At 35.3% G+C, this 72,089-nt stretch overlaps 1 protein-coding gene and 1 pseudogene across 1 annotated transcript; both read left to right on the forward strand.

The window, feature by feature from the left end:
• The first annotated feature begins 19,784 nt into the window (after nucleotides 1-19,784).
• MLYCD (malonyl-CoA decarboxylase) lies at nucleotides 19,785-55,954 on the forward strand. The gene is made up of 5 exons (XM_074209754.1): nucleotides 19,785-20,355; nucleotides 36,634-36,746; nucleotides 44,484-44,640; nucleotides 47,143-47,292; nucleotides 54,507-55,954. Exons 1-5 carry the CDS (start codon nucleotides 19,807-19,809, stop codon nucleotides 55,038-55,040), a joined length of 1,503 nt encoding a protein of 500 aa, XP_074065855.1. The 5' UTR covers nucleotides 19,785-19,806; the 3' UTR covers nucleotides 55,041-55,954.
• A 5,934-nt stretch (nucleotides 55,955-61,888) lies between these two features.
• On the forward strand, nucleotides 61,889-68,771 carry LOC141504628 (nucleosome assembly protein 1-like 1 pseudogene; annotated as a pseudogene).
• Nucleotides 68,772-72,089: the final 3,318 nt, after the last annotated feature.

The raw sequence follows: 72,089 nt of genomic DNA on the forward strand, positions 1-72,089 counted from the left end.
AGAATAATTCGTCTACCTTAAAGTCACAATAAGAGAAAGAGCCTGAACAATATTATGCAGGAAATTATCATGACAAATTGCTCCACTATCCTAGAATGGTGAGATAAAAGAAAGAATTCATTAATCATTCCTAGAAAGATATTCCCAAAACCAAAACTCCAAGGAAAACTGTGGCTAAATTTAAGAATTCTTGGCTAAAGGAGAAAATACTTCAAGCAGTCAAAAAGAAGAAATTTAAGAAGATTCCTGGAGGAAAAGGCAAGATGGAGAAGTAAAGGCAGGGACTCCCCCGCCCAAGCTCTCCCTCAAACCACTCCAAATACTTTTAAATAATGATGCTAACCAAATTTTAAAGTGGTTGAACCCACCAAAAAATTGACTAAAACAATTTTCCAAATTAAACTTGGAAGATCCATTGAAAGGATCTGTTATTCTGGAGTTAGAAAGGACTCGCAATGCTGCCCTGGCCACACAAGAGCAAACCTGCCCCAGTCTGCCAGGAACAGATTTCAGAGCAGCAGTGGTGGTTTCCAAACCTCTCAACCCAGGAATTGTCAAGGACAACTTGGAAGAGTCAGCAGAAAATCTCTGCCACACCACCTGAGAATGGAGCACAGTGCAACACAGGCCTCAGCAAACCAGGAAATCAACTCGCTGTTAATTCCAGAGTTCTCAGTCCCTGAATGGTAGTACTGGAACTCTCCTCACAGTTCCAGGGAAGAAAGGAGTGCTTGTGGATACTCACAGACCAGAGCACATGCCAGGAAAGTAGTCATAATCTCTTATAAGATATTGGAGGAATTGAACATTTGCAGGTCCCTGGAGGTATCTCTGAAAACAGCATCAAAAACCCTCAAAAGCTTGAGACAGAATCCCACCTTAACAAAGAGTTAAAATCAAATCCATAAGCTGTGGGAAAGGGTAAACCAGAGAAGAAAAACAATCTGACCATAGACAATTATTTTGATCATATGGAAGGTCAAAATAACACACTGAGAAGAAGATAACAAAGTCAAAGCTTCTACATCCAAAGTCTCCAATAAAAATGTCTCAGATCAATGAAGAGCTCAAAAAAGATTTTGAGAAAAATTTGGGAGAAAAAATAAAAGCAATGCATGGAAAGTCATGAAAACTGAGTCAGCCACCTGGTAAAGGAGATATTCAAAAAACAAAAGAAAATAACATCTTAAAAATCAGACTGGGTTAAACAGAAGAAGTGGTCCCAAAGGTCAATGAGAAGAATGGCTTAAAATGCAGAACTGACCAAGTGGAAAAGGATACATACAAAAGTTCTTTGAAGAAAATAATTTCTTAAATTATAGAATAGAACAAAGGGAAGTTGGTGACTTTGTGAGAAATTAAGAAACAATAAAATATAACCAAAAGAATGAAAAACTAGAATAAAATGTGAAATATCTCACTGAAAAAACCCCAACTGGGAAAACAGATCCAGAAGAGATAAGTTTTTAAATTATTGGACTACTTGAAAAATACCACACACACACACACACACACACACACACACACACACACACACACACACACACAAACAGGAGCCTAGATGTCATTTTTCAAGATATTAAGAAAACCTGCCCTGATATTCTTGAAACAGAGGGTAATATAGAAATTGAAACAATCCATCAATCACCTCCTTAAAGAGAACCCAAATTGAAAACTGTTAGGAATAATATACCCAAATTTCAGACATCCCAATCAAGGAGAAAATACTGTAAGCAGTCAGAAAGAAACAATCCAAATATTGTGCAGGCACAGTCAGGATAATACAGGAATTAGCAGCCTCTATATTAAGGAATTGTAAGGCTTGAAATATGATATTCTGTAAAACAAAGGAGCTTGGATTACAACCAAGAATCAACTATACAGCAAAATCGAACATACTCTTTCAGGATAAAACATGGACATTCAATGAAATAGGGGACTGTTGTGTATGGGAGCACTGTACCCTATCATCATGTGGTATCCTTGAACACCAGAGTTTTATTTTACTAAGTGCCATGGGAGTGGGAGTGGAATAAGGGACTGGGAAGGTATTTAAGCACTGGTATATTGGTAAATAAACAGAGACCTTGGAGCACTTGGAGATCTAGTATTCCTCATCTCCCACCCCTCCAACTGGGGAATACTGAGTTCATCCAGAAGTGGGACTCAACATAAGAGTCCAGGAAAGGGACTCAACCAGAGAATTTCAAACTTTCCGGAGCTGAACAGAAAATGTGATGTTCAAATAAAAGACTCAAGCAAATCCTAAAATAGGTAGTCAGGAAAGTCAAATCATAAGGAACTTAATGATGTTGAATGTTTATTATATTCTGGCATGGGAAGACCATATTGATAAGCATATGAACTTTCTCTTTTATTAGGCCAATTAAAAGGAGCACATATAGACAAGGGACAAAGGGGAACTGAATCTGAAGATAATAAGAAGATGGAGTTCATGGGCAAGAGACAAATATACTTTGAGAAAGGGAAAGGAGAGACAGAATGGTGTAAGCTATTTCACATAAAAGAGGTAAGAAAAAGTTTTTGCATGGAGTAGAAGAGGGGAAAGATGTGGGGGAATGAATGAGCCTTACTCATCAGAATTGGCTCAGAGAGAGAGAGAGAGTAATAGAATTGGCTCAGAGAGAGAGAATAACGATACAGAAATCTATCTCACCCTAGAGGAAAGTAGGAAGGGAAAGAAATGGGAGAAAGGGGGTGGGGTAGATGATAGAGTAAAGGAAGATTGTGGGAGGGGATAGCCAGAAGCAAAACACTTTTGGAAAAAGGGACAGGGTGAAAGGGGAGGGAGGGAGGGAGAGAGGGAAAGAGAGAGAGAGAGAGAGAGAGAGAGATAAAGGTCTCTGATAAAGACCTCATTTTCTCAGACAGACTGAGTCAAATTTATAAAAAAAATAAGAGACCTTAATTGATAAATGATCAAGAGATATGAACAGTTCTCAGATGAGATTAGCACTGCAATTTATTTAAATCATTTTTTAAATGTCCTAGCTAACTATAGATAGGATAAATGCAGATTGGAACAATTCTTGGGAACTATTATAGCTATTGGATTAACTGGGGACTAAAAGAGAAAACAACAAATATTGGAGGAGATGTAGGGAAATTGAGACATTGATACACTATTGGAGGAACTGTGAAATAATTCAACAACTCTATAGAGCAATTTGGAACCAAAACCAAAAATTTATAAAACCATGCCTACCCTTTGGCCTAGAGGTGCCACTGCTAGGTCTATGTTGCAGAAGAGATGAAATACAGGAAGAAAACAATCTAAATATATAGGAATATTTAAAGAATTTCTTTTTGATGGTGGGGAGCTAGATATTGAGGGGATGACCTTCTGTTTTGGGAAATGATGCTCTAAGTAAAAAAAATAAATTTACATGAGTAGATGCAGTGGGGAATGTACTGTATATAAAAAAGTAACAGCATTATTACATGGAGATCAGCTGTGAATGACCCCCCCTTTTCTCAGCAATGCTGTGACCCAAGAGAATTCTGAAGGACTTGTGATAGTATCCATTCCAAGGAAAGAGCTATTGATGTCTGAATACAGATTGAAGCATGCTTTTTTCATTCATTTTTCTTGAGATTTATCTTTTTTTTTTTAACAGGAGGGTATGTTTACTTTTGCTACATGACTATTGTGATAATGTTTTTCATGACTACACATTTTTAATCTATATTAATTAACTTCCTCAATGAGGGTCAGTGGGAGTGGGAGGAAGGGAGAGAATTTGGAACTCAAGGATTTGGAAGTGAATGCTGAAATTTGATTTTGTATGCAATCAGGAGTAAATCTAAAATAAAATATTAAAAAAAGAAGAAACAGTTTAAATACAAGTGAGCCATAGTCAGGATTATGCAGGACTTAACAGCTTCAACATTAAAAGATCAGAGGTCTGGGAATATGATATTCTGGAGGACAAAGGAATTTGGATTACAATCAAAAATCAACTACCTTGCAAAATCCAGCATATAATTTCAGGGAGAAAAAGATGGATTTTCTATGAAATAGAGAATTTTCAAACTTCCCTGATAAAAAGGATCAGAACTGAAGAGAAAATTTGATTTTTGTATAGAAGACTCAAGTGATGAACAAAAAGGTAAATAGAAAGGGAGAAAAACATTAATCAATAATTACATTCCTATATGTAAATTTAATACTTGCAACTTCTGAGAATTTTATATTTCTCTTTATACAGTTCAAAGGAATATACTAAGGAAAAGGGTATGGGTAGAAATTGAATGTAAAATGATCAAATTTTTAACTCTTGAAGACTATACTTCTTTTGGGACAGTTGGAGAAGGAGACCTCAAAAAGGGAGTGTGGGTAGAAACTGCCTGGGATGTGAGAATGAGTATGACCCTGGAGAAAGGTACTTCTATCAGGACAGCTGAAAGAAGTATACTTGCTAGAGAAAGTCAGTACAAGACAGCTATAAAACAATTAGGACATGAGAAAAGATTATGCTAGGAGAAGAAGATGAGGCATAAGAGGATAAATAACACTACATGAAGAGGCACAAAGGGCATAATATGATAGAGGAAAAGTAAGGGAGATATATCATTGAGTAAATCTTACTCTCAAAATATTTGGTTCAAAGAGGGAATAATATACATTTCTAACTGGATTTAGAAATTTATTCTACCCTATAGGAAAATGTGGGGGGAGGGTGGGAAGAAAGAAAATAAAATAAGAAAAGAAAAAAAGAAAAGAAAAGAAAGGGGAGGAGGAAAAGTAAATGAATAGGAATTAAAGGGGAATGGGAAAAGAAAAAAAGAAGTGGGTTGACAAAATAGAATGCAGATTGAGGGAGGCAACAGGAAAATACCAAACACAGGTGAGGAAGAATAAGAGAAAAAAAAAAGAGAAAAGTGAACAGGGTGAAGAGAAGATTAAGAGAAATACAGAGTTAGTCATTATAATTGTGAATATGAATGAAATAAACTGTTCCATGTATTGGAAGCAGATAGCAGAGTGGATTAAACCAGAATCCTGCAATATGCTGTTTACAAGAAATATATTTGAAGCAGAAAGATACAGATAGGAGTAAAGGTAAAATGCTGGAGCAGAAAATAATATGCCTCAGCTGAAGTTATAAACAAAACTAAACAAAACAGGGATAGTAATCCTTATATCAGACAAAGAAAAAATAAAAATAGATCAAATTAAAAGGGATAGGAAAGAAATTAAATCTTCCTAAAATGTACCATAAATAATTAAGTAGTATCAGAATTAAACATAAATGCAGCAAATTCTTAAAGGAGAAGCTAAAGAATTTATAGAAAGATATAGACAGAAAAACTATTTTAGTAGGGGTCCTTAATCTTCCTCTCTCAGAATTAAATAAATCTATTCATAAAGCAAACAAGAAGAACATTAAAGAGAAAAAATAGAATTTTAGAAAATTTAGATGTTATAGGCCAATGGAGAAAATTGAATGGGGATAGAAAGGAATATACCTTCTTCTTTGTTGTACATAGCACCTATACAAAAATTGACTATGTCTTAGGGAATCATAAAACCTCATAATCAAATGCAAAAAGGCAGAAATAGTAAATATATTCCTTAAAGGTAATAATATAATCAAAATTCTATGTAACAAAGAGTCATAGAAAGATAAGCTAAAAATTAATTGGAAACAAAATAACAATATTAAAGAATGACTGAATCAAAGAAGAAATCATGGAAATAATCAACAATTCCATAAAGACAATGGCAATGATGAGACATTATATCAAAACTTGTGGGGTGTAGCCAAAACAATTATTAGGAAAAATTTTATATTTCTAAATGCTTATATGAATAAATTAGAGAAAGAGAAGATTAACTAATTGCAATCAAAAATAGGAAACTAACAAATTAAAAGTCCCCAAGTAAATAACAAATTAGAAATTCTGAAAATCAAAAATTATTAAATAACAAACAAATTAGTAAATAACAAATAAGAAATTCTGAAAATCAAAGGATAAAATAACAAAATTGAAAGTAAGAAAACTATTGAACTATTGAAGAGATGATTTTATGGAAAAAACAATAAAAATAGATAAACTTTTGGTTAATCTGATTTAAAAATGAATGAAAACCATACTCCCAGGTTCAAAAATGAAGGGGGAAATCACCATCAATTAGAAAGAAATTAAAGAAACAATTCAGAATTATTTTGCCCAATCGAATGTCAATAAATTTGACAATCTAAGAGGAATAGTTGAATATATGCAAAAATATAAATTGTCCAGCTTAACAGAGGGGAAATTAAATATTTATATAGCCCATTTCAGAAAAATAAATTAAACAAACCATCAATGAACTCCCAAAGAAAAATATCTCCAGGGCCAGATGGATTTTCATGAGAATTCTTCCAAATATTTAAATAATAATTAACTCTAAATTCTACAAAAATTATTTGAAAAAATAAGTGAAAGAGCTCTGTAAAATTCATTTTATAACACCAACATGATACAGATACCCAAATTAGGAAAAGTCAAAACAGATAAAGAAATTTATGGTTCAATCTTCTTGACTATTGATACAAAAATTTTAAATAAAATTTTAGCAAGGAGTATATTATAGCAAGTTATCAATATGATAATACATTTCAATCAGGTATACCAGTATGATACAATATAGGAAAACTTTCAGTATAATTGACCATATCAATAAGAAAATTGAAGAAATCATGTGATTATTTCAATAGATTCTGAAAAAATTTTTGATAAAATACTATTAAAAACACTAGAGAACATAGAAATATATAACATGCTCCTTAAAACAATAAGTAGTATTTATCTAAAACCATCAAAAAATCTTATATGTAAAAAGGAAAAAGTAGAGGCTTTCCCAACAAGATCAGGGATGCTCATTATCTCTACTGTTATTCAATATTTTATTAGAAATGCTAGCTTTAGCAATAAAAGAAGAAAAAGAAATTGAAGAAATTAACATAGGCAATAAACAAAATAAAATTATCACTTTTTTGCAGATGATATATTTGTATACTTAGGAAACTGTAGAAAATCAACTAAGAAACTACCTATAACAATTAGCTTTAGCAAAGTTGCAGGGTATAAAATACACCCACATAAATCATCAGCATTTCTCTATATTACCAACAAAGTACAGCATCAAGAGAAAGAGTCATTCCATTTAAAGTAATTGCAGACGACATAAAAATACTTGGGAGTCTACCTCCCAAGACTAACTCAGAAACTATATGAACACAATTACAAAATACTTTTGACAAAAAGAAAATCAGATCTAAATCAGAAAAAATGTCAGATGCTCATGAATAGATCAAGGTATTATAATGAAAATGACAATTCTACCCAAATTAAAATACTATTCAGTGTCGTAACAATCAAACTACCAAAAATTATTTTTAAGAGATAGAAAAAATTCATCTGGAAAAACAAAAGATCAAGAATATCAAGGGAATTAAAAAATACAAAGGAAACTGACCTAGCTGTACCAGATCCAAAATCATATTATAAAGCAGCAGTTATCAAAACTGTCTGGCACAGGCTAAGACATGGAGAAGCAGATCAGTGGAATAGATTAGATACGAAAGATACAGTAGTAAATGACTAAGGTAACTTAGCTGTTTGGTAAGTTCAAAGACTCTAACTTCTTGGATAAGAACTCACTATTTGTCAAACTTGAAAAACTGCAAAATGTATGGCAAAAACTAGACAGTAACCAACATCTCATATCATATACCAAAACAAGGTTAAAATTGGTACAAAATTAAGACCTAAAGAATGAAACCATAAGTCAATTAGGAGAACAAGCAACAGTCCTTTGACAGATCTATGGAAAGGGAAAGTGTTTATGATCAAAGAAGAACTTGAGAAGACTATAAATTTTTAAATGATTTCTTTCAACTACATTAAATGGAAAAGGTTTTTCACAAATAAAATCAATGTAATCAAGATTGGAAGGAATACAAAAAGATGGGAAACAATTTTCACAGCTGGTGTTTCTGATAAAGGATTCATTTTGAAAATATATAAAGATGTGAAAAAAATGTAAGAATAAAAATCATTCTCCAATTGATAAATGATCAAAGGACATGAGCAGACAATTTTCAAATGAAGAAATTAAAACTATATAATCATATGGAAAAATATTCTAAAGTACTACTGGTTAGAGAAATGCAAATTAAAATAACTCTGGGGTACTACCTCACACATATCAGACTGGATAAAATGATAGAAAAAAAGGAAAACTATCAATGTTGGAGAGGGAAAATTGAGACACTCGTATATTGTTGGTAGAGTTGTGAACTGATCCAAACATTCTGGAGAGTAATTTGGAACTATGACCAAATGGTAATAAAACTGTCCATACCCTTTGATTCAACAATACCATTACTAGATCTACATTCCCAAGAGATCATCGAAAAACGAAAAGGACCCATATGTACAAAATTATTTATAGCAGCTCTTTTTGTAGTGGCAAAGAATTGGAAAATGAAAGGACATCAACCAATTGGATAATGACTAAATAAGCTATGGTATATGAATGTGATGGAGTACTATTGTTCTATAAGAAATCATAAGCTGCCTGACTTCATAAAACCTGGAAAAACTTGCATGAGCTGGTGCTTAGTGAAGTGAGAACCAAGAGGCTGTTATACAAATTAACAGCAACATTGTGAAAAGCTCAAGTATGAAGGACCTTAGCTCTTGTCAGCAGTTCAGTGATCAAGGACAGTCCTAAGAGACATGTTATGGAAAATACATCTACATCCGAGGGGTGGGGGGGAGCTATAGATCTTGAAATGCAGAGCAAAGCATACTATATCCACTTTTTTTAAATTTCTTTTGTTTTTTTCCCTTTTTCTCATGTTTTCCCCTTTAGTTATGATTCTTCATTCACAGATTGACTAATATATTAAATGTGATTTTACAGGTACAATCTATGTCAGATAATTTGTTGTCATGTGTTTGGGGGTGGGAAGGGAGGCTGGTAGAAACTCAAAAGTTTCCCAAAGGATGAATATTGAAAACTATCTTTGCATGTAATTGGAAAATAAATAAGGAAAAATATATAAAACAAAAAAGGAGAAAAAAGGAGGAGTATCTTTACAGTGAATGAAGCCTGGAATATTTGGTGCTTAAAGAATCTACTTGCCTGGAGAGGAGAAGATTTGGAAACTTTGAGTCAGCTACCACATGAGAATGGGAGATCATAATATCAGGGAGATTTCCAGGCAAATAACAGATGGAAAACTCAATGAGAGAAGGTATGTATCAGTGGTGGCCTGCATATTCAGTGAAATGATGAGGTCCTTTGTGAAATCTACAATAATAATACTTATAACATTTTAGAAATTACAGGGATAGATAGAAAACACAACTTGAAATTTAATGGGGACAAATGTAAATTCCTATACTTGAATTTTTTAAATTCAAGTACAAGATTAAGGTGGCATGATTAGACATTAAGAAGTATGAAAAGATCAAAAGTGGAATATATGAGACAAAAAATAAAAAGTTGATGTGATCTAAAAAGAAATCAATATAGGTAAACTATTGGGAAGTATGTAGCTCGACTATTTCTGGATACACTACATCTGTGGAATTTTGCTCAATGCTAAGTACATGTGCATATACCTTTCGATATAAACAAAAGTAGCATATTTGTGAATCATGTCTAGCTATACTACCAAATATCATCAGTGTAGGGAAATTAATTTTCAGGTTCAATAAAGACCAAAGACTATTACTTTTAATTTAGAAAAAATATTTGTTATCACATCATGTAATTCTGCTATCTCTTATATTTTATTTTTCTTCCTTAAGGATATGATTTCTCTCTTATCACATTCAAGTTACATCAATATATACCATGGAAACAATGTAAAGACTAACAGACTGCCTTTGGGGGGATGGGGGAGGGAGGGAAAGAAGATTAGGGGAAATTTGTAAAACTCAAAATAAATAAAATCTTAAAAGAATTTAAAAAAATTTTTCAGGATAGTTGAACCCAGATATTTTACTCTCAATGGTTATTCATCCACTCCAAGTATTGTTTAGTATATGGTCTTAAATATATATATACCTTTTCTGATCTGTATTATTGGCTTTGATAAATGGATTTACTATCTGTTGTATGTGATAATTGTGGAACTGGTATTTAGATTTAGATATATAGTATATAGTTTTGGACATGTCTTTCCTTTGAAGAGATAGCAAGTGAGAGTTTCTCTATTTTCCTCTGTGTTTGTGTGTGTGTGTGTGTGTGTGTGTGTGTGTGTGTGTGTGTGTGTGTTTTGCTGTCTTTTCTCTGTTGTTTGTTTTTCTCTCTATAAGTTGCATCCCCATTTACCACCAGAGGGCACTCAACTTACAAACATCTGGACTGTATCCTAGTGTTAAGCAGGTGAAACCCATACTGCCTTCCTACAGAACTCTGGAGGAGATGAAATTGAATATCATTTAAAACACACACACACACAGAGTCCTCAGACATTTGTCCATTTAATTTGCACAACTTCAATCATTTTCCTGATTCTATTTATAAATTCATTTTCATTTTCAAATTGTCAACCACATACATTCACAGCTACAAAGAGTAGAGAATAAAATATAAAGGTATGATGCACATAAGTTTATGAAGCAGCTAGTATCCTACTAGATGCTGGTCTTCTTCAGTTTATTGTTGCAAAGTGCCTGCCTGGAATTGGGAGCATATTTTCAGTCTGATGTCAAAACAAATTTTCATTGCAGTCATGCTCCTAAAGTATAGTGAAAGTCCTATGGACTCTAAGGTGATATTAAAACCTCACCAACCTCAGAATCGTACAACAGCAGCAACTAAAGTTCTAGCAACCTCTCCCTTAGGTTTTATAGGGTAGCAAAGGTAGAAAGGATTACAGTACTGTAGTATATACAGAACAACACCTTCACACCACTATTTGAGATAGTGAAAAATAAAATTTAGGTTAAAAATATTTTATTTAATTTTAAGAATTATATTTGTTATACAGTACTTATAGTACTGTAGATTTCACAAATTATGAAAAGTTAATAAGTTCTGAAATTAATATTTTAATTGAGTTTTTAGCACAGGAGGTCATGAAATTTTAGGTAATTATTAGCAAGAAAAAATGTTTTATAAAAACCATTCAGTCATGTCCTACTCTTTGTTGATGCCATTTCGAGCTTTCTTGGCAAGATACTGGATAAGTTTGCCATTTCCTTCTCTAGTTCATTTTATAAATGAAGAAACTGAGGTAAACAAGGTTGAGTGACTTGCCCAGGATCACCAACTGGTAAGTGAGATTGAACTCAGGTCTTCCTGACTCGAGGTAAGAACTTTATCCATTGTACCACCTGGTTGCCCAGTAGCAATTTTATTTTGTATACTGCATTTGTGGGCTATTTCATGATTATTATGCTAGGAAAAGAGCGTACTATTAGAATTTGTCTTTTGTTAGGTTTTTGGAAGGCAATGGGGTTAAGTGACTTGCCCAAGGCCACACAGATAGATAATTATTAAGTTTCTGAGGCTAGATTTGAACTCAAGTACTCCTGACTCTAGGGCTGGTGCTCTATACGCTGCCCCACCTAGCCACCCCAAATTAGTCCTTTCTTAAAAAGAATTGTATGGGGGGACAGCTAGTTGGTGTAATAGAAAATCTGAACTTGGAGTCAAGAGTATCTGAGTTTGAATCTAACCTCATTCACTTGACACTTACTGGATGACCTTGGTTAAGTCATTTAACCCTGTAGCCTTACAAAAATAAAAACAAAAATGCAAACCAAAAAACAAGAATTGTATACAGAAAAGTATGTTTCTCCAACCTAACCAAAAGAATTTTTGTTGGTCCTAGAAACCTAACCCCCATTTCCCATAGCTTCAAAGTAGCAATAGCAGGACTGCTTACTTTAGTTCCACTTTCTGCAAATGTTATCCCTGTGAAAGTTTAGGGCTGAGCATGTGTGTATATGAGTGTGAGCATGCACTTGTACACACACACACACACACACACACACACACAGACATATCCCTAAATATTCTTTACTTTATGATAGGCTTTCCTCTCTGGTCACAGAGAGGAGACACATTCATAGGACTCTTATTCAGCATACTGTGGTTACATTGCTTATTAAACAAGACAAAAAGTGAAACACAATGATTAGAGGAATGGTTATACTACTTATCTCTAGATATCTCTCGAAATCTACTTGCCATCCCAATTCTTTCAGGTATGATGAGGTAGAATTCTTGAACCACAACTTTAGAGTTCAAACAAAGAATATTGGGAAGACAGTATAATAGACACCAGATTTTGTTTATAAGATATAGTAAGGAAATTGGGGGAAGCTCAATAATTAGCAGTCATTCCCTCAATTTCACCACAGAGTTGGGAGTAATGATGGCTGTTTGTCTTGAGGATTGGAATCAACATGGATCACCTCAGCATAGATCTCTAGAAGTAGTCTTAGCTCTTGTTATAGCAGCAGTGTTGACAGTTGATTGCCTTGTCACCTAATGGTTGGAATTCTCAATTTAATGGCAATAGCTTCTCATTATCTAAGCTATTCATGCCAACAAGTTTAAATACCAGAGTCAATTGTTATTCATCTGCAAGTGAATCATTAAAGAAAAAAGGGGGCAGATAATCTTGGATAACAACAGACAAATGTCCTCATGGCCCCTTAACATTTTTAAAACTATAAGAAAACATACTATGGGTATAAATTACATGCTACCATTGAGTCTCTTTGTTCTTCTATTTTGCCATTTCAAAGCTGTCATAGTTACTTCCTGCTTTTTCTAAGTCTAATCATAAATTATTGCTTTTGAAGGAAGTTACATAATTGTACTGACTGGGCCCACTACCAAATAATATTATGTAATTTTAAGTGGATCATCACTATGGTAAACTAATCCTGTCAGCTAATGGCATTGTTCTTTCTTACTGGATGAAAGGTGTTCCAAGTGTTAATGCCAGGTTGATACTTTAATACCTTAACATTTATGACTGTGTCCACTAAGCTGAAGGGAAGCCAAATCCCTTAAAAAAGTATCAAAAGCTATAGAAGTTAAAAGATCACTGGTAATTTAAAAAAAAAAGTTTTAATACGTTTTTATGTCAAATGCCTGGTTGTAAGAGTTTGAGTAGGTTGTCCAAAAATGGAGACACCAGTAATTCTTTGAAAATGATGCCAAGGCTCTTTTCCTGATCATGACTTTCAGGTATTCCAATAATTTTTAAATTATCTTTCCTAAGTCTGGTTTCTATATCAGTTGTTTTTTTTCAATGAGATATTTCACATTTTCTTCTAATTTTGCATTTTTGGTTTTGGTTTTGAAGTATTGATTCCTGATTTCTGGTAAATTCATCAATCTCCCTGAGTTCTATTCTTTGTCTGAAGGATTTGTTCTCAGAGAGTTTTCTTATCTTTTTTTCCATCTGGCCAATTTTGCTTTTTAAAGCATTCTTCCCCTCAATAACTTTTTTGAACTGTTTTATCCATTTGACCTAAGCTGGTTTTTAGCATGCTATTTTCTTCAGCATTTTTTTGGATCTCTTTGACTAAGCTGCTGACTTCATTTTCATGTTTTTCCTGCATCTCTCTCCTTTCTTTTCCCAATTTTTCTTCTAACTCCCTCATTTGATTTTCAAAGTCTTTTTTGAGCTCTATCATAGCCTGAGCCCAATTTCTTTAGATACAGGAACTTGTGCTTTCTCATCTTCAGACTGAGTGTTTTGATCGTTCTTGGGCTCATATGAAAAATATTTCTAAATGGCATTCCTCTTATTTCTCTGCTTGCCCTGATATTCTAGAAGCTGAGGGCAAAATAGGAATGGAGAGAATCCACCAATCCCCCCGAGAAAGAGATCCCAAAAAACCAACCCCTAGGAATATTATAGCCATATTCCAGAACTCCCAAGTCAAAGAGAATATTACAAGCAGCCAGAAAGACACAGTTCAAATGTGGAGCTGAAGTCAGGATCACACAGGACTTAGCAGCAACTACATTGGAAGCTCATATAGGGCTTGGAATATAATATACCAGAAGGCAAAGAACTTAGAATGCAACCAAGAATCAACTACCCAGCAAAATTGAATGTCCTCTTCCAGGGAAAAAGTTGGACTTTCAATGAACCAGGGGAATTTCAAATGTTCCTTTTGGAATGGCCAAAGCTGAAAAGAAGGTTTGATCTTCAGATACAGCACTCAGGTGAAGCATAGAGATTGGAGAAGGGGAAAATATGAGGGACTTAATGATGATGCAATGCATGTATTCCTGCATAGAAAAATGACACTGATAATACTCATATGAACCTTCTCAGTTAATAGAGCAGGTAGAGGGAGCTTTTATAGTTGAAGCACAGGAGAAAGCTGAATTTGAAGATAAAATATGGTGTAAAAATGGAGTCAATAGAAAAAAGGGAAATGTAATGGGAGAAAGAAAAAGGAGAGGGGGAATAGGCCAAGATATTTCATATAATAAGATTTTTCTTTATTACAATGAGCTATTGCAATGATATAGAAGAGGGGAAAGCAAGGGGGAATGAGGGAATCTTCGCTATCATCAGAGGTGGCTAGGAGAGGAAATAGCATATGTACTCAATGGGGTATAAGCATCTGGAATAAGAAGGAGAAAGGGGGGATGGAGGAAGGGGTGGGGATGTGAATGAAGGAAATGATGGACCATGGGGGTAGAGGGTCAGATATAGCACATTTTCTTTTTTACTTCTTGCAAGGGGCTGGGATTGGAAGGCCCATCCGAGACAGGGCTAGGTGGATGCTGAGCCTAAGGGGTGGTATGGGGGCTCAGGGCCTTTTGGCCCCAGAGCTGGGGATCTCTCTGTGCCACTCAGCTACCCTACAGCAGAGTCAGAGTGAAAGGAGAGAGAAAATATAGTACAGGGTAGTGGAGAAATACAAAAGGAGGGAGTTGCAATCAGCAATGGTAATGGTGGAAAAATATGGAAGTAACTTTTGCCATGAACTCATCATAAAGAATGTGATCCACCCACGACAGAGTTGTTGGTGTTAGAACAAAGACTCAAGCACATTTTTATTATCATCATCATTATTATTATTATTATTATTATTATTATTATTATTATTATTATTTGGGGGGTACAGGGCAAATGGAGCTGGGTGGCATGCATGGAGCCACATAGCAGTGTGATTGTTGGGTGCCTGAGGCCGGATTTGGCCCCGGGTGCTCCTGGATCAAGGGCCAATGCTCTGTCTGCCACCCAGCCACCCCTACTATTATTACCATTTTATTTTATTTTGTGTCTTTTTTTTCTTTTTTTTTTTTTTTTTGGTTTTTGCAGGACAGTGGGGTTCGGGTGGCTTGCATGTCACACAGCAGGGTGATTTTTGGGTGTACGGGACCAGATGTGGGCTCAGGTGCTCATGGCTCCAGGGCTGGTGCTCCATCCATTGTGCTATCTGGCCATACCTACAATTATTACTATTATTTTTTTATTTTAATTTTTTCTCTCCCCTTTACTTTATCGCTCAAGCAAGTCTATATTTATGTGGGGAGGGGTATTTCGTTTACTCTTAAACAAGAATATTTTATAAATGTAAAAAACCCATTATTTGTACAAAATGAGAATAAATATTAAATTAAAAAAATTTTTCAAAAAAGAAAGAAATGGAGACACCAAATAAAGATTTTGTTTTTTCCCCAAAAAAGTTTGTTAGAGAATATAATGAATTGTTAAAGCTTGAAAATTTGGCAGGGAGAAATGGAGGTGAGGTCATCTGTGAGATAAGGGTTTGGAGATGGCCTTAGAGGTTTGAGGAAAAGGCTTAAGTCAGCTATTGTGGAAATCATGATGGAGAATCAGAGAAGCATTAAAAGATTGTCTTCACAGTAAGGGCCTAGTAAACATTAGATAGCACCAATTGATACTAAACTCAATCAACAATTGTGTGACTTTCTTTAACAACAACCCCTCTCTCTTCCTTACACAACAACTCCCTATTGAAGGGCTACTTATGGGCAAAGCTATGCCTCAGAGGGGAAAAAAATAACATGGCATTCATTTTTATAATCTATTAAACCGCAAGACTCTTCCCCTCTAATAGCTTGTGGCTGGGCTCTCTTTCCCATGTTAATAATGTAAGGGCTCACATTTAGATAGAACTTTACAACTTATAGAAAAATTTATTTAGAGAGACCTCATAAGTCAAGGTATTTTTGCTTCCTTTTTATAAATGAGGAAATTGAGGGTTAGAAAGTAGCCCTAAATCAGATAGTTATCAAAGTGTCAGAGTCTGGATTTAAACCTAAGTTGTCTCACACTAAGTTCAACATTCTTTTGCATTAGCTCAGTGATATATTTTATATTTTGGTTCAATGGTAATGTGTGTGTGTGTGTGTGTGTGTGTGTGTGTGTGTGTGTGTGTGTCCCTAGAGTCAGGCCCTGAATTGAAGTTACTGGCTTCTAGTCCTAATTATGCTGTAAACTGATGGGGTGACTTTAGGATACTTCTCTCTATTCTAAAGGAGTTGGATTAGATGAATTTTAAGGTTCCCTTAAAATTTGATGTGACAATGGTCTATAATGCCACTGTGTTTGATAATTTTACAATTTCCTTGCCAATTTCTATGTGATCTATTTGGCAGAGCACTATGTCTGAAAGGAAAAAGAAGCATAATGGAAATAAGACATCCTTATATTTACTAACTGCTTCCATAATTATGATCACACTGCTGCTAGAAAGCAGTGTCCTAGAATGTTAGGATGCTTTGAAATGATTTTTCACTGGTTCAAGTAGGAAAGAAGATAGATATTGTCTGATATTTACTAAGCCCTTACTGTGTGTGGCAAGGCAATCTTTTCATGATTCTTCTACAATAGCTGGTCTAAATCTTTTCCTCAAATCCCTAATGTCACCTTCAAACCCTTAATAAGAAAAGATTTCAGTACTGAAACAACCTAAAGAGAAGGGTAGAGGTATTTTAGATGCACTTGGAACAGTGAATGTTCAGAATGATTTCAGTACAATAAATCCAACTAAATCTGAAGAGTTGAACTTAGTACCTGCAGAAGATTGATGACAAACACATTTGACCTGGATTAGAAGATGTAGTAATGAGAAGCACATCCTACAACTTTAGAAAAGAAAATATTTGTGAATTTTTATGTACTATTTGTTTACCTTCATGGACATGTCAAATTCTATAAGTTGTTTTACTCTGGTCATTGTTGTTTCAACACTGATACAGATTCTAAAGTAGCTCATAAAATGAAGAGGTGGGGGGGGATAAATAGATATATATGAGCACACAGACATCTTCCTTTCTTTTTCTAGAAAGCAAGTCAAGGTGTTAGAGAAGAATACTCAATTTAGAGTTAAAAGATCTGGTTTCATATCCAAACTCTGCTACTTGTAACTTTTCTGATCTTTACCAAATCTCTTCTCTAGATCACAAATTCCTCATCTAAAGTATGGGAGACTTTTTTTAAGTAAATGGTTCCTGAGATCATATCTAGCAGTAAAATTTAAAGATTCTACAATAGTTTATGATGAAAACTGACTGTAGGATTATATGGCGCTCATTTATGAGAATATGAGATTCTATCAATGCCCATCTAAAGGAACAACTGAAGTTAGATGCAATACTTTAGCTCACAGAATCTTGGCAGGCCTAGCTGGGTCCATAAGGGAAAGCAGCAGAGAGACACAGAAAGAAATACAGAGACAGGGGGCGGCTAGGTGGTATAGTGGATAAAGCACCAGCCTTGGAGTCAGGAGTACCTGGGTTCAAATCCGGTCTCAGACACTTAATAATTACCTAGCTGTGTGGCCTTGGGCAAGCCACTTAACCCCATTTGCCTTGCAAAAACCTAAAAAAAAATACAGAGACAGACAGACAAAGGACAAAGAAAGGCAGGGAAACAGGGAGATACATAGAGACAGAGAGAAAGGAGAGAGTTGGGGGCAGGGGAACAGAGAGAGAGAGACAAACAGACAGACAGACACTGAGGGTCAAAAGGAGAGGAATAGGACAACATAGACCTTTCAGGTAGGAAAATCTGTGGGATCTACAAATATGGAGAATAAGTACACTAACAAATTTTAAAATAAAGGTAATCTAGTAAAGTAAGGGGATAAGAAAACAAAACTCCATCAAGGATTTGACTGAGAACAAGTCCAAATCCTCTAGGCCTTTAGGTTAGGGTTAAACAGGCAAATGCTAGTTAGGGAAACAGCTTGAAGCCCAAAGGGGAGTTCCTGAAACAAAAATGAGCCAGCCAAAAGTTTCCACCATAGGCATACATAGAAGTTCACAATTCAAGTGCAATTTAAAAAAGTTAAACTAGATTAGAGATCTCTAAGTCCAGAAGGTAGGACTTGAAGAGATGAAGAAAAGCTGTAAGGGTGAAATACTTGCTGTAGGCTAAAAGAGTTCCAGGATTGGTTAAAGAGACTTTAAAAGAGATGAAAATGCTAACTAAATTTTTGCCGAGTTGAAAACATTGGCTTGGGATTAACATTTGTTGGTAATATTTAGGGGTCGATCCTGAGAAGAGGATAAATGGAGGGCCCAAGAAAGGCTAGGTATAGTTGCCCCAAATGCATCCAAGAGATGGGGAGTTGACTGAACACCATAATCATTCTGTACCTGATCATTGTTACCAGTAGGTATTGCACCTCTACTATAATACTGTAGTTTATTGTGACTTTCAAGGAATCATACAAGACAGGTCATTGAACCCATCTACCACCTGAGACACGCAAGCTTTTTAATGTCTCCAGAATTTCATCCAGCCTGAATAGGAAATCTGAGGTGATAGAAAACTCATTATTCATTTACTAGTGAGTGACTTTAAATATTGGATAGTTTCTCCTTATTTTACACTGAAATGGAATAAAGGAAAGAGCAATGACTTTGGAGACAGAGACGCAGTCTCATTTTTGTCTTTGTATCCTCAGCATCTAGCACAGCAGGGTGCATCGGAGGCTCTTAAAGATATTTGTTAGCGGGGACATGTCTCCTCTTCCAGCCTTCCCTAACACAAAGAAAAAGAAGATCTAACCAGATTCTAAAATTTTACCAGGAAACTTCCAGCTGGCTAACTGGATGGATTGTGTTGAGACCGAAGCCGGAAAGTCTTGGTTTCAAATCCCACCTCAAACGCGCACTAGTCATGGATGAGCCTGGGCAGGTCACTTAACTTCTCTCTGCTGTAAAAAAAAAAAAAAAAAAAAAAAAATGCCCTGAGACTGGCAAAGGTCTGAGCCGGGCACCTGTAGGTGCTTACTGAGTAAGGAACTGTTCCCTCCTGTCATTCCTCGGGGGCCGCGGTCCTTGGGAAAGAAGGGGACCCCGGGGGTCGGGGCAGAGACCAGAAGCCCAGACAAGTCGGAATGCAGCCTTCCCGGGCTGAGAGAAGGTCGGACCAGGCTGGAGGAGGCTGCCCCTGCCCCGTGCCCCCTGCTGTGCCCCCCCCCCCCCCCCCGCGGACAGAACAAAGTGCCACGCCTTCCAGTTTCCAATCAGGCTCACTTCCGCCCACAGCCTCGCAGCTCCCGCAAAGCCCGAAGTCCCGGCCCGGCCCTTTGCCAGTCTGGGCGCCCACAGCCATCCAGGGTCAAGTTTCCCCGAGTGCGACCTTTGGCCACACTGGGCGTACCGCCACGTGCCTGCCTTTCTGATTGGCCGCTGCTTTACCCGCCCCCGAGTTCAGCCAATAGGCGGGCCGGGCGCTGCTGGAGGATTCCCGGAAGCGCGGGGCAGTGGCGGCGGCGCGAGTCCCCAACAGCTGTCCCCGGGGGCCCGGCGCCATGAGAGGCCTGGGGCCCGGCCTGACAGCGCAAGGACTCCTGCGGCTCCGCTCCCGGCTTCCTCCCCGGCCCCGGCCCCGGCGGCTCGGGGCCCCCGGAGCGACGCTGGAGAGGGCCATGGACGAACTGCTGGGCCGCACCGTGCCGCCGGCCCCGGCCTACGAGCTCCGGGAGAAGACGCCGGCCCCCGCCGAGGGGCAGTGTGCGGACTTCATGCGGTTCTACGGCAGCCTGGAGGGCGCGAGCCAGCGGGCCGAGCTCCTGAGCCGCCTGGCGGGCAGCTTCGGCGTGGATCACGGGCTGGTGGCCGAGCACAGCGCGGGGGTGCTGCGCGTAGGGGCGGCGGTCGGGGCCGCGGCGCCCGCCCCGCGGGAGCCCGGCGCGCTCCTCCACGCGGAGGACCGGCTCCGCCACGCGCTGGTGCCGCGCTACCGCGGCCTCTTCCAGCACATCAGCAAGCTGGAAGGCGGAGTGCGCTTCCTGGTGCGGCTGCGCGCGGACCTGCTGGAGGCGCAGACCCTGAGGATGGCCGAGGGGCCGCACGTCCGGGTAAGGCAGGACGCCGAGCCCGCCCGCCGCCGCGGCTCAAGGTCAGGGCGAGCACCCGGGCCCTCCCGTAGTCCGCGCTCGGTCCCGGGAGCGCAGGAGGGCCCGCCCCCTGCGCGGGAAACAGTACCCACAGTCTTTAAGCACCTGTGTTCACGCACGAGCCGGGCTCCCCCGAGGCAGAGGCCTTTATGGGTTTCCTTCATGGCTAAGAGTGACACAAGCCTGTCATCGTGGGCCTCACAGGGCAGGGAAGGAAGCAGGCGGGAAACACTTGCCCTTTCACAGGTAGCCTCCTGGCATCCGCACCAGCTCTTGTGCTCTGTGTGCCCTGATGATATTTGGCCTTTGTTTTCGAAGAAAGTGTCTTTGAGGGAGGAGTTGGATTCGAGTGAGGAGGAGTGCTGTCACCAGCCTCACTTTCTGCCCAGGGGCCTTCTGAGTCCAGGGCACAGATTTGTATCAGGACCACTAGAGATGGCCCTGGATGTGAGGCAGGCAGATTGAGTGACTTGCCCAAGGTCGCACAGCAGGTTAGTGTCCACAAGCCCTCCCGACTTGAGAGCTGGGGCTCTACCCATTGCCATCTAGCTGCCCATGGATTATAATGTATAGTAATGTAAAGAACAGTGAAATGAATTTTTAATCAGCCACCAATAGTGGAATAGTTGATTCAAGTAAGCATTTGTTAAGTTCCTTCTCTATGACATGTTCTGTTACCTGTAACCCCATTTTTTTTTTACCAAAAACACTGGAATGGTTTGGTTTTTTTTCCTTCAACTCATTTCTCAGACAAGAAAACTAAGGCAAACAGGGTTAAGATTCATATCCTTTGACTGGATTTATACTCAGGTCTTCCTGACCCCAGGCCTGGATTTCAATCCATTGAGCCATCTATTTTTGAGACAATCATGATGCTCAACACTAGGAACACAAAGCCAAAAAAACCCAAAACGTTCTGCTTACAAGGAGTTTATCTTTTGGAAGGAAACAGCATATTCAACATACAAAAGTATATGAGTAGAAGCAGTAATTTACAGGAGATTCTAATAGCTGGGGTATGGGGGTTGAGGATCTCAGAGTAGAGGAGCCAAGGAAAAGACAGTGAAGATGAAGTATATTCCAGGCATGAGAAGAGAACCTAAACAAAGACCTGGAAATGATCTTTAAGAGCCCTGAGGAATAGATAGATATCAAACTTTTTTGTTGGATAAGTTCTTTACTGAGGAAACTCCTTCTACCAATGCAGTTCAGTCTCTTCTTGGCAACTTAGAATCATATAGAGTGGCCTAAAACACTGATAAGTTAAGGACATTTCCCAGGGTCATATAGCATATGTGTCATAAGCAGGATTTTAACTACGATCCCTGACTGCCAGGTCAGCCCTCTCTGGATCCACTAGGTCAAACTGCTGCTCAAGATTCCTGACATTTCTCCATGTTGGAGGTCCCTGTGGTGTAACAGAACCCAAGAACAAGAACTTCCAGAAATGATGCAGAGGTATGACGCAAATAGGTTGTGTGACATTGGGCAAATCACCTCTCATGGACCTTATTTTTTTCAGCTCTAAATAATTTTTTTCAAATGTAAATAAGAGAACTAGACTAGATAATCTTAAGGACCCTTGGGACACATTCTACAATGTTGAACTTTATTATACCAGCCACAGTGATATTATGGACAGAAAAACTGTAGACTCTGGGTTCAAGTCCCATCTCTGATATAATGTCCATGTGACCCTGGGCATATTACTTAACCTCTCAGTGCACTAGGCAACTCTTTAAAACTAGAAGTTCTGGAGAAGGTATCAACCTACTTGGTAGGGGGAATTTTCCTTGTCCAGGAGCAATAGTGGCAGTTAAATAAATGCTTGTTAGCTTGAATAATTTTTGCTTTTCTTTCTGGGAAAAGATGGCATCACTTAAACAAGAATCACTTAGCTGATCAGAGCAAGTCTTTATTAGTGCTAGTTATGAAAGAAGCCATTGCCTGCACCTTTTGACCAAGGTAGAATGACATTAATTTTTTAAACTATTGGCAGTGTGTTTTTAGCAAATGTATATAGCTCATATGCTCCCACCTTTGAGAGTCTGTGTGATGTAATGAAAACAGTATTAGATGTCAATCAGAGGTGTTCAGAGTCACCACTCAGTCACTTATTTGATATATAGCCTTAAAAAAACTACTTCATTTTCTGATCCCCAGTTTGTGTAGTAAAATGGGGATACACACACACACACACACATATCTCACAAGACAGTTAAGGTAGTCACACAAAAATGATGTCTAAATAAAACCAAATGAAATATTTATATTATTCTTGGTAAGGTGTGCTTGGCCTTTTATTTGCAGTTGAATAACAAACATGCCTTTGTAAGGCATCTTACTAATATGCTGAAAATGTTTACCCGGAACTCTTTATTGTATTACTTTTATTTGTCTCCAGATTTTGAGTTCCATAAAATTGTAACAAGCCTATAAGTTAAGGAGTGGTTGTCAGTTACAAAATGACAAACATGACAGATGACTGACATGTTAATACTGATAGATTTTTAGCTTCCTAATATTTCGCTTCAGCTTTCAATTCCTAGCCTACCTAAAACCTACAATTTCTAATTCTGCCAGTGTCAACTTGTTCCTTCCTATGAAGTTGAGAACAAAAGTTAAAGGCAAGAATTTAAATCTCTAGACTATCTTCTATCAAAGCTTTGCTGTAGCAGAAAAGGGCTTACAGTACATGGGTACCTATTTTGAACCTGCTCCTGTAATCCTGCACACTCCCTTGAGTTCCTTCCTCTGAATGAGGGTTTTTATTTGGAATTATGTGAAGGTGGATATTTCTCTGGAATCATGTGTAGAAATTTGTGCCTCAGTTCTCATTGTTTCTAGGTGTATACAGAGAAGGTGCCTGGATCTGTACAGATCTAAAAGATGACTTCTTTATATATAGTATAATGCCATCTTCATAAAATTTTCCTCTTGTAAAAAATGGAATGTGGGGAGAGAAATCAAGTTTTTTATCATTATATTAATTATATTACATTACATTATTTCATATCATATCATATATTACTAAAACTTCCTAAGGCACATTGCTTAAGTCTCTAACTTAGAAGAAAGTACAATGTTACTAAGTTCTCTGAAACTCTACATCATTACTCTCTTGTTCAAAACCCTTTACTGACTTTCCAATATTTCCTTCTTCCTCAAATTACTCAGTTTAGTATTTGGGATTTGCAACAATCTGTCCACACACTCCATTTCTAGCATTATTTTGCACAGTAAGTCTGTGGCCAGCCAAACTGATCATCAGCTCATTATCCCCTGAAAATTTTCCTATAAAAAGTTCATTCACTGGCCAATATTTTGATTTCCATTTTCTCTCTCTTCTAATTCATCGTTCACATTATTATAAGAATAATCTTTTTTAATTCAGATAATTAGTAATGTTATTTTTCTGCTCAAAATTCTTCATAGAATTCCTGATTCCTGCTCAATAAAATTTAGCCTTGTCGTTGCACTCAAGATCATTGCATGTTCTGCAATTACCTGGTCTCTCCAGATTTTGGCCTTTTCCACTTCTCCAGCTCTTATACTAATCCTCATGCTGTTCCCTGTGCTTAGAAAGCCTTCCCTTCCCCTTCCCCACTAATACTCCCCCCCCAAAAAAATCCCCGCCAGCTACTGTGAATTTATTCCATTGGAAATATTCTCACCAGAACCCTCTTTAATCTTTTAATGATAATTCAAGGGAACTTGACTATTTGACTTGTCAGGCACTCAGCAGATTATGAGCAATAAACGAGATGATATTAATGGACAGTGAGAAGGAACCATTGCCACTTCTTACATGGCTCATGGCCTGATTTTGAGATCAGGAAAAATCTGGCAGTCTAGGACCATATAATGCTGCAGCAAACTCTTAAAGTTATATAATAGAGGTCTTGAGGGTCAATTGACTTGATAATTGATGGTTACAGTGCTAAACTCTGGAAAAAACCTTGGTTTAGATTTAGTATACCATTTTAAATGATTTTAGAGAGATTCTCAGAATTGGCTAAAATAAAAGTTTATCATTTGATGACAAATAAGGGATAGGAAGGATAACACTTAAAATTCATTTTCCCACAGTGCTAGAAAAAATGGTATACTGAATTTATCCACTCTGCATGCCCTGCTCCCTCCCTTCAAATAGAAAACCCAACAAATTAACATTTCTTTAAAGGAAAACATGACACCTGTGGACATGATGACATTGTGGCTTAAGTGATGGAAAGATTTGCTTTGGAAAATCTGGTGGATCCATTACAGGGTTTTACATAACAGCTCATGCCTAGAGTACCCACCTTCCTCATCTACACAGCTATCTCCTGTTAAGGCTTAATTCAGCTTTCAGTTTCCACTTCCCACAAGATGCTGACACTTCCTCTTTCTCCTGGTTATTAAGTTTTCTCCTTCAACCCACAAAATAACAATCATAATAGCAGAAATTTAAATTTAAATAGCATCTTAAGTTTGCAAAGCACTTTGCTTACATCTCATATTTATTTTTTAATAACTATTTTGGGTACTATCCTCCCCCCCATTTTAGCTCCATTTTTTTATCTTTAGCCCTAATTTAGTGCTAGTAGGTGTTTAATAAATGTGTATTGAGGGCAGCTAGGTGGCACCTTGGAGTCAGGAGGACCTGAATTCAAATTTGACATGTAATAATTACCTAACTTTGTGACCTTGGGCAAGTCACTTATTCCCATTGCCTTGCAAAAAAGACAAAAACAAAACTGTGTTGAATTAGAATAAATTTTGAATTGTCCCTGCTCTCACTTTTTAGCTCAAAATCTATTGACTATTCTTAAGAATAAACGACAGCTTTATTATAATATAGACTTCTATATAATTTGTACAGAATTTATGAAAAGATAGATCTATTTTAGACCCATACTAAAAGAAAATAGTATGGCATAGTGGAAAGAACATTTTTGGTGTAAAAGTCCTGGTTTAAATTCCATCTCTGATACTACCTATGTGAACTTAGGCAAGTCATTTCACTTCTCTGGGCCTCTGTTTCCTCATCTATAAAATGAAGGGGTTGGATGGGATAATCTCTGAGATCATTTCCATATCAGAGATGATCCTACTAGACATACCTGGTAATTGATACTATTTTGCTTATAAGATTACTTTGTGTCATCATAGTACTCTGAATCGCATTTCTTCTATTTACTGTGTAGTTTACAAATCACTTACCCTCTGCAAATTTCCTGGTCTATAAAGTGAGGAGGTTGGGCAGCTATCCTAATTCAAGATCTTCTCAGCTCCTAATGACCTTCCCAGTCTGTTTTTCCCCCCTCCTCTCTAATCTATTTCATATTTTTGCTGAAATACTTTTCACAATGTAATCTTTGATCAAAACCTTTAGGTGGGTTCCCATTTCTTAAGGTTATAGTAAAATTAAAAACTCATGGTTCTAGACATTCATAATTTGACTTCAATCATTTGCTTCCTTTGTACATTCTTCTTTATGGTTTAGTTGGACAACTCATCCTCTCCTTTCCGATCCTGTTAGGTCAGAGATGTCATATGTGTTGTTTCCTCTGTCTCAAATGATGTATATAGCTTCCTATGTTTGTCACCTTTCCCTCACAAAAAAAAATCTTACCTCTTTGTGTTGAAATCCCTTCAGTGCATTGAGACTCAATTCCAGGAAACCTGCCAGAAATGACCTCACCCTCAAATTTCTTACAGTACTTGGTCTTGGTCTAGCACTTTATTTTGTATTTTTCCTATTATGGTATCACTAATTTTTTGAAATTTCTTCTTTATATTTGAGTAATTTATATGTATATTTTGTAGATTGTGAATTCCTTGAGACAAAGAATAAAAAAAGACTTGATGAATTTATTCAGCTCTTTTCTCAAAATAGGCTTGTTTTATTGCAATTATCACTGTTGGAAGAGCCTCTATCCTGGAGTTCAGAGAATTTAGGGACTTTTGTAAATAAGATGTATATTTTTTCCAGGGTGTGAATCTTATATTGCACTAAATCACTTAGCACTAGGGTGTACATATGTTAGAAATTGGCCTCAGACTTCATGCATCAACACAAATATAATATTTTTGATTGGACCAAAGATATTTTGGAATTTGGGGCCTAATTCATTTTACGTTATGCTTACTTGCAGCTTTTGTAAAGGGAAGGGTTATGTATATGTATATATATGTATATATGTATGTATATATATGTATATATACATATATATGTATATATATATGTATATATATTATGTATATATATATTTTTTTTTGATGTTGAAAAGGTGGGTAAGATGTGTTTAAAACAAAATTTGTGTCCTTTTGCCAAAAATATTTTTCATATTAAAATGGAATATTATGTTTTATTTAGAAGGTATGAAATATGCCTAGTAATTTGACTTTTGGAGAGGGAAAGTCATATTTTATTAAGCCTTGGATGTCATCGACTGTCTATATTTTTAAAAGGGGGAAAAAACTTGCATTTTATCAGATGATGACTCAGAGATAGGATCCAAGTATTCAGGTGGATGAATCAGTATCATTTTGGGGGATGTTTCCAAATGTTCAAGTTTTATATTGGGGGGGGGGGGAAGTGAGATAATTACAAAGGAGTAGAAGAATCAGGAAGTTAAATATCTTAACAGGGTAAGAAAGGACTAATATTTATAAAAACACAGATACAATAAAAAAGACTAATTTATGTGATTATATGCATAGAGATTGTCCTTTGCTGTGATCAGCAGGTATTTTGGAATCTGATGTTCTTTGTGAAAGATTTCTCTTCAAATTCTGACTGATGTTATGACTAAAAAGCAGTATTCCTAACTGTTCCTTCTTTATACAATGAATGGAGTATCTACTCTCTTTCAGCTCTTTTCATTATTTTATTCCATTCCTTAGATCAAATTTTTATAATTGTAAGAGACCTCACAGATCACATAGCTCAAATCCATCATTTTAAAGATAAGGCCCATCCAGGGTATGCCCACAGTCTTGTAACTAGTCACTAGCCTACTCAGGTTTGCTAAAGTCCAGTCATTTCCCATTTTTGTCTACTTGCTATTTATTTATTCATTCATTCATTCATTTGTTTGTTTGTTTGTTTTCCCAATTATATGCAAAAATTGTTGTCAGCAATCATTTTTGGTAAAATTTTGAGTTGCATATTTTTATCTCTGTCTCTTCCCTCTCCCCCTCCTCCTGACAGCAATTTAATATACATCTATAACTCCATCAAACAGAGTTCCATATTAATCATGTTGTGAAAGAAAAAAATCACAACAAAAAAGGGGGAAAAACCATTAGAGGGGGGAAAAGGCATAAAAAAAATTTAAAAATTGAAACCAGTAATTACACTTTGGTCTCAATTCAGGCCCCATAGTAACTCCTCTGTATATGGATTGTATTTTTCCGTCACAAGTACTTTAAAATTGTCTTTGATTATTGCACTTGCTGAGAGGAGCAATTCCATTATAGTTAATCATCACACAATATTGCTGTTAATGTGCATAATGTTCTTCTGGTTCTACTCATGTCACTTAGCATCGACCAGTGTTCATGCAAATCTTTCCAGGCTTTTCTGAAGTCCTTCTTCATGATTTTTTTACAGAGCAATAATATTCCATCACATTCATATAACAAAGTTTATTCAGTTATTCCCTAATTGATGGATTTCCCCTCAATTTCCATTTCTTTTCCACTGCAAAAAGAGTTACTATAAATATTTTTTATGATGGAAATTTTTACCCTTTTTTGTGCTCTCTTTGGGATACAGACTAGTAGTGGTATTGCTGGATCAATAGTTCCAAATTGCTCTCCAGAAAAGAGCACAGGATTATCAAACTTAGATTATTTGTGATCTGTGTCATTAGAGGAAACCTTGAAATTGATTATCAAGGATGGATTCGTTTGCATGTGTGTAGTCATTCATCACCCACTCTATTAGGTCTGTGTTCTCAAATAATGGTATTTTTAAATTGTTTCATCTCTTAAAAGCACAGTGTATTTAGATGTTTTTGTAAATTTTCCCTTGGATTAACATTTTAACAGCTTTAACCAAATAATAAGTTGGAATCTTGCTCATTTGGATGTTCCTGAATAGATATTCAGATTTAGATCTATTGGAGAAATCAAACAGCTGACAGCTATAGGTCTGATATGAGTGTACAGGTTGGTGGAGCTGGAACAGAATTTTACTTATCCAATTTTGCCTAGGGAAAAATCTCTTTTTCTGGGGGTCCAAGAACTTTAAAAACATAACTGTTTCAACGTAATTGGTTTCTTTCATGGGACTCTGTATTCTATTTTATGTATAAAAACACGTTATTCTGAGAGGGGATTCATATGTGTCATTAGACTATCAGAGTGGTCCATGACACAAAGAAAGGTTAAGAACCTCTGCTTTGGAGCCTCAAGGCCTAAAGTAGATAGATTTTTTCTTTTTCCTTTCATAGGAAAGAGCTTTTTATATTTCACATGAGCATTAAATGGATCAAAATAAGACATCTAATCCCTTTGCATATACACAAAGCAATGGAAAAGTTAAGGCTTTAATTGGAATTTCACTTATACAAAAGAATCAATTTACTCTGGTGTTGTGTGTTAGTGGATTTAACTAGGCTGAAATGATTTCAAGTACAAAACTGATTACTAATTTTTTCTCAAAATCAGTTCTGAATCAGACTAAGTACTGAGAGAATTTTCACTAGAAGATTAGACACAGTTAAAAATACACAAAGGAGGAAGAAACCTTAGAGGCTAGCTAGCTTGATTCCCTTGTTTTGTGGATGAGGAAACTGAGGTCCCTGGCAGGTCTTAAATGATGTTACAAGGATTATATAGATAGGTAGAATTTAAGCCTAGTTCCTCTGATTCCAGGGAGCGTTCTTTCCACTGGTTGTTTTGTCCATTGCAACTGATATAAATTTTAAAATGACATTCAATCTTGGTTTGACCTCCTCCTCCTACAAAGAACAAAAAAGTAGGCAGGAAGTACCATGAATCTAAATAATCAAGACTAATAATTAGCATTTATGTAGCACTTTTAAGTTTTCCACAGTACTTTGCATTGTATGTGAAGGGAACAGAGGATTTATTTGTTAAGTACCTACTATTAAGTGCCTACTCTTTGCTAAGTACTTGTTAAATATTATCTCATGAATGTGAGGGTCCCTCTAAAGCAAAAAAAAGAAAATGGTCATTCATCCAAATCTTTTCATCCTGTGCAACTTTTATCCATGATCTTTCATAAATCTTTCATGGAAGAGTCTTCATCAAGATGATTTTTTGATATTTTAGGAATTCTATCAGCTAGACATAGAGCAAAATATTTTATCATGCACATTAAATTGGATAAATTTAATTGATCAACTGTTAAATTATTTCTTAATATTTTACTTTAATATAATGGATTCAAATAAAGACAATTTAGTAACTGAATAGAAACTATAATCGCTTTTATCTTTTAGTTTATTTGTAATAACTTGTCTTCTGAGTGCCAAATTCATGCTTTTGAGGGTCTAACTCCAAAAGTGCAACAGCACAGACTAGAAGTGGATAAAGCTCACTGCATACTACTGCAAGGGTGTATAAAACTGCCTAGGAATCAAGACAATCATAGAGTAATAATTTTCTATATTTAATCATTTACTCCAATTACTATTTTAACATCAAAGTAGTATCTCCAAATCATGGAGAATTGATGTAGTTATTTCCAAATTTCATGTTCTTAACTATATAAACTATAACTAATCTCAAATTGAAGATTTATAAATATTGTTATAATAATGACAATTGGAGTCATCACATAAGAAACTCTAACAATAGAATTCTGGATGTACTAAGTAAGGAAGTATAAATAGCTTTAAATTAAAAAAACTAAGCTGAACAGGGGACCAAGACCTTTGCAGAGGTGATCTGTGTTAACACAAACATAATTTTGAAAATAATCAATTTTCAATACACAGGATGTCCCAAAAATCTTAGTGTGATATTTGATAGCTGAGATGATTCCAAATGATTTGAAAAAATCATAAACTTTATTCCACCCAAAAGTAACAACAAAGAAAATATCAATAATTATTAACCTATATACTAACATTCTTTAAAAAAAAAAAAGATAGGGGCAGCTAGGTGGTGCAGTGGATAAAGCACTGACCCTGGAGTCAGGAGTACCTGGGTTCAAATCCAGTCTCAGACACTTGATAATTACCTAGCTATGTGGCCTTGGGCAATCCACTTAACCCCATTTGCCTGTCAAAAACATAAAAAAAAGATAATCATGCATCATGAAAAAATTGATGAAGGTTTGGGAAAGAAACTGACATGGCTTTCCAATCATATATTTATAGTCACACCGTTGCCTGATAAGGATAACAGGATCTCACTGTGCTTGTGTTTTAAAAGACTTTAAAAGGATGTTAATTCAGAAGAGCAAAATGGAGCCTTAAAACTTTTCTTCCAACAAGTTTGGAGGAAACTACACATAACAAAATTATGAAACATTTAAAATTAAAATTTAAAATTTAATTAAAATTTAAATTAGGAAACATTCAAAATAAATTCTTTTGTTTTGTATCTATCTGATTTTCACTATCAAGTGAGGTATTAAAGGTAACTGCACAAAGGGGCAAGTAGATGGTATAGTGAATAGAATACCTGAACTGCAGTCAAAAAAAGCTGAGCTCAGATGTGACCTCAGAGTAGCTATATATCCCTCAGCAAGTCATTTAAATCTGTTTGCCTTAGTTTCCTCATTTATACAATAAGCTGGGAAAGGAAATGTCAAACTATTCTAGTATCTTTGACAAGAAAATCCCAAATGGGATCACAAAGTTGCAAGAAACTAAAATGACTGAACAGAAACCTGTGCAAAGATGTTTGCCACTATCATGGAAATCCCTTGCAGAAATCCAAAAGGAAAGGTCTATTTCTATATATGTGTGGTAAGGTCCTAAAGATGTTTCTATTTCCAAGTACTATGGCAGTATTCTGACTATATCAGCCTCAATTTTGTACAGTTTCATAAATGAGATCTATAACTATCTAAAAGAATTTGGCCTATCAATAAAGGTAAAATCAAGAGACTAAAGATGCATATTGTCTAGATTATGCAGTTGGGTAAACAAGCCATATTGGTAGTTCATCATCTTAAACATTAAAGACAGATGAACCAGAATTGGACAGAATGAGAAAAATATAATGGTGTAAATGAAGTATGTTCTTTTGGAGATGCTGTATCTACCAATTATTAAATATTACAGTCTCCAAAAAAAATTTAAAGTGTGATTCACCCAATTTGCTGCTACTACGTGGGAGACATTGTTCTATGCATTAGGGATACAAAGAAAAAGATGAAACATCTATCTTCAAGAAGGTTACATTTCTATGGGAACACAGTATGCACTTAGATAATTACATACATATACATATAAATGTATATATAAATAAGTATGGTAATTGGAGAGGAAAACTGGCAGCTGGCGGAGTTAAGAAGTCTTATGTAGAAAGTGACTTTTGGGGACAGCTAGGTGGTGCAGTGGATAGAGCACCAGCCCTGGAGTCAGGAGGACCTGAGTTCAAATCCTGACTCAGACACTTAATAATTACCTAACTGTGACCTTGGGCAAGTCACTTAACCCTACTGCATTGCAAAAGCAAAAACAAACAAACAAGCAAACAAAAAAAAAAGAAAGTGGCTTTTGAGTTGCACTTTGAAGTAAATTAGGGAATCTAAGAAATAACAGTAAGAAATGAATTAATTACAGGTATAGGGGACAGCATTTGCATTTGCACAGGGATTGAGACAGAAAATGTGTTTGTGAGAAATAGTAAATTGTCCTTCTGGCCAATTTGACTGAACCAAGAGCATATGAAAGGAAGTAATATATGAAGATAGTTTGGAGCCAGTTTGTAAATGACTTTAAATGATTTTAAAAATATACAACAGCAAAAATTCTTGATGAAGACTCCCCTATAAGAAATAGAGTTGCACAGGATGAGAATGTTCATTTCTTCTTTGGAGGGATCATTCACATTAATGAGATAGCATATCAAATGAGATTAATATTTATAAAGAACTGGGCATATAGTAGACCAGAGCTGTCCAATCTTACTTTTAAAGTTTTTATTGAAACAGTAGACAATATATTTTGATTTTCCATTTTAGTGAGAGCTCTGCAGTAGCTCAGCTTCATTTACTAAAGCATTTAGATAACCCACAGCATAAAATCACAGCCGCTTCCTGTCAGCCCTGTAGTAGATACTTAGTAAATGCTTCTTCCCTTTCCTTCCCACTATTCCCTTCTCCATGGTAGAGTTGAATGAGTTAACATATGTAAAGCAGTTTTTAATGTACTTAAATGATTGTCTATCATCATTACTTCTATTTCCTAAGCATTGTAGATAATATTATAGCAAAGGGAGCCTTATCTCTTGAAAGGAAGAGTCAGCTGGCCCACTGTCGCATCAGGGTTAACAGAGTTGGCAGTGTAGTACAAAATAAACCTTATTGAATTCTATGATCTAAAAATACTTCACTAGATACACAAAAAATTTTTTGAACTCTGCTATTGATAAATAAAGATTTTTACCAAGTGGCATTTATTATTCTGTAATTTTTTTGAATTCTGCAGCTTTAAATCTCAGATTGAATGAATGATTGTTTTAAATGTTAGAATTAAGCCCTAGAGTCTTGTAACCTTTAGCCTATATTTCCAATTCTTGTATGTCAGTGTCTCATTCTATAACTGTTTTAAGTCTATAACAAAGGCATATTTAAAAAGGTGATCAGACTATTTCTTCCTTAACTAAATCTAAAAACAAATAAAAATTAGAAAATGTGTAATAAGAATAAGCATATGTCAAAGTTAGATGCCAGTAGTAGGTGCATAGGTAACATAAGTGGCAGTTCCTATATAAAGCTCAGTCATTCTACTGTGAATCGTTGTAGGTAACATCTTTTCTAATCTGCCACTGCTTTCTTAACATTGTTTTAATCTATATTGCCTAGAAAATTCTTCATTATCCTCTGTTTTTCACAGACCCATAAACATTTGTAAATTTCTCTTTACCTAAATGTTGCAGTATAGCCATTCTGATTAGGACTATTTGCTGCTACTATGTGGGAAACATGTTAAGATGACTTTCCTTAAAACAAGAAGTAGGTTCTTTATAAAAAGGGAACTAATTTCAAAACTTGGTGCCTGGAAATGGTTGTTGAAATTCTTAATTAGGCATTCGGTCCCCTTTTGGACAGTGTCAGATCAATTAAATAGGTGACTTGAAGGAAATTAATGTTCATGATACCTTATTTATGCTAAAATTCTTTGATAACTTTTAATTAATTAGAGAAGAATTTTGAAAGTGATTTTTTTCTGATATGTTTAATTTTCTTTTATGATATATATGAGAACATAGTGAGTTTCAGGTAATTATATCTCCTAGTGTCATAGCTTGACATAAAACAGGCAATGTAAGTTCTTTTTGCCTTTTTAAGCAAGGTTAAAGAAAATTTCTAAAATTAATTAGAATGAGTCTGTAAAGCAAAAATATTAGCAGTTTGTTCCTTGGAAATACTCAAATTTACCTTCAGTTTTTAATAAGTCCAATTTCATACTGGGAAGTAAGAGAAGTGACATTATTACCACTACTTTAATCTGAAACCTCTAAAAGAAAGGTACAAAATGAGAGAAAGACAAGTAATGATCTACTTTACTGATCCAGCTACCTTTTAATCTATAAGGTAAGTGATTTGGTTTTGATTTAAATTTATCATAATATATTAAATTCAAAATGAAAGCAATTAAATTTTTAAAAATATGGCAAACAAAATGCATACATTAAACATGATTTTCCTACTCTAAGTATTAGTTTAATGGGCAGCTAGGTGGCCCTGAGTGAATAGAGCACCAGCCCTGGAATCAGGAGGACCCGGGTTCAGATCCAAACTCAGACATTTAATAATTGCCTAGCTGTGTGACCTTGGACAAGTCACTTTTGCCTTAAATTAAAAAAGACAAGTATCAGTTTAAAAAATAGAGCCATCTGGTAGCAAATTCAGGAATAAGTCAGAAAGACAAGTTGGTAGAACCACGTTCCCCACTATGCAGTCTCACTGGTTCCCCAGAGCATGAAGCAGTTGGGATTTTAGGCACCCCTTCTTCTTGATATCCCAGGGGAAACGGCAGAAGTACATCTGAAAGTCTAACGGAAGAATCCCCCACTTCTTTTTGTCCGGATCTATCACCAGATTCTTCTTTTAATGTAAAGCATAAAACAGAAAACACTCAGTTTTAAGGTCTAAAAGATCTCCAGGGCAGCACTGGATATTTTTGGCAATAGTTTTCCCCAACACTATAGAAATATGCTTGGCTCTTCCTACTGATGGATATTGGAAATTTATTACATTTAGAATTTTTTGAAATCGTTTTTATTCTGCCATTTCCATGTTTGTTTGTGTGTCGATGCATGCAGGCATACATAAAACAGGGTTTTATATGTTACTGCAAATTCGTATTATATAGTTTTCTTAGCTTTTTAAACATAGAACAACTCCATCCTAAAACTTTGAAAACTGCCCTGCCTCTCCATGACTTTTTCTGAACTTTTCTTCCTATGTGGGTATATACAAAGATGTTTCAGTGGTCCTCTTTTCTTTTTTTTAATATCTATCCCTAGTGCCCCTCTTCCTCCTACATACCCCAGATTGGAAGGGGAGAAAGTTCTCTCACAAATATGAATAGTAATGCAAAAAAAAATTATCACAATGACCATAGGGTTATATATCAAGTAATATATGTCATATTCTGCATCTTAAGTCGCCTTTCTGTTAGACAAAGATGAGCAGCATGTTTCTGAGATAGTGTTCATTTTATTTTTCAGAGAACTTTCAAAATTGTTTTTCTTCGTAATGTTATTGTTCTCCTCAGTCTTACTTCACTCTGTTTCAGTTTCTACAAATCTTTCCGGGTTTTTCTGTAACCACCCCTTTCTCTCTTTATTATTCTACTAATTCTCCTCTCAAAGTCACCTACAGTCTGACCCCATTATGAAACTGCTGCCCTCTCCAGTATCACCAATGTTCTCTCTTAATTTCTAGATTCAAATGGTCTTTTCTCAGTCCTTCTTTGAAACTTCTTGACCTCTCAGCACAATCTGCCATTGTGAATCATCTTCTCCTGGATACTCTCCTCTTTCTAGTTTTCAAGACATGATTCCTGGTTTTCCTCCTGTCTGTCTGACCACTTCTCTGTCTCCTTTACTGTTTCTTCATCCATGTGATGCCCTCTAACATTAGATGTCCTCCAAGGCTGCTGCCTACATCTGCTTCTCATTTTGCTACATGCTATTTCATTTGTTGATTTCATCAACTCCCCCTGGGTTCAATTAGTATCACTAAGTAAGGTCAGCTTAGCTTGACTAAAGAATATATGAAATGTGTAATCATCTTGGAAAGGCAACGAGAGATATACAATAATGCTGAAACCAGATAGTGAAAGATTTTATATGCTAAAAAAAACAGAAGATTGTATTTGATCCTAAAGAAATTGGGGACCATAGAAGTTTAATGATAAGGGAAAGTTAAACTTCTCTACATCTCACTTTTACTGATTGCCCTAGATGATCTTTTGGGAACCATTCTATCTCTAAATCTAGGATCCTAAAGGCTTTATTCCATGATACTAGAAATAATTTTCACCTAGTGAATATTATATGAACTTTTTGGATTTAATATTTTTTAAAAATTGTTTGCTTCATATGTAATAACAATGCTATTCCAAAACCAAGTCTTGTACTTGCTTTATAAAAAAATAAGTAAAAACTTTATGCCATAAAGATTTTGACTTACTCATAGTCACACTTCTAGGAAGATGCAATGTCAAAACTTAACCAAGTCTTATTATAATGTATGCTTTTCTTTCAAATTACATTTCACTTCAGATTGATACATTATTATATTATTTAATGAAGTTAAAGTTGAAAGTTTCCTTTTAGTTATCTCAGTGAACTTCAGTTATTTATCCTCTCAGAATTAAAATGACCCAATTAGAGATTAATCATGTTCATACTCCAATTTACAAAGTTAGAATTATGTTAAAAAATAGTTGAATGTTTCCTTGTGATGTGATCAGAGAAGCACTTTCCACATCCTTCTTTGAGACATGATGGCCTGCATTTACTTATGCTATGAATGAATTGACTCTGATTTCATGATCTAAATTTATTTATTGCCAGTTCTCTCCTTTTCAGGAAATGAATGGAGTGCTGAAGAATATGCTCTCAGATTGGTTTTCTACAGGATTTTTAAACCTGGAGCGTGTTACCTGGCACTCACCTTGTGAAGTACTACAAAAAATCAGTGAGTAAGTATCAAGAATTTCTATTCCTGATACCTTGATAAGTTCAGATAAAGGTAAAACTAGCTTCAAGGTGTATATTTCTGTATTGTGCCTAATAAAAACAATAACAAGGGGCAGCTAGCTGACACAATGGATAGAACTCTGACCCTGGAATCAGGAGGACCTAGATACTTAATGACCTAGCTGAGGAGACTTCCAGCCAATATGGTGGAGAGAAGCTAGGCACTGTGCTGAGGTGTCCTGGCTTTCCCTCGAATTAATATGAATCAGGTCTCTTAACAGAGTTCAAATCCACAAAAATCCAGAAAGAGCAAAGGAATAGAGCATCTTCCAAGAAGGTATTTCTCAGGAAACTTGATTTAGCTGGGGACAGAGCCTGCACATCAGCAGTGGGATGAGACCCAGGACTAATCTCAGAGCAGGCTTGGAAAACCTTGACTTTGTGAGCAGGAAGGAGAAAAGTGCAGTGGGTGTGGGAACTCCAGCACAGTGGCTAAACATCAATCTGGTCTACTCTGCTGACCTGGTAGACCAGGTCCAGAGCCCCGAATATCCAGCAGAGTCCCTATGTTTCCAGGTGAGCCCCCCCTCATACCTGTGAGAGAAAGGGACTCTTCCCAGAACAAATATAGTAACAGCCTCCTCACCCCCCCCCCCCAGGCTCAGGTGTAGGCCCCAGATCTCTCTCAGTACTGAAATTAACTAAATAGCCCAAGGACCCAGCCCACATTGTTCAAGGATAATTCAATATTCCCCCCAGCCCCCAGACCTAGGAAATAGACCACAAATCAAGCTCACAGAAAAGCCAGAGAAAGCCACTACTACCCCCTACTGGCTGGCCCACTTGGATTTACTAAACTCAGTGAGCAAAGCCTTTAGGGTTTTCAAAATCAAAAGTCTGATTTAACTCCATTGTCTTCTGGGAAAAAAAAGAAACTAAAACCAAAAGTCTGTGGACCCAACCCTCCCCCAACACAAGATCCTAGGAAAATGAAGAAAGGCCATCAGAAAGCAGGTCCCATTGAAAACAACTTTGAGGACAAAGACTATAACTCAGAAAGCCAGAACTCTTGAGGATAATATGAATTGGTCTACAGTCCAAAAAGACTTCTTAGGAGAAATCAGGAAGGAGTTTAAAAATTAATCGGAGGGGGCGGCTAGGTGGCATAGTGGATAAAGCACCGGCCTTGGAGTCAGGAGTACCTGGGTTCAAATCTGGTCTCAGACACTTAATAATTACCTAGCTGTGTGGCCTTGGGCAAGCCACTTAACCCCATTTGCCTTGCAAAAAACCTAAAAAAAAATTAATTGGAAAGTTTGGGAAAAGAAACTCAAAATGAAAATTAATACCTTGCAACAAGAAAACAAATTCTTAGAAAATACAGTTGGACAAATGCAAAAAGAAAATAATTCTCTCAGATCTTCAATTGGGCAAATGCAAAAAAAAATAAATTCTCTAAAAGCCTCAATTGGACAAATTGGAAAACTCCTTCAAAATAAAATTGACCAGTTGCAAAAGGAGTTGCAAAAGGTAAATGAAGAAAATACTCCTCTAAAAAATGAATGGAATCTATGGAAACTAATGACTTCATGAGATAACAAGAATCTGTTAAACAAAGCAAAAAATGGAAAAAAATAGAGGAAAATATAAATTACCTCATCAGCAAAACCACAGAACTTGAGAATAGATCCAGGAAAGACAACTTAAGAATCATTGGGCTTCTGGAAAACATAGAAGAGGAAAAAGCCTATAATCAATATAGGATTTAGTGATAGAAAATTGCCCTGACATCATGGAACCAGAGAGCAAAATAGTTATTGAAGGAATACACTGATCCCCCTCCTGAAAGGGATCCCAAAAAGTAAACAAGGAATATTGTGTCCAAATTCCTAACTATCAATAAAAGAGAAAATCCTGCAAGCAACCAGAAAGAAACAATTTAGATACCATGGAGTCACAGTAAGGATTAGATAAGACCTGGCTGCGTCAGCATTAATGAATCAGATGGGCCTGGAATGCCATAATCCAAAGAGCAAGGGAGCTTGAAATACAACCAAGAACTCACTATCCAGTGAAACTGAGCCTTCTCTTCTAAGAGAAAAGATGGACATTTAATGAAATTAGAGACTTCCAACTTTCCCTGATGAAAAGACTAAATCTAAATAGAAAATTTAGACTTCAAACAGGAGACTCAAAAAACACGTGAAAAGGTAAACAAAGGGAAAAGGAAAAAAAACTGCTATCCAATAAGATGAAACTGATTATATCCCCACCTGGGAGAAAGATTCTCATAACTCTTAAGAATTGTAACTCTATCAGAGAGAATGTACTTAACCAGGTGTGATAGACACTTTTGACTTGTCCATGACTCTGATAGAATGATTTAAAAACAATATTTCCTTGTAAAGGGCAAGGGAGGCAGTAAAGGGCTGGGAGAATGGAGGATATTGAATGAGGTAAATCACATTACATAAAGAGGTACAAAGGACCTATTCCAATAGAGGAGAAGAAGGGAGGAGGTGAGAACTGCTTGAGTCTTAAGATTTAGCTTAAATTTAACATGCTCACACCCAGATAAGAAACTTATCTTCCCTTCAAGGTTATTTAAAGGGGAAAGGGGGGAAGAGGAATTAACAAAAGGAAGGAAAAGAAAAAGGGGGAAAGGGGAGGGGGATGGGATATAATTTGCAAACACACTGAAGGTGGTGGTATTCAGAAACAAAATACTGGAGAATGGATAACGTGAAAAAATGGGAAAAATACAAACAGGGAAGATAGCATGGAGGGCAATAAAGAGTAATTACAACTTTAAATATGAATGGGATGAATGCTCCCATAAAATATAAGGGAATAGCAGAGTGGATTAAAAAACAATCCTATAATATGCTGCTTACAAGAAATTCATTTGAAGCAGAGGAATACATGTAAAGGTAAAAGTTTGGAGCAGTATATATTATGCTTCAGCTGAAGTGAAAAGAACAGGGATAGCAATCCTTATCTCAGACAAAGCAGCTGCAAAAATAGATCTCCTTTACAGAGATAAGGAAGGAAACTATATCCTCCTAAAAGGTACCATAGACAATGAAGCAATTTCAATACTAAATATGTATGCACCAAGAAGTATAGCATACAGATTGTTAGAAGAGAAGTTGAATAGGTTACATAGAGAGCAAAACTCCTGGTAGGAGGCTTCAACTTTTGCTTTCAGATTTAGATAAATCTAACCATAAAATAAGGAGGAAGTTAAGGAGGTAAATTAAATGTTAGAAAATCTAGACGTGATAGACCTTTAGAGGAAATTGAATGGGGATAGAAAAGAATATTTTTTCCTAGAGTACATGGCACTTCCACAAAAACTGACCACATACTAGGCATAAAAACCTTATAATCAAATGCAGAAAGGCAGAAATAGTGAATACATCCTTCTCAGATCATAATGCAATAAAAATCTTATGAAAATAATGGGTTCATGGAGAGATAGATCTAAAAATAATTTGAAACTAAATAACTTCATTTTAAAGAAGGAGTAGATCAAACAGCAAATTATAGAAATACTGAATTATTTCATTCTGGATAATGACAATAATAAGACAACATATGGGATATAACCAAGGCAGTTGTCAGGGAATATAGTATATCTTTAAATGCTTACATGAATAAATTAGAGAAAGAGAAAATCAACAAACTAAACATGCAACTAATAAAATTAGAGAAAGATCAAATTAACAACCCCAATTAAATATCAAATTAGAAATTCTAAAAATTAAAAGAAATGAATAAAATTGAAATCAAGAAAACTATTAAACTAATAAATAAAGCCAAGAATTGGTTTTGTGAAAAAACCAATAAAATTGATAAACATCTCGTTAATTTGATTTAAAAAAAGAAAACCAAATTATTAGTATCATAAATGAAAAAGGTGAACTCGCTACCAATGAGGAGGAAATTAAAGTAATAATTCACAATTATTTTGCCCAATTGTATGCCAACAAATTTGATAATCTAATATGAAATTGATTAATATTTCAAAAAATATAAGGAAATTAAATATTTTAATAACCTGATCTCAGAAAAAGAAACTCAACAAGCCATCATTGAACTCCCTAAGAAAAAAATCTCCAGGGCCAGAGGGATTCACAAGTGAATTCTATCAAATATTTAAGGAGCAATTGGTTAAAATTCTAAATAAACACTTTGGAAAAGTAGGTGAAAATGGAAAATCTACCTAACTCTTTCTATGACACCAATATGGTGTTGATACCTAAACCAGGAATAGTCAAAACAGAAAATGAAAATTAGAGACCTATCTCCCTAATAAATATAGATTCAAAAATCTTAAATAAAATCTTAGCAAAGCTATTACAGTAAGTTATCACTTGGATAATACCCTATGACCAAGTAGAATTTATCCCAGGAATGCAGGGCTGGTTCAATATTAGAAAAACTGTTAGTATAATTATATCAATAACTAATGTATCAGAAATCTTATAATTTTTCTCAATGGATGCTGAAAAAGCCTTTGATAAAATGCAGCACCTATTCCTACTAAAAATACTTGAGAGCATAGGAATAAATGGTATATATTCCTTAGAATGATTAGCGATTTCTATCTGAAATCATCAACAAACATTATATGCAATGGGGATAAGCTAGAGGCATTGCAAATAAGATCAGTGGTGAAACAAGTATGTCTAGTATCACCACTACTATTCAATATTGTGTTAGAAATGATAGCTTCAGCAATAAGAGGAGAAAAAGAAATTGAAGGAATTAGAATTGGGAAGGAAGAAGCAAAACTCTCATTTTTGCAGATCACATGATGTTATACCTAGAGAATCCTAAAAAAAATCTGAAAATCTACTAGAAACAATTAGCAACTTTGACAAAGTTGCATGATATAAAATAAAACCTCATAAATCCTCAGCTTTTCTATATTTAACTATTAAGATATAACAGCAAGAGCTAGAAAGAGAAATCCCATGCAAAGTAACTTCAGACAATATAAAATAGAGTCTACCTGCCAAGACAGACTCAGAACATCTATGAATACAACTAAAAAACACTTCTCACAAATAAAATCAGATTTAAATACCTGGGTAAATATCAACTGCTCATGAATAGGCCAAGCTAATCTAATAAAAAGGACAATTCTACCTAAATTATACTACGTATTTAGTGCCCTACCAATCAAACATCCAAAAAATTGCTTTAATGAGCTAGAAAAAAAAATGTAAGTAAATTTATATGGAGAAATAAAAAGTCAAGAATTTTCAGGGATTTAATGAAAAAAAAGCTGCAAAAGTAAGTGGCTTAGCCCTACTAGATCTAAAATTATATTATAAAGCATCAATTATCAAAATAGTCTGGTATTGGCTAAGAATTAGAGAGGTGGATCAGTGGAATAGAGTAGGTGCAAGAGATAACAGGAAATAGTTATAGTAATTTGCTGTTTAATAAACCCAAAGAGTCCAGCTCTTCGAATAAAACTCTCTCTTCGATAAAAACTGTTGGGAAAATTGGAGGTTAGCAAGACAGAAACTTAGATCAGACCAACATCTGACATCCTATATCAAAGATAAGATCAAAATGGGTACAGGATTTAGACATAAAACAATATTATTAGCAAACTAGGAGATAAAGGAATCGTTTACCTGTCAGTTCTATGGGAAGGGAAGCAGTTTATGACCAAGGAAGAGATGTAGGACATCATTAAAAACAAACTAGATAATTTTGATTACATTAAATTAAAAAGCTTTTGCACAAACAAAACCACTGTAACCAAGATCAAAAGAAATGTAGTAAATTGGGAAACTATTTACAATTAGTATTTTTGACAAAGGATTCATTTCTAAAATATAGAGAGAACTGAGTCAAATTTATAAAAAAAACAATCCATTATTACCCAATTGACAAATGTTCAAAGTGTATGCAGAGGCAATTTACAGATGAGGAAAATAAAGCTATCCATAGTCATATGAAATATTACTCTAAATAATTACTGATTAGAGAAATGCAAATTAAAGCATCTCTGAGGTACCCCCTCACACATCTCTGACCAATATGCCCAGTAAGGACAGTGATCAATGTTGGAAGGGATGTGGGAAATACACACACACACACACACACACACACACACACACACGAAAAAAAACCACACAAAAATACATTAAGAAAATGACTGTATACTTAGTATAAATATTGTGGTCATATGGTTGGGGCAACTTAGTGACTCAGTGACCTTGGCAGTCAGGGTGATGGAAGTTCAAATACAACCCCAGACACTAGACACTTACTAGTTGTGTGATGTTGGTCCTTTCATCATGGGCCATCTCCAGTTATCCAGATTTATATCTGGCCATAAAATATCTGGCCTCCTTCTGGAGCAGAAAATGAGGCTAGTGCCTTAGCACAGCACCCCCTCACTCAAGTCAAATCCACATGCTTATCATGACATCCTCTCTCTGATGTCATGTTCCTCTTTGAGAACGAAGAACAAATATCATCATCATGTGGTCATATGAAATGGAAAGAGGAAACTTATCAATAGAAATTAATTCATTAAAGATATTTAAATACGTGTGTGTGTGTGTGTGTGTGTGTGTGTGTGTGCGCACGCATGCAAGAAAAAGGGAAGGGGGAGGAGAGAAGACATGTAAAGGTAAAAATGAACAGTTTTTTGATAGGACTTTTTAAGAAAGAAGCACTATTTTAATCTATAGATATTCATTGAATACAAGAAGTCCCAAGAGTCTTAATGAAGTTAGGCATATATATACAATATATAGTAGTTCTCAAAAGGAAATTTCTTGTAATTGACACTACAGTTTTCCTTACTCAAAGTGATATATCACTTTGTTAAGCTGAAATGTAGTAAAAGAAAATTGGTACCAGTTTAAGATTTTAGAATTTTATCAGTTATTAAATCTAGAAGGAGCCTAAGATCATCTAGTTCAGTATTCTAAGAGAGAAAGAGATTATGATGCTTATAGGGTTATAGGTAAGGCTATATGTCGTAAATTGGAAGGGCAATACTAATCAAAAATACTAATTGCCCATAACCAATTAAAACTGAAGGAATGTAAGGCAGACAAAGCATTAGACATAGCTCTAAAATAGGTTTTTCTACAAAGGTAAAGAGAATTTTGTTGATTACTATATTTGAATAAAGTTATTGAAATATGCTAACCTTGAAATTTCTCAGAATATCACATATTAATCATAACTTTTACTATATTAAGGTTTGGTGTATAGCTTGAAAATTTTAGAAAGGGTTTTTTTGGGGTGGGGGGAGGCACAGGCTTTCAGCTGTGGTTTCAATGATATGAGCAACTTTTGTTGAAGAAGGTCTCTAATTGCAAATACTATTCAGCAACTGGTTCAGCAACTCCTAGTTTTAGAGGGGCCTGTTGAACTCAGAGATAAATGACTTGTCCAGGTCCATAGTCAGTGTGTGGAAGAGACAGATCTTAACCTTATCATTTAAGACTGACTCTGTGATCCCTACACCATGTTACATATCAGAATAACATTGTGTTATATAATTATAATATGTAATATATAATAATTATAGCTCATCATATTTAATACAGCTAGAATTTAAAATGCTTTGTATTTTTATATTCTAGATAAAGGTGAGGTGAACATTTAACTAAACTCTGTTTTACAAGTTTGTTTTGCTGACTTACCTGTATGTAAAAATCCTTAACTATTATTTTGCCATCTTAAAATTTTCTCTTTAGGTGTGAGGCTGTGCATCCTGTCAAAAATTGGATGGACATGAAGCGACGTGTTAGTTCGTACCGAAGATGCTATTTTTTTTCTCATTGTTCAACACCTGGGGAACCATTAATTGTTTTGCATGTGGCATTGACCAGTGAGATTTCCAACAATATTCAGGTATCCTTTCTGAATATATTATATTCAATATAAAATAAGCACCTCAAAATATCCTAGATCCTCAAGTTTCTGAACAACTCTATTCCCTCATCTAGTCTTGCCCTTTGCCACTTCTTTACCTTGTGCATATCATTCCCCACTTTTTCCATCTCCCATCCTAGCTCTTCTATGTGTATTGGCATCCTTTCACTCCTTTATTTTCACTTCAGCTGCTTTCTTCAAAGAGCTTTCTCTGATCCCCTCAGTGAGAAATTATTTTTCCCTTTTAATTAAGCTCCTTTCCTTTGGTAGACTTCTACACATTTAATCATTTTAAACTTTCTGCATAACTATTTGCATAGCTATTATTGACTTCTATTTGATAGTAATTATCTTAAAAAGTTATTTTATTACTTTTCACTTTTATATCTACAGGACTTTGAACACAGTAGGTATTTAGCTTTTTAAATAAACTTGCATAATTTTGTTTAATTAAATTCCATAATGATGTATGTTAAATAATATAATTGTTGGCTCATTGAATGAATGAATAATACAGGTTTATAGACCATTAATTTCAGAAAATCTGAAAATTTATTAGTCATAAGGGATATCTGAACCCTCTGGTGGAGTAGGAAAATTCTGATGAAAGAAAAAGAGTATTGAAGTCCAAAGGAAAAGGAAAACCTATTAACCATTCAACTTCTTGGTCTTCATTATGAACTGTGGGCAGGAGAGATAATATGATAAGAATAAAACAAGAGCTATACAGAAATGAGTACAAAATATAAACCACATTAAAAGACAAAATTCTAATGTAAATCACTGAACTGATACTGTGTCAGAATGTAATTATGATGAGATTACTTCTGCTATCTATACAGCTTTACAAAGTATTTCCACTAATAAAGCAGCTAATGTATTCATTACTTTCCTAGTTAATAATATCATCCTTCACAAAGTAGATGAAGTGACAAGGAGAACTCCTGTTTCTGGACTTTATGCCAACCAACTATTTGGGAAAGTGGAAATATGGGAACCTTCAGAGTTGATTACCATCTTAGAGTGAGTAATAGATAATGAGGAGAAATTCATCTATGGCTAAGTGTGTACTTTATGCTTCAGAAGAGTACATCTTAAAATTTTAGAGAGGACAAATAAGGTCAGGTCACTTGAGACCATAACTTAAGAGTGATATAAAATTCTCAAGAATGAAATACTGATAGTACAGTTACAAATGATTCCATTGTAGAGGAAGTGAGTAACTTGTCTTAAGATGCCCAGGTGGCAACATTTTAAGCTTACTGTGAAATTGAGCATAGATTTTAAAAGGACATAATGAAAACTTAAATAATAAAAGATAGAATTAGTAATTGACTGATTTAGACATGCTTTCCTGCTCTACAGTACCTCCCGAAACCAAGATAAACAAATGAAAAAGTTAAGTACAATGTAAATAAGTAAATGATAAATTTCAAAATGTTTTATGGATGGTAAAAGAAAAAGGAGAACTCATAAAATATGAAAGCAACATAATCCTGCAAGAGTTATCAGAAGGATGACAGCATAGAATTATCTAATAAAATAAATTTTAAAAAGCAAAAGACCTTTTTGAATTAGAGGTTTCAAGAAGAATAACATGAAAAGGATGAGACTACTGTTTGGAGTTGAATGAAACATATTAATAAATAACAGCAAGATGGATCTTTTTCCCTTTTATTTAAAAGATAATGAACTCACATTCAACTTAGATCAATGTATACCATGGAAACAATGTAAAGACTAACAGACTGCCTTTTGTGGGGGCTGGAGGGGGGATGGAATTGAGATTGGGGGAAAATTGTAAAATTCAAAATGAATAAATAAATTTTAAAAAAGAATGGTCTTCAAAATAGGAAGTAGAGAGTGAAAAGTTTAGTTATCTCTAATAAGAAATGATTATTAGAGAATTGAAACCCAAATAAGGGGATCTTAAGGACAGCTGAGTGTTTTATTAAGGTCTCTTCAGTGAGTTCTGATAAAATAAGCAGATTGCCAAATTGCTGTTGGTGATCGGTGGAAAAATATTAAAAAGAATGGGTGAATAATTAGATAGGGGCAGCGATTATGTAAAAAGGGAAACAGATACTTCAAACTATAAACCAGTGAGGCTATATTTCTGGAGAAAAATTCTAGATGAAATTATTAAAAATGGATTGTTTGTAAAAACTTAGAGAATTGGTGATCATTATGAAATATCAGCAATTCATTAGGAACAAACCACTTTCCTTTTTGACAGGTCAGTCAGTAAGTGTTTAGTGCCTATTGTGGGCCAGGCATTGTGCTAAACTTGGATATACCAGGAAAACAAAAGAAAGTCCCTACCCTTAAGTAGCTAAGAATAGACTGGATCACTGGACTAGTAGATGAAGGAAGTGGCACAGATTATATATAATAAGTGGAAGGGGACTTTAGCGATCATCAAATACAACCTCCTCATTTTACATCTTCATAAAAATTTATATATACATATATATTTTTCAGACAATAGTGAAAGAGTTTTCTCCTCCGGAAACAGAAGACAAAAACAAAATTGTCACAGCAGTTTTCTATTCTATCAGTTTGACCCAGCAAGGCCTACAAGGTGTTGAGTTGGGAAGTTTCCTTATAAAAAGAGTTGTTAAGGAACTACAGGTATGTTTGACAAATAAGATCATGTTTTAAGTGTCCTCATTTTCATTGAGTGTTTTGTTTTTAATTTGTATCGGTATGTTTAAGTTATAATCATGTCTTTATCAATCTCAGAATTATCCAGTGGTTCAAACTGCCAACAAGTGAACATCTTAACTTTATATTTTCTTCAGTTATTTTTTTTTTACTTTTTAACTTCTTAGTCAAACAAAATATGAAAATTTGAGTAATATTAAACCTCACACCCCCCCAAAAAAATTTTTCACTATATAGCTATAACTATCCATTTCTATTAGAATGAATCCAGTTGTATATAGTTCTGACCTTTCACCCAGACTCCTGTCTTTTTTAGACCTTTCAATTAAAATATGCTGCTTTCACATTAAATGCAACATATTCAAGTCTATACTCACCATCTTGATGATAAAACAGGTTCACCATTTTATCTGTCCTATAATTTGATTTGCCCTACTGAGCATTATGTCTTTTGCAAATCTGATAAGCATACTATATAAGTCTTTTTCCTAGGCATTTTATAAATTGTTGAACAAAATAGGACCAAGACCAAATCTCTTAAGGTACTCATTTCACTAGAGAATGGGTCTGATCACTCAACCAAAACCTTATCTTAGTGATATTTCTCCTCTTTTGAATCTGCCTTTTTCTTTCTGTCTTCTTCAGTCCTATCTGCCCTTTAACTCAAATCAGTTTGTATATTTTAAATTTCTTCAGATACCTAAGCTGACTGTGTTTTCCACTTGTCCTTTAAAAAATACACAAAATTAGTATTTATCATTTACTTATTTATTTTATCACTTAACTTTTCATATGTGTGTCTCTTGATTTCACATAGTGTTATATATAACAAGGAGCAAATTGAAAATTTCCTTTGTCTGCTCACTGTAACTTAGTAAAGAATTTCTAAGCACTTAATCCATATTTTTTATAGGAATCCTGGGATCCATGTCACTTCTTGATAGTATAGTAATAGATATCTCCTACATAGCAATCCTATGTAGTAGAAGGATCACTATCTTTGGAATTCTTTCTGAATTTATAACTACTTAGTAAACATTTTGCTTTTTTTTTATTCTAAATTTTCTTTGACATCTGGGTAGCACTAATGAGCCCACACCTCCACCCTTAGTTTCCTTTATAAAACCTTCTGCTATGTTCTCTTCCTGTCTGTTGCTTCTCTGATCCCTTTCCTAGATCTTCTTTCTCCTTCCACCTCCCAAGTGATAATTGTTTCTCTATGCTCTTTCCTTTATCATTCTCATCAGTCCTCATTATTTATTACACCCATGCAAAAGATTTCCAAATGTTTGTCTCTATTCTCTAACCATTCTTTTCAGCTATAGACTTAGATTTCTATTCATTTTAAGAAACATCTATTAAGTCATGTAGAAGGCATTATGCTAGATGCTGATGACACAGATAAACCAAAACAATATTTGTCCTCAAAAATTCATAAGATGAGAGAGAACCAATAGATCAGAGAAATCTTTATGAAGATTTGGATGTATTTTAAGAAATGTTAACTGAGCTGTTTTCAAGGAAGATTCTGAGGGGTAGAAATGAAGAAAGAAATCATTCTAGGCATGGATGATAGTTTCTTATGTACAACTAAGGAAAATAGAATGTTGATTGGTTGGAGAGTAGAGAATTTGAAGGGGGAAAGTTACAAAATAAGGATAGCAAGTACATCGAACCCAGATTGTAAAATCTTTACTTGTCAGGATAAGAAATTTTTATTTGATCAAAGTAGTATTTGGGAATAACTGGATGGTTTGGGGTTTGTTAATTAAGAAGTTCTACTTTGGTCCTTAGAAATTTATTTTGATGTTTTTCTACACGATGGGTTTGGAAGGCAGAAACTTAATGCAGGGAGAACAAAACAGTCCAATTAAGAGAGATAATGAGTACTAATGGATGACTGGCTGTATGAATAGACAGAAGGGGATGGATATGAGATATGTTGTGGAGTTAGAATATACAAGACTTGACAGCCACAGGGGGGTGAGATGCAGGCTATATTCATAGATATTGAAGGATAATTTAACCTACATGACTAGGAGAATGGTAGTATCTCTAATAGGAAAATGTGAAATAAGATAATCACTTCCACCTTAAACATGTTTACTTTAGAAGCCCAAAAGACGGCCAAGAATAAAGATGTTCAGCGGATAGCTGGCAATGTCAGACTAGAGCCCAAGGGGGAGATTAGGGCAGTATATATAGATTTGGGAGTCATATGTGACTCCTGTGGCATATAAACTCATGTAATCATGGTGAATATGATGAAATCACTGAGGACAGCAGAAAAAGAGAAGAAAAGGTGTCATAGAGGTTAAACTTTGGATTCAGAAAGCCCTTGAATTTGAATTCTATTTGTTGCACTTACTAGCTCACTGGTCCTAGGTAAAGCACCTAATGCCTCATTTTCCTCTGATAAAATGAGAGCTTTGGACTAAGTACCTGCCAGTGTCCCTTTGAGCTCTAAATCTGTGATTCTCTGATCATATGGAAAAACCCATGCTTAGAGGATGATAATATAGCCAAGGAGAATAAAGAATGAATGGAGGCTTTGGAGAAGAACTAAGAGAATAAAGTATTATGGGAGTTAAGGAGTGAGAAAGTACCCAAAAGAAGTATATAATCTCTCAAAAGCTGGGGAGGAGAGGGGGTGGGGCCAAGATGGCAGCATGAAGGCAGGAATTCCTGGAAACTTGTCCCCCCAAAAACTCCAAAAGCCATTAAATTATGACTCTAGCCAAAATTTAGAGGGTCAGAACCCACAGAAAGACTGAGTGATACAATTTCCCAGTCCAAGACAACTTAGAAGTTCCATAGGAAAAGTCTATTTCACCAGTGCTAGGGGTTGGAAAGAGCCCCAGGCACAGTGCAGCACAATCACAGTACAGCCAGGCTGGGCACCTGGGTCCATGGCAGAAGGGGTAGTTTGCAGATCTCTTGGCCCAGGGACCACCAGAGACAGCTGGAAGGTTAGAGTGAGAGAACTCTGCCACACCAGAGTGGAGTGCAAGCCTCAGAGGAGCCCTGCAGTGAGAACCTGCAGCAGGAATCAGTGGAGCCACCCAGCACTTTCAGAGCTCCCAGACCACAGATGGTAAGGGGGCTGGGGGGGAGACTGCAGAGGTCTCTCTGCTCTCCCTGGATCAGGACTCTGCTGTATGCCCATACTCAGATACAGGTTATAGTTTGGGCTCCCATACCACCATAACTGAGCAGGTTCTCTGCTCCCAGCTCCAGGGCAGAGTGGAGGTCCTGGGACTATCCACATCCCAGAGCATAAGCAAGAGAGCAGTCAGAGCCTATCATAAGACCTTGGAGGAATTAAGGTCCCTATGGTTTATCCCCAAAAACTCCCCAAAGCCTTGGAAGTGTGGTAAATCAGTCACAGGCTGAGGAAATGAGCAAACAACAGTAAAAGAATATGACTCATCGAAAATTATTTTGGTCCTACTCAGAAGATGACAAAGTTGAAGCTTCTTTATCCAAAACCTCCAAGAGAAATAGAAAATGGACTCGGGCTATAGATGAGCTCAAAAAAAGACTTTGAAAAGCAATTAAGGGAGGTAGAGGAAAAATTGGGAGGAGAAATGAGAGTGATGCAGAAAAATCATGAAAATCAAATCAACAGCTTGGTGAAAGAAATACAAAAAATACTGAAGAAAATGATATGTTAAAAACCAGTTTAGGTCAAAGGGAAAAAAAAGCAATCCAAGAGGCAAATGAGGGGAAGAATGCCTTTAAAAAGCAGAATTAGCCAGCTAGAAAAGGAGATAAAAAAGCTCGCTGAAGAAAACATCTCCTTCAAATGCAGAATGGAACTAAAGGAAGACTGTGACTTTTCAAGAAATTGGGAAGAAATAAAACTGTACCAAAAACAAAAAGCAAAAATTAGAAGAAAATGTGGAATATCTCATTGGAAAAACAACTGACATCGAAAACAGATCCAAGAGAGATAATTTTAAAATTATTGGGATACCTGAAAGTCATGACCAGGAAAAGCCTAGACTTCATTTTTCAAGAATTAATACATCAAAATTGGCCTGAGATCCTAGAAGAAGAGAGTAAAATAGAAATTGAGGGAATTCACCAATAACCTCACAAAAGAGATCCCAAAAGAAATACTTCCAGGAATATTATAGCCAAATTCCAAAACTCCCAAGTCAAAGAGAAAATAGCAAAAGCTGTCAGAAACAAACAATTCAACTACTATGGCTCTATAGTCAGGTTTACACAGGATCTGGCACCATCTACATTAATGACTCATATACCATGGAATATGATATTCCAGAATGCAAAAGATCTTGGTTTACAACCAAGAGCAACTACCCAGAAAAACTGAACATCCTCTTTCAGGGGAAAAGATGGACTTTGAGTGAAACGGGGGACTTTAAAGCTTTTCTATTGAAATAACCAGAGCTGAAAAGAAAGTTTGATCTCCAAGTACAGGACTCTGGTGAACCATAAAGGGGGTGGACAAGAAGGACTTATTATGAGGACTTAATGATGTTGAACTGTTTGTATTCCTACATGGGAAGAAGATACTGATAACTCATATGAACTTTCTCATTTATAAGAGCAATTAGAAGGAGCACATATAGACAAGGCACCGAAAGGATCCAAATATAATGGTATAATATAGTAAAAAGATGGGAGTCTATGGGTGATTTAAAAAAGTACTGGGAGGAAGAGAAAGGAGAGGAAGATTGGGCTGAGATAGTTCACATAAGAGTCAAGAAAAATGTTTTTACAGTGGAGTGGATGGGGAAAGATGAGGGGGAGTGAGTGAGCCTTCATTCTTATCAGAAATGGCTCAGAGAGGAAATAACATACACACTTGATAGGGTGAGGAAATCTAACTTACCCTAGAGAAAAATGAAAGGGATTGAATAAGGGGGAATGGGGGTGGGGGAGGGGATGAAGGGAAGGGGGAGTAGGTGATAGAAAAGATGGAAGATCATGGGAGAGGGTACTCAGATACAACATACTTCTAAGCAGGGACGGGGTGAAAGGAAAGAGAGAATAGAATAAATGAAAGTGGGGAGGAATAGAATGGAGAGAAATACAGCTAATAATAGCAATTGTGGGAAAATACTGAAGCAACTTTTCTGGTGGACTTTATGATAAAGAAGGCAATTCATCCCAGAGACAGAACATAGACTAAAGTACACTTTTTTTTCCTCACACCATTCTTGAGGTTTCTCATCTTTCTGGGGGTGGGGTTATGTTTACTCTCACAACAAGATTATTCTAATAATATAAAACAAATAAGCAAAAAGTAAAATAACATTAGTTGGGGAGGGACCAAAGAGTATGAGGACTAAGAAAAGACCATTAATTTTGCAGCTAAATACTTGTTAGCAACACTGGAAAGAACAGTTTCAGTGAACAGGTGTAGCAAAATAATCAGATTGCATGAAAATTGAGGAACAAGTGTTGGTATAGTAGAGGCAGACTGGAAGCAAACTTAAGTGATTATTTCTGAGTGTTTTGTAGCTCCCAGGAGAAAAGAAAAAGTTTGACAGTCATTTCAGTGTTTTTTTAAAGGATAGCAGAGAAGGAACCAATCAATGTAAAAGAAATATCTATGGTCCCTTTTAACCCTGTACTTTTCTATGACATTATACTAAAAAATGCATTAATAATTCCAGTCCTTAAAATTTATTTCCAATCTATGTTTACTGTTTTTTTCCTTTTATACACTCTCCAAGTTACTTTACATTATGACTCAACTAGACTTTATTTTCACCTGAATATATTCTATATTTTAGAACCTTTATTCATGTTGTTCCTTTCACTTCAGGAAGTCTTTCATTATTTCTTACTCCTCTCCCTCATCACAGAGGATATAATCTTTCTTTCCTAAGACTTAATATAGGGCTATTTTTTTACCGTTTTTAAGGACTTTCATTCTTTATTATTTAATAGTGTGTGTGTGTGTGTGTGAATGTGTTTGTAATGTATCTTAGCTTATTCCTTAAAAGCTTTTGAAAAGCCAGGATACTGTATTATATTTTTTCAAGTATTCTTTTCATTTAAATTAAATAGCATAATACTCTTCTCATTTACTGAATTAAACAAAAAATTATTTTTTTACCTTCTGTATACAAGGCACTGTAATAGATGCTAAGGAAAGGCAAAAATTAAACAATCCTTACTCTAAAGGGATCTTATATTCAGTTTAATTATTTTTAATTGAAGAATTATTACTTAACTCATAATCTGTTTTTAGTTCTTCCACAAAGGAGATAATCCATTTGTTAGCTTCAGCAATACTGAACTTTTTTAAGAACTATATCCAATAAAAATATTAACTTAGAATAATTCCCTGCTAAGAAAAAATGGTCTATGTTTTTCTTATTTCCTTATAAAATATAGTAATATAACTGATAAGCAGTATGAGACAATAGAAAAGAAGAGGACATATAACCTTAAGTACTACTTATATAAATATATGCTGGTATTATAGTTATTACCTCTTACTATTTTCTTTGTTGTATTTCTCTATGGATGATTTAATGTTCGTATCACATTAACACATTTCACCACTAGAGTCCTGCATCAGTGCCCCACAATACTATGGAAGTGACCTTGGGTTCTTGAAGTTTTTAACAGTGTAGAATGAGCTTTGACTGCAACTACCAACTTGGAAAGGTTTTAATTATGTTCCCATGGAAAAGATGTGTGTGTATGTTTTATGAAAAACAGCCTGTGTGTGGAAAAGCTTTTGACCAAATTAGTGTTCAACAAGGGATGATTTTTTTTAACCTGTGATGGTTGTAGAGTAAGATTGACTGACTGCCTCATTTGAAGAAGTTTCCATATCAAAAAAAAAAAAAATTCATCATGGTGTCCCAGAAAGCATAATGATTTATGCTAAATCATTTCACTTAAAATATCCATGAGAATAGAAGTGTGCATCTCTTTAAAGGGTCTTTAAAACCTCTCACTGCTCAGTTATATAGAAACTTGTCTATTCTTCAAGCTCATTTAATAACAAACAATACTGATATTCCCCAATCCTTTTTAAAGACATGAGTTCAGAGTGCTGAAAATGGGGCAAATTGTGGATATACAATACTTTAGCAAAATAAGAAAATTTTAATGTTATTTTTGTAAGTTACTTTTGGGAAGGAAATAAAAATTTTGTTATATTAAAAGTATCTTTTTTCTTCCATTTATAGAGGGAATTTCCTCACCTTGAAACATTTTCAAGTCTGTCACCTATACCTGGATTCACCAAATGGCTTCTTGGAACATTGAGTTCTCAAACTAAGGAACTTGGGAGGAATGAACTCTTTACAGATTCTGAATGTAATGAAATCTCAGATATCATAGGTGGTCCTATTAGTGAAACTTTGAAGATACTTTTAACTAGCAATGAGTGGGTGAAATCTGAAAAACTGGTCAAGGTGTTACAGTCCCCTTTGATGAGACTTTGTGCTTGGTACTTATATGGAGAGAAGCATCGTGGTTATGCCCTCAACCCAGTAGCAAATTTTCATCTGCAGAATGGGGCAGTGATGTGGCGGATCAATTGGTTGGCAGATTTGAGCCTCAAAGGCACTACTTCATCCTGTGGGATGATGGTCAATTATCGATATTTTTTGGAGGAAACTGGTGTAAACAGCACTGCATACTTGGGAGCTAAGAATATCAAAGCATCTGAGCAGGTTCTAAATTTAGTTTCTCAGTTTCAAAAACTTAGCAAGCTTTAAACTGACACTTCTTGAATTGGAGGTATTTTTTTTTCAAATCAGGAAGTAATTGTGGGGATCTTACATCTCAAAGGAATCCTATGTAAAATGAAGCAAATTGAACTGTGTTTTCTTCCAAACAATGGATTTATGACAGATTTTGTGACCTAATTTACAGAACTTTTATTTCTTTGCACTAGCAAATGAATGATATTCGCAGTCTAGCTGTCAGCCTGATAAGTACACAGATTAAACTACATACAAGCTTACAAAGGGAAGGAAGTTTGGTGTACTCTATATTTACCAAAAAAGTTACTAGTCATCATTAGCATATGTGTAATAGTCTTCACCCCTTTATTCATTCTCAGTATCATTCTGAGTATCAATGCCCTTGTCTGAACATTACCTTCAAAAGGATGTGAAAATTTTTCAACATGTATCTTGAGATTTGGATGGATAAATACCATGACAACCCAAAAAAGGGGTCTAAATGAAGATACCTTTTTTTACTTTTTGTTGTATAAGTAAATTTACATCATGTAGAATTGTGTTCAATAAGCCTACTGAAGGAAAAAATAATTGTACTTGTGAGTCGTTTTTATAATTGTCATTCTTTTCCACTCACTTGAAGTGATAGCACTGGTTAAAAGATTGAATGCAAAAACATTCTCCATTTTACTAGTTGAATTTTGAGACCACACATGCAAAATGAGTGATTTATAACTTGCTGGCAAAATGGAAATATTTAAGTACAGTAAATTCAATCATTTACCATGAACAGAAAATGAACAGAATTGCTACAGGGGTGTAAATTGATCATTTTAAAGGATATATTGGGAACTTTGAGAAATTTTGTAAGAGGATGTTTGAGCTCATAATGAGTTCGTTAGTAAATATCAAGTTTGCTCTATAAAGTATTAAATATTAAAAACATAGTTGTCTGATGTGTATTGTTTATTTAAGATCTTGAAATAGTAGGACTAGATGGACCTCTTAATTTCTGCTAATGTTCTATGTAGTAGAACACAGAGGTGTTTTTACCAAGAGCCTTTATGTAACAAATTCCTAAATTTCTTCAACTTCATCTCCAACCTTCTAACACACATACACACACATGATATCTTTGATCATAGAATGAAAAATAGAAAGTAAAGAAACAGAAAAATATGGTATCCATTGGCCTACCAATCCATCTTGCTTCCTTTAGGTAGGCCTTCTTAAGACCATCCTCAAGAAATAAGAATTCCTTCTAAGCTAGAATAAATGTGACTTGCTCTTTGAGGAGAGATGGCTCATAATAGGTGTAAAGATTCAGCACTCCCTAAAAGGAAAATCCTTCTCATAAATCATTTGTCTTAGGTTTTAAATTCCAAAATTGGGTATTGTGGTTGTTACTACAAACTATACTGAGGACAAAGAGGAGACAACCCCTTGGGTCCAAATGTTCCACTATTTTGAAGCATTCTATTATTATAATCTATGTATTTAGAAACGGGCTGCTACAATGGTAACTCATGTCCAACTCATTGTCAGATATATTTTTCAGGTGGTTCTAGATAAGCTAGTTTTGAATAATGGAGTTAAAGTAGCAGATTTTACTTATCCATCTTTCAGCAGTATTCTTTTAACCATACATATTTAGCAAAATGATTTTCCATCTCATTTGGATTCTTTACCCATTTGGACCTTTACCCATTGTTGAATGCTAGTTTTAGATCATAGATAATTAATGCATATCTTCACTTACATTAGATTCGAGTATCATTTGGATAGTGATTTCCTACTCCATGGTAAGCAAGTCTTTCCAAGTGCAGTTCTCTCGGGATTGAATCATCAGTCTGCTTACATCTGTTTCTCCTTGAAAGTCCAATGATCACTAATGGTACAGGAGGTAGAATTCATTGAAAGTTATCTTTAGTCCAAAAGAAGATTTATTAAACTTAATCACAGACTCTGATTTGAAAGGGACCTCAAAGATCACTCATATAGCTTCGACTTGAAGAGGGATCTATTCTGTAACATCTCCAACAAGTGGTCATCCAACATCTACATATATATCTACATCATAGAAGACGAACTTGCAGCTACGTAAGGCAGCCCATTCTACCCTGACACAGAATAGGAAGGTTCTTAAAAGGTGTTTCTTATGTAAAATTATAATATTCCTCTCCAACTACTACCATTGTTCCTTAAACCAAGTAGAACAGTGCTACCCCCTTTTTCATATGACAGCACATCAAAGATAGCCCTTTGTTTCCTTGAATAGCTCTTCCTTAGACCGAACAGAAGATTCTTTCTCCAACCTTCCAGTTTATTTCTTTATCATGCTGGCTGCTTTCTTCTCAGGATTCCTTCAGTTTTCTCTGAGTATCTTGAATCTATAACTGTTCAGAAACTGTTTAGTCCAAACTCTTGTTTGGATAGGGAAACTGAAGCCCAAAGAGATGACTTATCTAAGATCACACATGTAATTCTCAGGGACAGAATTTGAACCCAGATCATCTTACTCCAGATACTATTCTTTCTATTGTACCATACTACTAGAAAGGTGAAGTGATACACTCAAGGTCACATGAGTATTAGGTAACAATCTAGATCTTTCAGGTTTTCATTCTCCTTCTTCATACATTGTGATACCCAGAATAGCATACAAAACTGGATGCAGCAACTATCACCTTCATTCTGGAGGTAGACTCTCAATTAATCCTAAAATTGCTGTAGTTTTTTGTCCAACATACATAGAGTCCCTGATGTCTAACCACCTCTTCCAATTTGTACTTATAAATTGATTTTTAGATTTATAAAATTGATTATTTCATCCCAAGTATAACTTATTTATTACTATTAGATTTAGCCCATTGTTCCACTGTTGGATCCTGTTAGGATCTTTCTTTGGATATTAACACTTGTCTTCAAGTTATTACTTGTATATCTCAGTTTTCCAAATGTGATGAGCATTTGTGACCTCTAAAAATTGCTGAGAATATTAAACAATATAGGGTGGAAGGTCTCTCCTAGAGACCCCTTTTCAAATTGAAACTCACCCATTAAAGATAATCCTTAGAGTTTGTTCATTCATTCTGAATTCACTTACCTAGGTCATCATTCAAACTCTGTCCCCATTTTGTCTGGTATAATGTAAAAGGAGGGGTTTTTTATAGATTTTTGCTAGACTCTTAGAATGCTCTTGTTGCCCTAATCACCTAGTCTACCATGACTTACTTTTTTAAAAATCATTTATTGGAAACTTTTGTCTATACATCACAGTAATTTCTATAAGAAATATGGCATACGGTGCTTAATGACACAGTGGAAAAGGTATTCGACCTAGAGTCAGGAAGACCTGGGTTCAAATTTGGATCACAAGCTTAATAATTGTGTGACACTAGACAACTTCTACCCATTTCAACTATAAAATGGAAATAACATCTTTCTAAGATTTTGTGAGGATCAAATGAAATAATATTTATAAAGGCCTTAGCACAGAGTAGGCACTTTCCTTCCTTCCCTCCTTTTTTCCTCCCTCCCTCCCTCCTTCCTTCCTATTATTCTTCTCCTTAACATTCCTTTTGTGAGAAAGAAAAACAAATATAAATGTCTGATATGAGGATCATATCTGAAAATTACAGCATTCTGATATCATAGTCGCTTGCCTCAGCACATCTCATGCTGGATGGGTAGTTTGGTAGAATGAAAAAGAACTGAATTTGAAAAAGCTGCTGTTCAAAATCACCCACAACCTTTAGCAAATCACTTAACTTTTCTTGTCCTCAGTTTCATAAAACAGGTTCAGCTGAATGGCTTCTTAGTTTTCTCTGAGGTCTAAATTTGTGATACCATAATCTTGTTTTTAGAATATTGCCAAGAGTCAAGTTTCTTATTAGCAGATGACTTTCTCTCCTTTTTAAATATTTCAGCAAGATATTTAAACTCTTTCATCTTATCTTTGTGAAGTTGATGGGCCATTATTGACTGAACAATGATACATTAAGTTATTATGGAACAAATTGCCAGACCACACCCAAACAGTAATAATTCCCAGATGTACATTATTTATGGGGAGATCTGGGAGTACATTGGAAGCTTAATTCTATTTTTACCCACAACTTTGATGAAAACATAGATGACATGTTTATAAAATTTTTAATTAGTGTGAAACTGGAAGGAAAGCTAATATATTAGATGATAGAATCAACATCCCAAAAGGATCATAGATTTAATGCTACAAAGAAGCTAAGAGAGAATCAAAACCAGCCCCCTCATTTTACAGATGAAAATGCCTCAAATTATTTGTTAATGATCAAACAGATAGTAAGTGGTTAAGACAAAACTTAAATTCATCTTCCTGACTTGTAGGTCTACCCTCTATCTAACTACTCATCATGTGGTGTGAGGAGAATAATGTCCAGAATGAAACTAGTGATTGTCCCTCTGTAACATTCTATGTCAATATTACATCTGATATATTGTGTTCAGTTCTAAGCATCACATGTTAACGAGAGCATTTGTCAACCTGGATCAAGTCCAGAGAAGAGTGACAAGAATAGTGAGACTATCATGTGAGAAAGTTGGTTGAAAGGATTAGTGATGACCTTTGTACTACCTTTTCAGATTATTTTTTTTCTCCTTGATAGGAGAGGGAGGGGAGTTGCACTCAGTCTTGAGAAAGGAAGGCCTAAATTCAAATCTGGACCACACTTTCTAGCTGTGTCTCCTCCATTGTCTGTCTGCCTGCTTCATTTTCTCTAAATATGAAATGAAAATTATAATACCTATCCCCCAGATGTTCAAATGACATATATCTGTAAAATGCTTAGCACATAGGAGATACTATATAAATGTTAGCTATTATAATTATTATAATTACATAATAATTACTTAAATCTGCCTACTTGTTGGCTCTATCTTCCTTTTTAATAAGACTAGAAAATAATAATAGAGTGCTTTAAGGATTGTGATCTCTCATTTGATCTTCACAACAACCCAGATGAGTACTTTGAAACTTCCCACTTTACAGATGAGGAAACATTATACTAAGAGAAATTAAGTGGTTTGCCCAAAATCAGACTAGCAAGTGACAAGATTCAAACTCAAGTCTTCTTGCCTCCAAGTTCAGCACTCTTACAGCTTCCACATGTAGTGATGGTGGCAGTAGTGAAACTGGATGTAGAAATTTTCATACTATAAATATTGGGGGCGGCTAGGTGGCGTAGTGGATAAAGCACTGGCCTTGGAGTCAGGAGTACCTGGGTTCAAATCCGGTCTCAGACACTTAATAATTACCTAGCTGTGTAGCCTTGTGCAAGCCACTTAACCCTGTTTGCCTTGCAAAAACCTAATAAATGAATGAATGAATGAATGAATGAATGAATAAATAAATAAATAAATGTTGCCTGATTAAATGATATTCATTTCCAATCTGCTTGAGTTAGTACCTTGCTTGAACTGATTTGTACCAATTTTGTCAGTCTGGTTATTATTGAAACCATAAAAGGCAAGAAAGTTGCAGCGAAATGGGAGAACAGATCATGGCTCACTTTAAACATTTGCAGAAATATTTTTGTCATGCATAGAAGGGTAACAAGAAACATTTCAAAAGACATTGGATAGTGGAAGTTAGGTGGCACTGTGGATAGAGCACCAACCCTGGAGTCAGGAGGACCTGAGTTCAAATCCCGTCTCAGACACTTAATAATTACCTAGCTATGTGACCTTGGGCAAGTCACTTAACCCGACTGCCTTGCAAAAACCTAAAAAAAAAAGACATTGGATAATCTTACCTCACAATGTTCATGAAATTATCTACCCCTTGTCAGCTTTCTATAGAAAAAAAAGAGGTAGAGTCTGTGTACTTAGTAAGTCTTTTTAATTTATGTCCAGATAGTTTGATAGTAAGTTCAATGAAAAAAAATAGGTATAGTAATTGAAAGTGAAAAATATAATGATGATAATGATAGTTGTCCACCACATGAGTGGTGGCATCAATTGCACATTATGTTTATTATAGTGAAGAGTATGTTGTGGGGGCGGCTAGGTGGCACAGTACATAGAGCACCGGCCCTGGAGTCAGGAGTACTTGGGTTCAAATCCAGCCTCAGACACTTAATAATTACAAAGCTGTGTGGCCTTGGGCAAGCCACTTAACCCCGTTTGCCCATTTGCCCTTAAAAAAAGAGTATGTTGTGCAAAGACACCCTTCTCACTTGCCTTTTCCATTTCATACCAAAGCCTGATTTGATAGTATGATGCCTTGACCTCTGAATATGTTTTGTCTCTCATATCAGTGAGGCACCTCAGCACTCCAGCAATACCGGACAAAAGGACTCAGGCTCAAAAAAACAAAACCAAAGGTTGTACTATTATTTATATTTTGGATGGGTTTAAGACTAGCTGGACATTGTAAATATTGAAAAAAAACTATGCAAAATGAAATTGATTATTAAGAAAACTGGGAAGTAGTCACTCCTAAATCAGCTTTTTTATAAAATAATCACATCACTGATCAGTTGGAACAAAGTTGGAACAAATTCAGGACCAAATTAGAAAACCAGAAATGATATGATCTATGCAAATAAAACAGCTTAAATATGACCTATTTAATTCATGATACCACAAATTGAAAATTGATAAAGGAAAAAATATTAATAAGAAATATCACTGTTCCTTGGGGAATTTGTTGAGCAACAAAAAGCAAGAATGTCAAAGAGAAAAGAAACAGTTTCAATATCAAGTGATTCTTTCAAACTAAAAAATGTAGAACGAAAGGCCAATATCAGCTTAAAATATCATGACAATTAAATGCTATTGTCTTGATCAGTTTAAAATATAGTAATGAAATGTTAATGATATTGTTAGTTTAAATTGCTATTTGTCTATGTGACTGACTTTTGCTTAACTATCTTGCGTTTATTTTTTTTACTCTTTGAATACTTGCATATAGTATACATTGTTTCTTGGAATAGAATGGAGGCTTCTTTTGAGTTTCTTAGTTTTGTTACTGAAAATGTCTTTCCCTAGGTTGGGCACGTAGTAGGAACTGACTAAGATATATTGATTGCATAAATGAGTAAGGAATTGATACAGGGAATAATTGATTTTGAAAAGACTTGTCATGAGACCAAATTATTCAAGCTCATCTCTATAGCATATAAGGATAAAATTAAAGGAAAAGTAATAAAAAGATAAATAGTGATGAAAGTAGAGGGAGTGATATATATCATCTCTATAACAAATGATATTTATTATTCACAGCAAACCTACATTTGTGGAATCATAATCTTCAATGTTTGGAATGAGGAACTGCAATAAAGAAAAACATTAGCTAAAAGAGCTTCTGGATGTTACTCACTTTACACCAAGGAGGTGCATATTTGAAACAGTAAACTTTTGAATCTATATAAGGATATTTTTAAGACATTTAAAGATGAGAAGCTACCAAATAAATGGGGCATAAGGAGGCAAATCATGGTGTTAATACTGCTAAAAGATAGAAGTCACATAATAAATATCAATTCATATATTTATTTTTCTGAACTCTATATAAATATAGATAGAAATACACAGTGTGTTTATGAGAATATGTTATTATTCAGTTGTGTCAAACCCTTTGTGATCTATTTGGGATTTTCTTGAGAAAGATACAGAAGTTATTTGTCATTTCCTTCTCCACCTCATTTTACAGATGAAAAAACTGAGGGAAACAAGATTAAGTGACTTGCCTGTGTTACTGCTTGCAAACATTTGAGGTCAAATTTGAACTCAGAAACATGAGTCTTCCTGACTCCAGGCCTAGTACTCTATCCACTGGGTCACCTAACTACCCTATATATGCAAAAATACATTTTTGTGTGTCTTTGATAAAAAGTAAATATGCTTTCCTAAATTTAGTATTTAGGTATTAAGTATAAATGGTGCCACCCTGACTCAACCTGTGCAGCTCCGGCCACTCGGTCCCTGCTGCAGCCTATCTCAACCATTCAGAGGTCTTACAACATGGCAGACATTTACAACAAAGAAGCTGAACTTGACCAACAAGATATGGAAGATGTAGAAGTTGAAGAAGAAGAAACTGGTGAAGATGCAAACAGCAAAGCTCATCAATTGACTGTTCAGATGATGCAGAATCCTCAAATTCTAGCAGCTCTTCAAGAAAGATTGGATGGTTTGGTGGGAACATCAACTGGATACATTGAAAGCTTGCCAAAAGTAGTTAAGCAGCATGTGAATGCCCTCAAAAATCTTCAGGTGAAATGTGCACAGATAGAAGCCAAGTTCTATGAGGAAGTTCATGCTCTTGAAAGAAAGTATGTGGTTCTTTACCAGCCACTTTTTGATAAGAGAAGTGAAATCATCTATGCAATTTATGAACCTACAGAGGAAGAATGTGAATGGAAGCAAGATTCTGATGAAGAAATTTCAGAGGAAATGAAAGAGAAGGCTAAGCTTGAAGAGGAGAAAAAAGATGAAGAAAAAGAAGACCCTAAGGGAATTCCTGAATTTTGGCTGACTGTTTTTAAAAATGTCGACTTGCTCAGTGATATGGTTCAGGAACATGATGAACCTATTCTGAAGCACTTGAAAGATATTAAAGTGAAGTTTTCAGATGTTGGCCAACATATGAGTTTTACATTAGAGTTCCACTTTGAACCTAATGAATATTTCACAAATGAGGTATTGATGAAGACATATCGTATGCGATCAGAGCCAGATGATTCTGATCCCTTCTCCTTTGATGGACCAGAAATTTTGAGTTGCACAGGGTGTCAGGTAGATTGGAAAAAAGGGAAAAATGTCACTTTGAAAACTATTAAGAAGCAGCAGAAACACAAGGGTCGTGGGACTGTTCGAACTGTGACAAAAACAGTTTCCAATGATTCTTTCTTCAATTTCTTCTCTCCTCCTGATGTTCCTGAGAGTGGAGACCTGGATGATGATGCAGAAGCTATCCTTGCAGCAGACTTTGAAATTGGTCACTTTTTACATGAGCGTATAGTCCCAAGATCAGTATTATACTTCACAGGAGAAGCTATTGAAGATGATGATGATGATTATGATGAAGAAGGTGAAGAAGCTGATGATGAGGAAGGGGAAGAAGAAGCTGATGAGAAAAATGATTCAGAATATGATCCAAAGAAAGATCCAAACCCAGCCAAGTGCAAGCAGCAGTGAGCAGTGTGTGCTGTGGCCTTGAGGATTACTGCACTGTCCCAGCCTAAACACAAATAGTAGTTACTTACAGCCTTATGTTTTGTATTTTCTTGGTAGAATCAAGTAAACAATTTTTGTTAAAAAAAGGAAAAAAAAGAAAAAATGAACGTTTAAGAACCAGTTCAAACTATAGGTTCATTCTACCTAGCATTTTAGTAGTTATAATTTCTGCTGGATATGTAGAATGTAGTGAATCCCCTAACTCATGTCCATTGCTACATAGTTTGGTTCTTGTGAAGTCTTTTGTCATGTAGCTATTAGACTGCAGCTGCAAACATTATCCAAACTCTTATTTGAGACCAATTTTGGTTTAGAAAAAAAATCCTTCCGAAGAACCAACCAAAGTATTTTTTCAGCTCAGTAGTTAAGTCTGCTTACACTAGCTGTGCCTTCATTACTTTGTTAGAGAAATGCAGTGACTTGTACTAACTAGGAGACAAAGCATTTTGAAATTTGAGAAGAGACTAGTATACGGTTAAGAATTTCCAGTAAGACCACATCTAATGTTCGTTAACTGTCTGCTTGTTTATTAATTTTTGTATTTTAATGTGATATAGTGATCTACAAAAACTTAGTCATCCTATTAAGGTTATTGTTTACCACTGGGGTGTGAATAAAACCTAGTATTTTCAGAAGTTAGTATCCTCTTCTACTTGTGTAACTGTGTCCATTCAAACTGAAAACATCTTTCCTTTTCTTAGTGGTATTGTGTACTGTCACTGAAAATGATCCCTTATACCACCTGCTTAGAAACTCATTGCAAGGTCTTTTGTTGCAATTTAAGAATAAATTACCAAGCAGAATGTTAATCCTCAGAGGAAAATGTCTGAATTTGACACATTTGGAAGTCAACCTCTGATAATTGTAATTAATGGACATAATTTGGGAGAAAAGACTAGACTTTAAAAAACAGTCCTGCATCTACCAATATGCAAGTGTAAACAAAGAACCAGTGGACAAAATTTTAAATCATAATAACCCTTTAAAGATCATTGTTGTTAAAGTTGAATTTTTTATGGTCTTGGGGTTGAAGCTAGGGAGAGAGTTCTATTCCAATTCTCATTGCTTAATATGTGAGTATATTATTTACTCATACCTCTATAATCTATCCATATATTTAAATAGGTAGCATTGTTTACTTAACCTACCTTACAAGAGTGTTGAGGCTTATTAAGTTACATTATATAAAATTGTTCTTAGTCATTTAAAGGTTAGAAATTTAAAAAAAGTATAAATGGTATTATTCACCATTATAATCCAAAATTGCCTTAAAAGTAGAAAGAGTAAAAGCTGTCATTTCATTTGTTGATTGGATTCAGTAAAGCATAATAACCATTTACAGTCTCTCCTTTAAGAAAATATAAGCCTTGTATGCATTAGAATTATATTTGATTTCTCAACACAAAAGTAACTTTTTTTCTCTGACCCTTTGGTTATTAATATGATGCAAAGAATAAAAAGAAAACATGATCACCAAAGATGCTTTCCCTTGTTATTGAGGAAATGGAAGCTGAATTTTCTGCTGATTATAAAATCTTCCATATGCTTTAATTGCAGATGATATTGTCATTATTACATGAAATAATCTAGGACAATTGCAGAGCCTCTATAATGACATTCACAGCCCAGCTTCAATAATACACATGGGAAAAACTAAATAGAGGATAAGTAGCTATTCTTTAAATTATATGTATGTCTATATACCCATATACCTAAGTACCTATGTTCTTAACCACATAAATTGTACTTTTTTATTGTACACAACTGTACAGTTGTACTTTCTTAAGTGCATAATTATTGTACTTTTTAAAGTACATAATCACCTATATCACTAAATGTACCTATGTACCTAAATGTATAAATAATTACCTCGTTCTATAAGTATCTAATGCCTAATTGCCTAAGTGCCTAAATGTCCAAATATTGAATTGATGAGAATCTAAGTATATAAATACCCAAATAGTTTGGCAATTAGGTAGTAAGTCATTTAGATACTTGGGTATATTGGAGCTTAGGTAATTAATTACTTAGTTACTAAGATACTTAGGACATTAGGAAGTTATACACATAGGCAGTTAGGTTACTAGGTATATAAGAAATCAAGCTCTTGACGGTCAGGTATCAGATAGGTATTAGACAAATTGCTTTTTTTTCCCTTCTGATTCTTATGATTTAGATCCTTTCAAATGTCCAAAGTGACTGACTATTACACTATAGACTATGCATACACAGATTCTGATCTTTGCCCTTTGAAAATATAATGAAAGTTTTACTTTACACTCAACAAACTCACAAAGATGAAAAAAATGGTTGCCAGTCATTTTTGGAAGGTTGTGAATAGGTAAACTAATGTATGGTTGATGGAACTTTGATTTAATTCAATTTTGAAAAAGCATTTTGAAATTGCAAAATGCAACTAAATTTTCCCGTCTCTTCAACTCACAGATCCCGCTAATATTTTATACCCCAACAAAATAATTGATTAAAAAGGAAGTTCCCAAATATAACAAATTATTTATAATAGCCCTTTTTGCAAAATCAAACAGGCACACCCATGGGATATGGCTTAACAAATTGTGGTACAAAAATATAATGAATATTACACAAGCAACAATCTGATGACTATAAAGAAACATTGGAATACTTACATGAACTGATATAGAATAAAGTAAACAGTATAGGGAACTGGTTCTGAGTACAGGATCCTGCTGCATTGTCCATATGCATTTCAGAGTAGAATGAAGGACTAGTACTTGTAGCTAAAGGGGAACAGGGCCTAGTAAAAATTATAGTACTGAGGGGAGCACTGGTGTCTGTGGCTTCAGGTGAGCAGAAGTCCTGTCTGGCTAAAGGCCACAGCTCAGATCAGAAGAGCAGTAATCACACCTCTCCTCAGATCAAACCATTCTGGAAGCACTAAAAACTTACAGACCACAGAATTAGCTCTGAAAACAGCAGTGTGAAAAAAAGTATAAAACTTGGAACTATACCCTCTCAAACCCACCACCAGAAACAGAGCCCAATAGTAACATAAAGTTGCAAGTTGAGAAATAGTCTGGACAAAATGAGCATGTAACAACATGACAAAATAATCTGGCAATAAAAAGCTACTATGGTTACAGGGAAGATAAAAGATACAAAGAAAGAAACACCAACATAACATATAAAAAATACAAAGCCCAACAAAAATTTCTGGAAGACATAAAGAAATGAGAGTGATAGAGAAAAATTGGGAGGGTGAGAATAATGCAAGGCAATTACTAAAAGAGAATAAACAGCTTGGTTTAAAAAAAAGATATAAAAATATTAGTTGTTGTCCTTCATGATGAAAGAGAACCAAAATGACATTACTATGTCAGGGTCAAGTTATAGTGCATCCAACTTGAGCTAATCACACCAATACTTCTGAACCCAGAGGGTTCTACCACAGGTTGGGCACAGAACCCATATCAAGATTTGGAGTGGAGATGTCTGTAGATTTGTGCATGTCACATTTCTTTTGGCTACTGTGATTCTGCTTTTCTCAGAGTATTTTTTGATTCAGGCATGCCATACCAGTTGCCTATGATTCACAATTCTTGAATTCTTCGGAGAGACCTTAAGAGTGTCCTTTTATCAAGTGACAACGTATCAAGTGATGACCTTCATATGAGTGCTTGCCTTGTGTGAGTGAAATTGTATTTGGTCAAATGTATTTTGGCATTTGAATAACATGTCCAGCCCTTCTGGGTTGTGCTCTTTGTAGCAGAGTTTGAATAGATGACAGTTCAGTTCAAAAAAGGACCAGAATCTTCCTAAGGCAATTCAAATGAAAGGCATGGAACTGATAGATTGTTCAAGGTTTATAGGCATACACAAGGAGATCAGCACAATGACTCTGTAGATCTTCAGTTTGATAGACAACCTAAAACCTCTTCGCTCCCACACTATCCTTAGGAGCCCACTTATCCTCTCCTAAAAGGAATCCCAAAATGAAAACTCCCAGGATTATTATAACCAAACTCCAGAGTCAAGGAGAAAATATTTCAAGTAGTCAAAAAAGAATCATTCAGATATCATGGAGCCACAGATAGAATCACAAAAAAATATATATTTCATATATTTCACCATAAAGAAGTGGAAGACTTCGAATATGATATTCCTGGGGGCAAAGAGGTTTAGATTACAATCAAGAATACCCAATCCAGCAAAATGGACATTTAATCAAATAGGGACTTTAAAATATTCCTGATGAAAAGACCAGAGCTAATAGGAAATTTTACCTTCAAATACAAGACTCAAGAGAAGCATAAAAAGGTAAACAGGAAAGAAAAAATTATAAATTTAAAATGTTAATATTCCTGTAAAGTAAGATGATACATGTCCTAATAATTATATCATTATCAGGAGTCAACTGAGAGGCTGTGGTTGTGAGTTGATTATGTTGAGATAATCTAAGAAAAAAAAGAGTTGAGAAAAAGGAATATACCAATAGAAGAGGAAAAGGGAAAGCTTTAAATATAAATTACTTTAATTTACAGACTTGTTAGGAAGGCAGAATTTAGAAAAGAGGGGGAGGGTAAAGAGAAGAAAACTAACTTCAAGGGTTTAAAGGGTTTTCATGTAGACTAGATTAATACAGTTCTTTGAACTTGTTCCGGATAAGTCCAGAAAAGCAAAGGGTGCATATTGAAAAAGGGAAATTTTAAGTTAAGGAAAAACTCCTAACAAAACCATCCAAAAGTGAAATAGGTGCTTTTTGAACATAGTTGTAGATTCTGATCTGGACTGGACATACCATGCCTTCAAGCTTCTTCTTACTGAATTTCTTCAAGTTTGAATAAGCATTTATTGGTTATAAATTAGGTGGGACTTTTTTCCAAGTACAACATGTGATCATTGACCTCTGAGACCCCTTCCAAAGCTGAAAATATTTAATTTTTTAATTTATTTTTTTAAGAAACATATATCCTCTAAAGTAAACATATGGTCACAATGGTAACAATATTGGGGATTTGCTCTTTCTTGTAAGTGAGGTTAATTGAAATTTTGTAGATATATTCTGTTTCATTTGACATGTTCTCACTACTTGCTACACTCTGGTTCTCAGCTGAAATGTGAATATCTGACAAGAAAATTCAATTTCATCTGCATTATTTGATCTTTTACAATTCTGAGTTTGCTTTTATATTTGACCAAATTCATCTTTTTTGAAGAAAGGCAATCTCTGTCTTTAGTGTGCAAACATACCAGTTTCAAATGATTAGACTAGTCTATTTTGTTAAGGCAACACAGTTTTAAAATATCAGATTTTTAAAGCATGGGGCATAGTAACTATCCTGGATTTCTGATCTTAAATACTTCCCATTTCCACTACTGGAGTTATTCAGTCTCTACCTCTAAACTCAGGCTCCACCCTCTACTTTTGTTATTCCTCCAAGGCCAGGAATTGCCCAGATGACTAGTTCCCTGTTTGTAACTCCCATCTATGGCCAAGCTTGATAATTCAATGGATGAGTGAGCATAAATTCATCTAACTTACAAAATATATTTAGATGACTCCAGACCAAGTGACAATTCACCCAGACATCTAAGTGAATACACACACACACACACACACACACACACACACACACACACACACACAGTGACTATAGAGTGCTGGACTTAGACTCTGAATGATTGTTAAGTATTAAAAAATCCTGACTTACATGCTGACTACCTGTAATTGGGAAATATTTAATTAAATAATTAAAATATAATAAAAAGAAAGATTTTTTTAAAAAAATTAAGCAGTTAAAAAGAAAGAAAATTCATTTGTATTGACCCTTTATAGTACAGTATCTTTATGCAATTGTAGCTAGGAATGGATATTCCTTGTTTATGTGTCTTTTTATTATTTTATTTTAAAACTTTTCCTCTCATGTTTATTCCATAGTCTTGTCTCTCACTGACACCTGGCTCTTCCAACACAACACTATATCCCAAGTCTTCTATTATACTGATTGCATTTTCTCCACTAAAGTTCATTGGTTCCAGAGGTAGTATTGGAATATTCCTTGTTGCCCAATTTCACTCCCAGACTTCATCTGTACCATAACTTCTCAATAATTCTTCTTCATTAGTGGGGTTTGGGGGTTTTCTAAATTAGGAAATTTCAGCATACATTTGACTCTCCCCCAAAGACCCTAATTTCTCACTTTCTCACCTGGGTGTTCAACAACACATGGCCTACAGTTTTCAGTTCCCTCAGGTTCTTGCAGAGATGATCACTTTCTTGATCTTGCCATCATCTACAAGGACTACACAACTTGTTTATAAACCATAATTTCCTCCTTTACATGTCTTATTATGCCTTATTCATCAAAAGTCTATCCTTCACCTCTCAGCAGTCCAGAGAGCAATGGTAACTGTATTTGATTGATTATGGACTATATTATCCCCAACCAGAGGAAGAAAAAACAAAACAAAACACACAGAAAAAAACAACCCTTCTGAATTTGATGAACTCTTTATAAAAATTATCTCTTATGTATCTCTTTCCCTTAATCCTAATTCCTCATGTCAAAAATTCCTAATTTGTAAACATGTTTAACAAAATATGGATGTAAAATGCTAACCTGACTGTTCTCTGCTTGGGGCAGGGAGGGTGGAAGGAAATTTTGTAACTTGGCAATAGGCATGTACATATGTATGATAATAAATAAATGAGATTTTTAAAAAGTCTATCCTTCATCTTCACTTAGCTGAGGACCTCACCTTATCCCTTACCAAAATAATGGAGGTCAAATCCAGGTCTATTGATTGTTACATTGCCTGTCTTCCTAATGCTGGAACTTTGGGAAGCTTACTTGCAGGAATTTCCCTATGATTTAATTAGTTGGACCAACATCTGGAGTAACAGACTCTAGGGAGCCCCCAAACTAAAAGGTCTACAAAGGACATGAAAAACTAGTTGGAATTTTATATGTTTGTATATGAACCTAACCCTTGAGTATTTGAATAGGATTAAGAAAAACCCTTAATGGAACAAAGAATAAAGTATGAGTGTTCCTTGAATGTTCCTAAGAAAAAATAAACAGTTCCTATGATTACTCAATCATTGACTTTGGGATATGATCATGTATGTGATTTCAAGTTGTAGAAATTTTTAGACTGAAGAGTAAAAAACTGCTTAAAATTACTTAGAGGAGCTTCTTAAGTTTACCCCTTCCTCCCCATACCCTCCAAGGTCCCAGAGTTAACAGTAACTAAAGATGAGTAAAAAAATACAATGTAGAGGAAGGGGCCTCAATATTCAATAATAATAAATTCAAAGAAGACTAATATAAAAGTGTTTAAAAGCTTAATTACATAGTGGAATATGGTTCAGGAAGACAAAAGACTTTATCCATAAAATGTGACTAAAATTCCGGAGCTTAATAATGGGCATAGCAGAAAATTCCTACCATGGGCAAAACACAGGAAAGGCTAATGGTCTTTTGAAATTCATTTCACTTCTTAAACTCAACCTTCAATCATTCATAATCCTATTTTTTTGGTAATCAGGAGAAAAAAATGATCACTGAAATTGTAGTTTAAAGCTGAGAAAATATGCAACTTTGGCTGCTTCATTTAGCATATATTTCAGGTTAATTACATGATTTTACTAATGAAGATATTTGCATGAATATTTTTGGCAGTTACATTCAACTTATTGTGTAATGAGCAAATTAATAAGCAGATGATTTCTCCATTTTATTATCAGTGCTATAGAACAATGGTGGAAATTCACTGTCAGAGAGAGCAAATGCGAAGTGACTGCCTCCCTTCACTAATTTGAATTTTAATTAATTAATCACTGTCAACCAATGAAGACAAATTTGTATGATCTGTACAATTGGG

This window comes from Macrotis lagotis, chromosome 1 (assembly GCF_037893015.1).
Source record: "Macrotis lagotis isolate mMagLag1 chromosome 1, bilby.v1.9.chrom.fasta, whole genome shotgun sequence".
NCBI classification, from domain to species: Eukaryota; Metazoa; Chordata; class Mammalia; order Peramelemorphia; family Peramelidae; genus Macrotis; species Macrotis lagotis.

Excerpts from the sequence above, each read along its gene's own strand:
- MLYCD (XM_074209754.1), top strand. The coding sequence starts at position 19,807 with ATGAGAGGCCTGGGGCCCGGCCTGACAGCGCAAGGACTCCTGCGGCTC. Across the intron at positions 20,356-36,633 it reads CCGAGGGGCCGCACGTCCGG|GAAATGAATGGAGTGCTGAA; the intron begins GTAAGGCAGGAC and ends TCTCCTTTTCAG. Across the intron at positions 47,293-54,506 it reads GAGTTGTTAAGGAACTACAG|AGGGAATTTCCTCACCTTGA; the intron begins GTATGTTTGACA and ends TTCCATTTATAG.